We start from the raw sequence: 72,089 nt of genomic DNA on the forward strand, positions 1-72,089 counted from the left end.
TTTTATATTGCTTTCCCACGGTTATTTTCACACCTCCTGTCCTTTTTCACACCTACGTTTGCACCACAAAATGAAAATAGAAATAAACCACATCCGTGAGCTGCTGTCTGTTCTCAGGCCTCTAACATGGTCACTGCTCAGTGTGTGTACAGGACTAATGAGAAGTGTTTGTTACTGCACACATATTGCTCTTATTTATTACATAGAAATATAAATAATCATTAGTGACTTTTTTAAGTATTATGCATTAGTTTGACATTTATGTGTATTAGAGTGAACTCTAATGAAGACATAAAGAGAACATTTACTCACAGAGTATCACAGAGTGGACTGAGCTCCATCTTGTTCCTCTAATGACTGACCAACTGACAGAGCAGAGGTGTGTATTAAGGCCTTACCACTTTACCACTTCCTGTGTTCTAACAGAGAGAGAGAGAGAGAGAGAGAGAGAGAGAGACAGACCCAGCCCATCATATGACTATGACCCCTCTTGAGTGTAGATAACTGGTTTGATATTTGACCCTCTGGATGGGAGTTAATTATTTTTTTACGTCTAGGGACGTGTACAACAGGTGCATGAATGAGACATATGAACAATCAATTTATTTCAAATATTGTTATTGTCAGTTGTGGCGTGTGTTTGCCTGTCATAGCATAATGTTCATATTGCTGTTATAGTGTACTGTCCAAGTTGTTTGATTCTTTGACAATTGTTCTTGAATCTTTCATAAACTAAACTAGAAAAAAAGGGAGTCAGTGCCATCCTCCTATGAAAATGTAATCATAACTAGCGAGTTTGTCCAAGTGGAGTTGCCGTACAGAGCTGCCGTAAAACTCTCGCGCATGCGCAGTTCAGATCAGACGGCGGTTCCCCTCCATGCTCGAGTCTCCTGCTTGTAGTCCATGTGATGTTCTGCTCTTGTCAGGACCGTGTTACAGCAAGACAAAAGTCACAACTCATCCAGATAGTTGAAGACACTTAAGGTAAGATCAACTAAGTTCCGATTATAAATGTACTTAGTGTTAGCTTTATATTGTAGACTTCAGGAAGAAAGTATGTCCGGGGGCGGGGCTAGGGGGAAACAGATCCCCAAACAGAGTTGGACACAACACCGGCATTACTTTTGAAAACTGCCACAGCAGAAGAAAATCCTCACAACTGTAACGTTAGCAGAAGAGACTGAACAAGCTTTGTCTAAATAACTAAGCGCTAGTCAACTAACGCGTCGAGCTAGCATTAGGGCTAATGTTAGCTAGCTACAAATGTCGGTGCCAGGTTAGCTAGCTAGCACGTTAGCCGTCCTACATGACGGTCATGTTAAAGCAAGCAGAAACGAGCTAACGGCACCGTTACAGTTGGGAATATTTTCTTCTGCTATGGCAGTTTTCTAAAGTAATGCCCGGTTAGCTCCTAACGCTAACTCTGACTGAAACCAGCGTTTAGCTAACGGTAGCTAGTTACCATGATGGGACAAAGCTAACTGTTGGATAGATGTTTTAATTTTGTCCTCTTTTGGTTAAAAAGCTGGTAAAAGTAGGCACGAGCAGTGTGTCGCAGCAGGATACAATACTGTTGGTAGTTTAGAAGGTGGGATGTACAAGGGATACAAACATCGATATTTTTTATACTAATATGTGGACATGACACATGCGGTTATAATGAGGGGGTCGACAGGGACCAGTGCCCCAGTAACACAAACCCCCAGTTACTCTTATGCTGATCCCATGAGGTAAATTTTGTTTGTACAGCTTAGTCAGTAACATGAAAGGATATGCAACTAAGTCACAAATCAAAGTAATTCAAAGTCTACACGGTTCCCTTAGAGCCGTACACTGCTACCGAGGAATTGAAGTGCCACTGCTTTAAAGCGGGAGTAAAAAACATTGAATGCTGGTCAGATTGAGCTGATGGCAGACTGTACATTTTGTCTTGGTTTCATTATATAGCTGGCAAATGTAAACGCAAGGACTACTGTGACACAAATTAGCTCGTAAGTAAGCTCACAAAGATATTAAGTAAATGTTCTGGGTGAAATGATGTGCATTTTGTTCAAGTGAACAGGAAGGGGACATTGTCCTTTTCACCCTCAAAATAAAAAGAATGATGAGGCAGTGCTTGATCCAAGAAAGATGTCAAGAAAGAAGCATCAGAAAAGGAAGAGAAACAGCAAGAGAACATGGAGGGAAAGCCAGAAGATTTGTTAGTGGAAGGTTATAAAAGTAAGGGCACAGAACAGGAAGTAAAGTCAGAAGCACCTGACAGTGAGGCTGAAGAGGACACAGGTGAGGAGGAGGACATCCACAAGCAGTAGACCATCAGGTGTGTGATGTTGGAAACATATTTGCCTGCGTGTAAAGCAGTGTAATTACTGTTCATATGGTGGGAGTGTGTAGTCTTATGATTTACATTACTCATAATTTCACACTACGTCATTGCTCTATCAAGATAAATATTCCTTTATTGTTTTTTCATCACTATATGTGCTCTATGTTGGTTTGTCTTTTTTCACAGATATCAGCAAATGTAGAGACTCACCAATTCAGAATCTGAAGTTTTCAAGGACCTTGATGAAGGACAGACGAAGAATCTTTATGGCGGTCTGGTACGACATTCACCCTTTGGCTTAGAAATTTAAGATTACTGGACTATTCAGTTATGTAATCGCACACACACACACACACCATTCTCTCAACTTTGTAATTAAATAAACATTTAAGATTTATTGAACACAGTTTTTATCACTTTTGTTCTGAGTCGGATGTGCCCCTCTGATAAAACACAGATTTCGTATAAATAAATAAAATATATATATATATATATATATATATATATATACACACACACACACACATCTATCTCTCTTTCTCTCTCTCTCTCTCTCTCTCTCTCTCTCTCTCTCTCTCTCTCTCTCTCTCTATATATATATATATATATATATATATATATATAATATATGTGTTCAATGTTTTTTCCCCCATTGTATTCAACATTATGTTAATACTGAAGATACCGAAATTGGCAGTACAAATATGGAATTATGTGGTCAACAAAAATGTGTTAAATAACCCAGAATATTTTTTATATTTTTGATTTTTTAAAGTAGCCACCTTTTGCTTTGATGACAGCTTTGCACACTCGTGGCATTCTCTCAGCCAGCCTCATGTAATCACCTGGTTTTCCAACAATCTTTAAGGAGTTCTCAGAGGTGTTGAGTACTTGTTGGCTGCTCTTCCTTCACACTCTGGTCCAACTTATCACAAACCATCAATTGGATTAAGATCAAGTGAGTGTGGAGCTCAGGTCATCTGATGCAGCACTCCATCACACTCTTTCTTGGACAAATAGCTCTTACATAACCTAGAGATATGTTTGTGGTCATTGTCCTGTTGGAAAACAAATGATGGCCTCATTAATGCCAGGTTTACACTGCATGATTTTCAAAGTCATTGGATCACTGTTGCTTTCACACTGCATGACTGTCTAGGGGAGCATTTAGTCGCTACTGTGTTCACACTGCAGAATGGAGCCTGAAAATGGAACCCCGCAAAAAGTTTGTGAGCCAAATGTTCTGTGCAGGGAGCAAGGTTTTTGTGTTCTGTAGAATTGAACAAATGAATAAATTTAGGGGTGCTCCGATCAGGATTTTTGTGGCCGATCACCGTTATCCGATCACTAGAAGCTGTATCGACTGATACCGAATACAGGGTCTATTTCAAGCCTTATCATATAGCATTATTTAGTAAACTATATTTAAAAACAATGTAAATTAAGTATTGAAATTACGAGAAGAGGAATATCATGAATTGATAACTATTTATTGGCAAGCAACATGTCAACTTAAAACATAGCAGCCTGTGCTTGATCAGTAATTGGGAACAGCTTAGAGCTGGACAAATACAACTTTCCTGTAGATTATATAAAAATAAATAAAATAACAGACAGAACAAACAGAGTCTAGCTAGAAATTAACTGATGTTATGTTGTCCTTCATAAGGCTGTCGACATGTGTAAACAATGTGGTATAACTCGGACGTTTCTAGGATTTGAAAACATCAGGGGCTGTCTGTTCTGGTCCATTGTTCCCCTAAGTAATATATGTATTTTAACTTAAATTCTGCATTAGGTGAATAATAGAAAGTCATGATGTCCAGACTGTAATGTCTTAGTGATTTAACAGTTTATATTTTATTTAGATCTATCTTTAGGTTTATTTAATTTAAGGCTTTTGTACGTCTTGGGTATGGAATAATAATCAAAAGGGTCCTTATGTCAGGGGTTTTCAGAATCAGAGACAGTGGGCCTCCTTTTTGACACAACATACATTTGTTAGCCGACTTTTATCAGCTGTGTTAACATTAAAAATTAGAACTTAGACTTTTATCTGAATAATAAGATTGTGTGTTCTCCTCGTTTTTTTAATTGGCGTTGCGCTCAAGGTCTGTAAGGTGTTTTAGTCACGTAGTGTGAAAGTGGAGCTACGCAGACCGATGGGTGTAGGACATTACAGTATCGCGAGAGTGGTTCTAGAGCATATACCAGCGCACACACTCACGGTATTTTGGTGTGTGAGTGCACGCATGCGGAGTGAGTGGCGCTTGAGTTGCTGAACTCTCCCGCTCTCTCTTAGTGCTAGCCAACTTCATACACTTTATATAATTGCCAGACCGGTGAAGCCATTTTAGCAGCGCGCAAAAAAAAAATTGCGTCATGTGATCGGCTTTTCTAGACCGGCCATTAGAGAGACCGCCGATCAAACTTCCCAAAGCAATTATCGGCCGATTATGATTGGCGACCGATCAATCGGAGCACCACTAAATAATTTTGCAATGTGCTGCTGCTCATGCGGATGGTCAAGCAAATGTTTCTGCTTTATTTCTGTTTGATGCTATTGTAAAGCCAATTTATTTTGGTAGAACTATATTTAAGACATTTTTTTTTCTGATAAAAGCCTATAAACGCTATTAAACTATAATATTGTGCTCCAACTGAAGCCATGCTTGCTGAGATTGTTGTCTATAACTCCTCCCCGAACTGCCCACTGCCCTGTATCTTGCTCTTTCATTGGCTGTAGGTCATCGCAGAGGTATGTTTCAGTCAGAGCTCCTTTCATACTTCACGATTTTGACTCATTGGTGACTTGGTCAGATGGAGTTTTTGTCATTCACACTGTGCGATTGTCACTCGCATGCATGCGCTCCGCTTTGCCCTGATTTTGCAAAACTAGTCTGAGACTGAAAAGTCATGCAGTTTGAACTTGGCATAAGTGCAAAACAGATGGAATGGCATGTTGCTGCAAAATGCTATGGTAGCCATGCATTTAAATGTGTCTGCCACTTGAACTCTGAGCGTTTATGTGGGCTGTAATCTAAGGTGCTGTAAATGGGCAGTTTCTGAGGCTGGTAATTCTAGAAAACTTATTCTCTGCAGTAAAGGTAGTTCTTGGTCTTCCTGGCCTTGGACTGTCCTCGTGAGAGCCAGTTTCACCATAACGTTTGATGGTTTAGGTGACTGCACTTGGAAGTACATTCAAAGTTCTTGAGATTTTCCAGATTCACTGAGCTTCAGTTCTTAAAATAATGGATGGGTGTTTCTCTTTACTTATCTGAATGTTTCTTGCCATAATATGAATTTGTACAGTAGTTGTAGTAGCACTAATAGGGCTATTGACTTTGTACCCACCCTTCCCCTGCATAAGATGCACTATATTGCCAAAAGTATTCGCTCACCCATCCAAATAATCAGAATCAGGTGTTCCAATCACTTCCATGGCCACAGGTGTATAAAATCAAGCACCTAGGCATGCAGACTGTTTTTACAAACATTTGTGAAAGAATGGGTCGCTCTCAGGAGCTCAGTGAATTCCAGCGTGGAACTGTGATAGGATGCCACCTGTGCAACAAATCCAGTCGTGAAATTTCCTCACTCCTAAATATTCCACAGTCAACTGTCAGCTGTATTATAAGAATGTGGAAGTGTTTGGGAACGACAGCAACTCAGCCACGAAGTGGTAGGCCACGTAAACTGACGGAGCGGGGTCAGCGGATGCTGAGGCGCATAGTGTGAAGAGGTCGCCAACTTTCTGCAGAGTCAATCGCTAGAGACCTCCAAACTTCATGTGGCCTTCAGATTAGCTCAAGAACAGTGCGCAGAGAGCTTCATGGAATGGGTTTCCATGGCCGAGCAGCTGCATCCAAGCCATACATCACCAAGTGCAATGCAAAGCGTCGGATGCAGTGGTGTAAAGCACGCCGCCACTGGACTCTAGAGCAGTGGAGACGCGTTCTCTGGAGTGACGAATCGCGCTTCTCCATCTGGCAATCTGATGGACGAGTCTGGGTTTGGCGGTTGCCAGGAGAACGGTACTTGTCTGACTGCATTGTGCCAAGTGTAAAGTTTGGTGGAGGGGGGATTATGGTGTGGGGTTGTTTTTCAGGAGCTGGGCTTGGCCCCTTAGTTCCAGTGAAAGGAACTCTGAATGCTTCAGCATACCAAGACATTTTGGACAATTCCATGCTCCCAACTTTGTGGGAACAGTTTGGAGCTGGCCCCTTCCTCTTCCAACATGACTGTGCACCAGTGCACAAAGCAAGGTCCATAAAGACATGGATGACAGAGTCTGGTGTGGATGAACTTGACTGGCCTGCACAGAGTCCTGACCTCAACCTGATAGAACACCTTTGGGATGAATTAGAGCGGAGACTGAGAGCCAGGCCTTCTCGTCCAACATCAGTGTGTGACCTCACAAATGCGCTTCTGGAAGAATGGTCAAAAATTCCCATAAACACACTCCTAAACCTTGTGGACAGCCTTCCCAGAAGAGTTGAAGCTGTTATAGCTGCAAAGGGTGGACCGACGTCATATTGAACCCTATGGATTAGGAATGGGATGTCACTTAAGTTCATATGCGAGTCAAGGCAGGTGAGCGAATACTTTTGGCAATATAGTGTAACTGATGCTCTAAAGCAAATTAAGAAGGCAAGAAATGCCACAAATGTATTTAAGAAGACACACCTGTGAATTAAAAACCCTGCCAGATGACTACCTTGTGAATCTGATGAGAGAATGCCATGAGTGTGCCAAGCTGTCATCCAAGCTAAATGTAGCTACTTTGGACAATCTAAAATAAAACATATTCTGGGTTGTTGAACACTTTTTTTTTTTTTTTGTTTGCTACATAATTCAGTATGTGTTCTTTCATAGTTTGAATGTCTTCAGTATCAATGTACAATGTTGAAAATAATAAAAATAAAGAAAAACCATAGATGTGTCCAGATTCCACACTTTTGACTGGTACTGTATGTATTGTGTATGTATATGTGTGTATGTGTATATCTCATAGCAAGCGGATTTTTGTTTTTTGTTAATTGTTTTATACACACAGTGCCTGTAGTTGTTTGCAACTACAAATTGAAATTATATTGAAATAAAAGTTTTAACTGAATGCAGTGTGAGTGTTTATTTGGTCCAGAAGCAGTATAACTGATGTCTAAAATAAGTCTTCAGTTGACATTATAAGCCGTTGGAAAGATGTCCACAATGAGTGTGTATGAGTGAGGTCCTGTGGACGTCAACACATTTTTCACATCAAGACTGTTAAGACTCGTACTGTAAAACCTGTTTCTCTGTGTAACTCAGTATGTGGTGGTCAGTGATTGAAAAGTGAAACTAAAATGCCTTTGACTCTCTCTAGGTGTAACTGCTATGTTTTAATCCTGATTTTATCCACACTAATAGATTTAAACATAATTATACATTATCACTGTTCACGGTCAGGCTTGTGATCATCCAAGGACAAAAAAGAAGGAACAATCTTCAGTTTAATAATCACTTAAACAACATTCATTTAAATTAAATGACACTTTATAATGTTCTCTATTCTTTACATTAAACATCAATAGTAATGATCTGTAAACACGACAGTTTCAGACATCCATCGATCTCTATTTTACAAAGACGTGTCTCAGGTTCTCTGTATCTCTAGGTATCAAGTGGAAAGGGATTATTTTGCCAAACTACTTTAAATAGAGATGCTTAGCTTGTCCTGCACACAGCCGCTAGATGGCGCTGTGAGCTCGTGCAATGCTGCCAGAAGTGACACGTGCATGAAATAAATGTATTTAAAAACGCAGTATTTTGTAGTTGCATTGTTTAAGGACATTTCACGGTTTCTTTATATTTCTTTCTTTATTTTTGTCTCTATACAGTAAATAATGCTGTCTTAATAATTATCATACTGATGACTAAGTGGCACTTTCACAGATGCCTGCTGCAGTTTTTACAATTTAATAAAAATGACTAGGAATAGAAATTACAGTTTTTATCACAATCAACACTAGGTTTAGTGTCTATTTTTATGGATTACACATTTCAATTGGTCAATCTAGCCATGGGGTCACAGTCCAGTGACTTCTGTGCCGGTCCCAAGCCCGGATAAATAGAGGGTTGCGTCAGGAAGGGCATCCGGCATAAAACATTGCCAAATTTAACCATGTGAATCATCAGTACTCTAAATTTCATACCAGATCGGTCGAGGCCCAGGTTAACAACGACAGCCATCGGCGCCATTGACCTGCAGGGCGCTGGTGGAAATTGGGCTACTGTTCTTCAAAGAAGTAGAGAAGAAAGAAGAGTGCGCAGACAGAGAGAGAAGAGGAAAGGTAAGAGTGTAGGACTGAGAATAGGAACTCTGAATGTTGGTACTATGACAGGGAAAGGTAGAGAGCTGGCTGATATGATGGAGAGAAGGAAGGTGGATATACTGTGTGTACAGGAGACCAGGTGGAAGGGTAGCAAGGCTCGTAGTATAGGAGCAGGTTTCAAGCTGTTTTATTATGGTGTGGATAGTAAGAGAAATGGGGTAGGTGTGGTCCTGAAGGAGGAGTTTGTGAGGAATGTTCTGGAGGTGAAGAGAGTGTCAGACAGGGTGTTGAGTCTGAAGTTAGAGCCTGAAGGGGTGATGTTGAATGTTAGTGCCTTACACAGATATGCCCCACAGGTAGGTTGTGAGTTAGAGGAGAAAGAGAGATTCTGGAGTGAATTAGTTTCCAAGATGGCGGCGCGGCAGTAGCACGCAGCGGCCACTCCGGAACCAAAATGGTGCTTTCTTTTTGTTTTAGCGCTAAATTTAAAGTGCATGGACACCAAAGACAGTGGTGTTCATGTATACGACCGCCATACGATATTACGGTACAGAAATCATGCAGTTACTAACTTGCATGATGAACTACTCTGCAAACTTTGCGAACTCGGCTTGCTGCGAAGTCCAGGCCTTCAGTCCTCGGCGTCGCCTGATGCCGGTGGCCGGGAGAGAGGACGTCGCAAGCGTTGTTTGAGGAAGCGGAAGCGCGGTAAAAGAGCGGGTGTCCGTGCTAGGCTAACAACCAACCCTAGCCGGCCGGCACTCCCTTCCATCATCTTGTCCAACGTCTGCTCACTGGATAATAAACTGGACTACATCCGACTCCAGCAAACTACACGGCGTGAGTTCAGAGACTGCTGCGTCTTTGTTTTCACGGAGACGTGGCTCAGCGACAGAGTTCCGGACGCTGCCATTCAGCTAGCCGGACTAACCGTGTTTCGTGCCGACAGGAATGCAGCTCTGTGCAGTAAGACTCGCAGTGGCGGTGTGTGTGTTTACATCAACACGGCATGGTGTAAGGACTCTGTGCTTGTGTCTAACTACTGCTCATCGGTAGTGGAGTTTGTAACTGTTAGATGCAGACCTTTTTATTTACCCCGGGAATTCACCACTACTCTCATTATCGGAGTGTACATTCCACCCAGCGCTAATGCTAAGGAGGCTCTGTGTGAGCTGTACGGAGCTATTAGTGAGCTGCAAAATGCTCACCCCAATGGACTGTTTATCATCGCCGGAGATTTCAATCATGCAAATCTCAGAACAGTGCTCCCTAAATTCCATCAGCATGTGGACTTTGCTACGAGAGGGACGAACACGCTGGATGTTGCTTATTCAAACATTCCCGGCGCGTATCGTGCGGAGCCCCGCCCCCACCTCGGCTACTCAGACCACATCTCTGTTATGTTGATTCCAGCATACAGACCTCTCGTCAGACGCTCTAAACCGGTTCTGAAACAGGTTAAAACCTGGCCAGCAGGAGCCATCTCTGCTCTTCAGGACTGTTTTGAGTGCACTGACTGGGATATGTTTAGGGAGGCTGCAACCAACGGCGACTCTATTGACTTGGAGGAATACACGGCATCAGTGACCAGCTACATCGGGAAGTGCATCGATGACGTGACCGTCTCCAAGACCATCACAACACGCTCCAACCAGAAGCCGTGGATGACTGCGAAAGTGCGTGCTCTCCTGAAATCGAGAGACTCTGCCTTCAGATCGGGGGACAGGGCGGCCTTAAAAACAGCAAGGGCCAAACTGTCCCGAGCCATCAGAGAGGCGAAGTGTGCACACGCCCAGAGAATCCACGGCCACTTCCAGAACAGCAGAGACTCCCGGCGCATGTGGCAGGGCATTCAGGCGATCACCAACTACAGGACAACTTCACCTGCCTGTGACAGTGACGCCTCCCTTCCAGATGTGCTGAATGACTTCTACGCTCGGTTTGAGGCACAGAACAACACAACAGCGAGGAAGACCATCCCTCCTCCTAATGACCCAGTGCTTTGTCTCACCACGGCTGACGTGAAGAGAACTCTATACAGAGTTAACCCACGGAAGTCCGCTGGACCAGACAACATTCCTGGCAGAGTTCTCAGGGAGTGTGCGGAGCAGCTAGCAGATGTCTTCACTGACATCAACATCTCGCTGAGCAGCTCCATCATCCCTACGTGCCTCAAGAAAACGACCATCGTCCCTGTGCCAAAGAAGTCTACGGTTTCCTGCCTCAATGACTACCGTCCCGTTGCACTCACACCAATCGTGATGAAATGCTTCGAGAGGCTCGTCATGAGGCACATCAAGTCACAGCTACCACCCTTGCTGGACCCCTTGCAGTTTGCGTATCGTCCTAACCGTTCCACGGAAGACGCCATCACCACAAGCCTGCATCTGGCCCTCACACACCTGGACTGCAAAGACTCCTACGTTCAAATGCTGTTCATAGATTTCAGTTCAGCATTCAACACAATCATCCCTCAGCAGCTGATTAAGAAGCTGAGTCTCCTGGGCCTGAACACCTCTCTCTGCAACTGGATCCTGGATTTCCTGACTGGGAGACCTCACTCTGCTGACTCACGACTGTGCAGCAATGCACAGCTCCAACCACATCGTCAAGCTCGCTGATGACACGACCATGGTGGGTCTCATCAGCAAGAACGACGAGTCAGCATACAGAGAGGAGGTGCAACATCTAACAGCCTGGTGCAGAGCCAACAACCTCTCCCTGAAAGTCGACAACACCAAAGAGATGGTTGTTGACTTCAGGAGAGCACAGTGTGACCATTCTCCGCTGTCCATCGATGGCTCCTCTGTGGAGATCGTCAAGAGCATCAAATTCCTTAGTGTCCATCTGGCGGAGAACTTCACCTGGTCACTCAACACCAGCTCCATCACCAAGAAAGCCCAGCAGTGCCTCTACTTCCTGAGGAGGCTGAGGAAAGCCCATCTCCCTTCCCGAATCCTGACTGTGTTCTACAGAGGGACCATCGAGAGCGTCCTGAGCAGCTGCATCACTGCCTGGTTTGGGAACTGCACCGTCTCAGATCGCAAGACCCTTCAGGGGATAGTGAGGACAGCTGAGAAGATCATCGGAGTCTCTCTCCCCTCTATCACAGACATTTACACCGCACGCTGCATCCGCAAAGCCAACAGCATTGTGGCTGACCCCACACACCCCTCACACACACTCTTCACCCTCCTGCCATCTGGAAAGAGGTACCGGAGCATTCGGGCCCTCACAACCAGACTGTGTAACAGTTTCTTTCCTCAAGCCATCAGGCTCCTCAACACCCGGGACTGAACTGTTCTACACTCTCACACACACTCTCACTCAGGACTGAACTGTTCTACACTCTCTCACACACACACACACACACTCTCACTCAGGACTGAACTGTTCTACACTCTCTCACACACACACACACACACACTCACTCAGGACTGAACTGTATATTAACTCTCTGTCTCTCTCACACACAGATACACACACTCTCTCTTGACTGTGTGGACACACACACACACACATAATTTATACTGTTCATTACTTACTGCACTACCTCTACCTGTCATCCGCTGCTATAGTTATATTTATGTTTATTCTATTTGCACTACCTCAACTGCTGCTGTGTATTTTTGCACAATATTTTTGCACAATACTTTTTTTACATCATTTCACTTTATCTATTTTATTTCACTTACATTCCAGTACACGTTCTTTTATTTCTTTTCAGCGCTAAGTGTCCTGTGTTCTTTTGTGTTGTCTTTATTGTATTTATTGTCTTTTTTGCACTGTCTTGTCTATGCTCTGTTTGCACCTAGCTGCACACTGTGCACTTTACGTGGCTAAGACAAACTTCTGTCCTAGCTCTGTGGTGGTGTTTGTTGTTTTGTATTGAACTTGTTGTTGTATGTTTATGTAGCACCAGGTCCTGGAGAAACGTTGTTTCATTTCACTATGTACTGCGTCAGCTATATGTGGTTGATGTGACAATAAAAGCTTCTTGAATCTTGAATCTGAATCTTGAATTAGATGAGGAGATGGAGAGTATTCCCATGGGAGAGAGAGTGGTGATAGGAGCAGATTTTAATGGACATGTTGGTGAGGGGAACACTGGTGATGAGGAGGTGATGTGCAAGTTTGGAGTTAAGGAAAGGAACCTTGAAGGGCAGATAGTAGTGGACTTTGCTAAGAGGATGGACATGGCTGTGGTTAACACTTATTTTCAGAAGAGGGAGGAGCATAGAGTGACTTACAAGAGTGGAGGTAGGAGCACACAGGTAGACTACATCCTATGTAGAAGAGGCAATCTGAAAGAGATTAGTGACTGTAAAGTGGTAGTGGGACTGCATCAGGGATCGGCTCTGAGCCCCTTCCTGTTTGCTATGGTGATGGACCAGTTGTCAGAGGAGGTCAGACAGGAGTCTTCTTGGAGTCTCCTTGGACAATGATGTTTGCAGATGACATTGTGATCTGTAGTGAGAGCAGGGAGCAGGTGGAGGTTTGTGCTGGAGAGAAGAGGAATGAAAGTCAGTCGTAGTAAGACTGAGTACATGTGTGTGAATGACAGAGAGGAAAGTGGAACAGTAAGATTACAGGGTGAAGAAGGTACAGGAGTTTAAGTACTTGGGGTCAACAGACCAGAGTAATGGAGAGTGTGGGAAAGAGGTAAAGAAGCGAGTGCAGGCAGGGTGGAATGGGTGGAGAAAGGTGTCGGGAGTTCTGTGTGATAGAAAAATTGCAGCGAGAATCAAGGGGAAGGTGTACAGGACAATGGTGAGACCAGCCATGCTGTATGGTTTAGAGACAGTGTCACTGAGACAGAGACAGGAGTCAGAGCTGGAGGTAGCAGAGCTGAAGATGTTGAGGTTCTCTTTGGGGGTGACATGGTTGGACAGGATTAAGAACGAGTACATCAGAGGGACAAAGTTAGAGAGGCCAGGTTAAGATGGTTTGGACATGTCCAGAGGAGGGAGAGTGACTATATTGGTAGGAGAATGTTGGACACGGAGCTGCCAGGCAGGAGGAAATGAGGAAGGCCAAAGAGGTATATGGATGTAATAAATGAGGATATGAAGCTAGTGGGTGTAAGTGTTGAGGATGCAGAAGATAGGGATAGGTGGAGAGAGATAATTCACTGTGGCGGCCCCTGAAGGGTAAAGCCGAAAGAAGAAGAAGATTTACGTAGTTCACATAGTTCAAATCTGTATTTTTAGAATCGCATCCCTGCAGTTTGTGTTAAAAAGAAGGGAGTGTTGTACACATGGATGCTTTACTGTTATGATCATGTGTACATTCTGTAGACAGATATCACTAATCCTGTGATGATCAGCATTTGTCTGAACATGCTGTGATTGCTAAGCAAAATTGTATCTCACCTATCTTGCTCTTTTGTCTCATCTCCTAAATCCAAGCAGTTATAATCAGATGGTTTATCAGAGGTTCAAATATTTCACTGTATGCTCTAATTAATTTACTGTATAGTAAATTAATATTAGCAATTTAAATATTAAAAATATTAAACATATTTTCAGATCACATTTTAGCTATAAAATATGTCCACAAATGTCCCAACCATGCCATACTAATACAAAACATATGACATGACAATGATATTCCTTATGATGACTCTTAAGACCTGATGTCCATTGAGATGGACATTAAACTTAAAAAAAAATCCTGTGCTCTACAACTTTAAATTGTTTTCAAATTGACTTTACATATTATCACTTGATACTGTTAAAATTATAAACAGTGCAAATTGATAAAGCTACCTTGTTCAGTAGGTGAGCCATAGCTGTGTTGTGTGACTCATGAAGCTTGCTCATATTAAGTTAGGGGTCATAAGTTGATTGCAATTGGTCGATTAGGGGCCAATCAGTGACCTGGCATTTTTCAAATTCTCAAAATATACATTTTTATTGGTTTACAGAGAAAAACATGTGATGTCCATTCCAATGGACGCAGGGTCTGAAAGGGTTAATGAACAGTTTATTAGGAAAACTGCTCTGTCATGGTATTATTCAGTTCTACATGTGATTTTAGATGTTTTAAAGTCTGTATGATTCTTGAGGGCAAATTCATTTACTAGCTAACACACTGAACTAATACAGTGAACTGGTTACTGCTGCTTACCCAAATAGAACTACTTAGCCAGTAGCCACTACTTATCTAGTTATAGTACTACTTATAACTACTACTTATAGAGTTGGGATTTAGCCCCCAGAGATTACTTTCAGAGATTTTGTGAATGCATAATATCTGTATTCCATTTCCAGTACTTTATTAAAAGATGTATTGTGCATGCATAAAACTTTAATACAAACACTATTTAAGCTATGAACAGTCATATCAGGACTTTTATGAACCTTATGCTTTGTAAGATGCAAATATGAACAATAAAAATATATAAAGAGAAAAAGTTTAAAAACAACATGTAATTTAAAAAGAAATGTGTGTGCATGTGCAGAACAAATCAGATGACGACATCAATGATCCAGGACTGTATGTTGCAGAACCAAAAAAAATGTTAATAATTCTTCAGCCAATTTTCATCATAATTCATTCATCAGTGATGTTTTGTACATCAACACGATTAATTTTCTTTGTTAGAAAACAGTGACCGCCTTACAGACTTCACTCACGTTTCCAAAAACCAACCAAAAGCACTGAAGTGTAAGTATATGAGTAAAAGAAAAATAAACATTTTTATTAAAATATGTAAATGAGCCACAAGCACAAATTAATGTACTTTCAGTGGAATTAGTATATGAGTAACGGAAAAATCTGTATTTTAGACTCTTGTTTCTGACCTTATTTTTCTTGTACTTGTATAGCATGTATCCAACTGCAATAAAATTATATTTATTATGAATAATCTATTTTAAATGCTTTTAAATATGCAAATAGGCCCCATGAGTATATTCAGAATGAGTATAAAAAAGTTAAGTAAAAAAATTAATAAGAAATGTTCCTGCATTTCTGACTCTACTGCTATGTACAGAAAGGGGAAGAGTAGACTCTACTGCTGTGTACAGGAAGGGGATGAGTAGACTCTACTGCTGTGTACAGGAAGGGGATGAGTAGACTCTACTGCTATGTACAGAAAGGGGAAGAGTAGACTCTACTGCTGTGTACAGGGAGGGGATGAGTAGACTCTACTGCTGTGTACAGGGAGGGGATGAGTAGACAATACTGCTGTGTACAGGGAGGGGAAGAGTAGACTCTACTGCTGTGTACAGGGAGGGGATGAGTAGACAATACTGCTGTGTACAGGGAGGGGAAGAGTAGACTCTACTGCTGTGTACAGGAAGGGGATGAGTAGACTCTACTGCTGTGTACAGGAAGGGGATGAGTAGACGCTACTGTTGTGTACAGGAAGGGGATGAGTAGACAATACTGCTGTGTACAGGGAGGGGATGAGTAGAGTCTACTTTCTGAGGAAGCTCAGATGCTTTAATGTTTGCAGTAAGATGTTGGAGATCTTCTACCAGTCTGATGTTGTGAGTGCTGTCTTCTTTGCAGCATTATGCTGGGGAGGCAGCATTAGAGCTGGAGAAGAAAGTAAGCTCAACACACTAATAAAGAAGACTGGCTCTGTACTGGGATGCTCCCTCAACTATTTTGATGTGATCGTGGAAAAGAAGGCACTAAACAAACTAATGTCCATCCTGGACAATGCATCACATCCCCTCCATGACTTATTGGTCAAACAGCTGCAGCAAGGACCGGTACAGGAGAATAGTTCATCACTGTACCAGGATGTTATTGTGTCTGTTCCTTAAATAAGTGCATTGGGCTTCTGTTGGTGGGATTCTGTTTACTGCACTGCTGCTAATCACTATATAATTACACTGATGCAGATTATTGTGGATGATCATATCTACTTTGCGGCATATGTTATTAATACTTGCACTGGTGTATACAGTTATATTTATTCTATTTTTATTAATATTTATAATATTAGAGATTACATTTATTTTATTACTCTTGATAATTTCTTACTGCATATGCTATTCTTTTGCTGCTGCTGTAATGTGTGAATTTTCCTTTTAGATTATTACAATGATCTATCTATCTATCATTGACGCATTTTTCACATTTTTCAGTCTCTTTGATAATGGTAGCTTCATCAGAACAGACACATGGCTCACTGCAGAGAGAAAGAAAAAGATTACAGTAAACAAGTTTATTAATATATATTTTTTCTGATATTGGTGTCAGTATTTTGCATGTTCATAGTTAAACAGCTTCCAAATGAACATGGATGAAGTCTTACAGTTTCTGTGAGGTGAGGATTTGTATACATAGATACTGTAACTGCTAGATGACAAAATCTCCCTAATGCAACTTTTACGATATTCCTCACTTCATGGTGTTTGTTGTGTATTTTTTAAAGATTTATGCTGGAAATATCATGAGTCTTACCTCCATGTTGTGCTTCACCGCTGAGTAGACAGTATCATCAGCCACACTGGCCTTTTCTAGTGGAAATCAGATAACATGAATTAATTTCCTGAAATATTTTAACTTCAGTTCAATTTAAATTATTACACAGAAAATGATCCGGATATTAAATCATACACAATTAAAATACATTAAACCACAGCAGTGTTTAATTCTGGATTCTAATTGGTCAAAAGTTGTTGATTAATTTTCTATAGCATCAGCTCTGACAGAAGTGCAACTGTAAATCACATTTATATTGATGTGCTTGTTCTAATACCTTAAAATTTATTGGGGTGTGGTCGAGGGGGTGGTATATTTAACATTTATGGAAGGAGTCTCAAGTGTCAGCACTGTGTTACATTCAGGATATTTTCTGACATGCGAAAATCTTTAAGATAGAAGAGTTTATGCTATGTAACCTGACAGATAGCAGATTTTGTCTTTTTTGACTTCAAAAGGCTGGTAAGGGAATGACTGTTTATACTGTACATGCTGTAAAATTAAATGGGAAAGCTGCTAAAATACTTTTGGGAAAATAATCACCATCAGTGTAAGAACTCTGAAGCTGTAACTTCTGTGCTTCATCACACCACACTGTCAATGATTATTTTCATATGTTTTATTTATTACATAAAACCAGAGTAGGGTGCAGGTGATCTATGACATGAAATAAAATTTTACTCATTTTACTCTACCTTTCATTCTGTTTGCTTTCTTCATTGGTTTTATTTCAATCTCAGCATAAGTAACATCAGCATCAGCACCTGCAGTAGCTAAAAAAACAAAACTATTGATATATTTTCTATTGATAGACTATCTAGCTTTTTTATTCCTCAGTTGTAACATCAGTCATTATCAGTCTGTTGATTATGACCTCAGATGCTTGGTTGTAGTTTGCTGAAGACTTCAAGTGTTATTTGCTAATTTTATTAATAAATTTATTGTTGAATCATTAAAAATACTCTACCATTGTTCTTCTTTGCCTTCTTTTTCTTTGTGACCTGTGTGTAAGTGGCTTTATTGTTCTCAGCTGCAGCTTCACCTGAACACAATGTAGTGTGTTAGTCTCTACAAGACACTTTTGTTCTTTACTGTATAGAGTTAATCTATAGTTAAATCTCCAAATGTAAAGGGAAATGTCTGAAATTATATAAAGCTACCTGTTCCACTCACTATATACTATGTAACATAGCTAAAGCAGTTATCTGACCTTTTTTTCTTTTGCAGGACCACAGCAGGATCATGAAGATCAGTAAAGTGATGAACAAAAATCCCAAACCCATAACCAGCCCTACTGTTACAACATTGGATCCACTACTGGAACTAGACCCTGAGAATGAAGAGAGAAAAAGAACAGAATTTTAGCAATTAAACATAGAAAATCCATTATTAAAAAGAGAATCAAATAAAAATAAAATCTCATAAGGTTTCTCACGTCCAACTGAGAGCCAGCTTTTGGGTGACTCTCCTCTCTCTGGGTGTTTACAGTGGTAGAAACCTTCATCTGAATTTGAGACAGTTTGGATGATCATCTCTCCTGTAGTCTGGTTCTGGAGAACTGATCCATCTTTATAGAAATCAGCTCGGAGGTTTGAGGGATTTGGGTTGTGATATAAACAGCGTAGAGTCAGAGGATGTCCCTCAGTCACAGGATGGACAGGACTCTCCAGGATCACATCACCATCTAGAACACAGAAAATCACAAACAAGGAAATCCACACACTATGATGTGTCTGTAGATAATAAATAAAAGTTCTAATTTATCTTTGTATACCTTAAAACCCTGTAAACCTGTGGCTGACTTTGCCGAAAACTGCCTAACGTAGCTCATGAAAAAACATTCAATTGAATTATGAATGCATCAGTACAGATATACATGAATCAAATACTTGATTCATACATCAAATATTGATTCAAATCAACACTCTTTTATTCACTAAATTAGTATCTACTACTAACACACTGTGATGACTCGTTAGAGGCAGGTTGGATAGAATCTATTTGCAGATTTATTGAAGAAGACAGAAAGCACAAAGTGTAAACCTTTAGCAGTGCAGTAGATGAAAACCGGAAAACCAATAACACTAGCAACAAAACCAAAACGCGTAAATGTGGGGATAAACAGACAAAAGTCCATACAGAATAGTCCATACAAGAAAGAGAATAATCCAAGGCTTGGTACGTCACACGGGAACGTTACTTCGCAAAGAATGCAGGTTAGCATGTTGCTTATATCCTAACGTGCTACCCGGAAGTGAGGGCTCCCTCTGGTGGGCCGGATGAAGTTGTGACATTACACACACATGTATTCATACTTGTCTTTAACATAAAACACACTACATGAAGACTCACCATGCACTGTGATGTTGACAGGATTACTGTTTTCTCCAGATTCAGACTCACACCAGTAAACTCCAGTGTAGGATGTGGAGAGGAAGCTGATGTTACATGTAGATCCTGTAACTGATCCCCAGTGTGAACAATCTAACACTCTCTCACTGTGTGTGTATCGTCTCACTGTCCATCCAGTAGAGTTACTCTGGTCCTCACAGCTCAGTGAGAGAGAGTCATTAGTAAAGTGTTGAGTTCTGCTGGGATTGATGATCAGAGAGACTGGAGGTGATCCACCTTAAACACAGAAAAGAGACATGTAAATAACAAACTAAGGAGGAAATATGCAATATAATGAGGCAGAACATAAGGAAATTGCTGTAAATTAATTTTTTTCATTTTTCTGTATGTTGCCAAGAAAAATTATCCAATGACATGGGGTGGAGAAATCACAAAATACAGGGGAACACAAGTGAAATCATGACATTAATCCTCTACCAGCATTTAGGACTTTTTAACTGCCTTATACATATTAATTGCATCAATCTGATCTTACATTCACACTTTTCTATTCTACACTTCAACACAACAGTTAATTTTCCTCACCAGTGATCCATAGTGGCTGTGGATTGCTGTACTGTGAGTGAAGGGCTGGTTCTCCTCTCTCTCCTCTGCACATATAAACTCCTGTGTGATTAAGAGCAGCAGGACTGAGAGTGTATTTGCCTCCCGATCCTCTGCTGCTGTCTGAGAGGAGCTCCACATACACGCTATAGCCACCATTATTATTTATTCGATTTAAGCCATCTCTGTAGGGAACAACTGTGTACCAGCTGAATGTCCAATCTATAGAGGAGTCTGTAACCTCACAGCTTAGAGTCACTGAGTCTCCTTCAGTCAGCCAGCTCTGTGGAGATACACTCAGTACTGCCTGTGGTCTCTCTGTAACTCAGGAAATACAAGGTGACTTTTTCTAGATTTATATATACAAAGTAAGAAGCTTTTCATGAATGTCTAATTGCACATTTTCATGTGTTTTTAGAAATCCTCACAGACTCACCTGATACAGTCAGTGTAACAGCATCACTGGAGTGTGAGGAGCGTGAACCTCCTCTCTCTGCTCCTCTACAGGTGTATTTACCTGTGTGGGTCACTTCAACACCACTGATTCTGTACACCTGTCCACTACTGACAGGACTGTGTGAAGCATCTTTATACCAGCTGTACTGCCAGATAGAGACACTTTCATCCTGTATGTCACATCTCAGAATGACGGTGTCTCCATGGAACACCTGATTATCAGGATTTATGGATGCCATTGGTTTAGGTCTTGCTGTAGAAAAATAATAGAGCATATAAATTATCAAGATACATGTGTTTATTACAGTCTGCCTTAAAAAAAGCATTTGTAAGGATGTTTGTGACCAAATCGATTTCTTCTCCTCTGTCAGCCATTGATAAAATATATTTATTTTATTTAGTTTGTTCGGTTCCAAAGGACGGGAAATTGTTGACGTAATTGTATGCCTGCTAGATGGCCCCAGTGATGCCAACTCGAAATCTGATTGGTTAATGTAACAATTTCTTTGCCACTTATTTTAAGCTACGGGCGCCTGCACTATTGATTCTGAAGGCCTTAAGGAAGATTTCTTTCACCCTGGCAACACATGATGTCAGCTACTGGCTGAAATATGATTGGATAAATAATCTTATCATAAATATACACTACTGGAAGCAGCACAACCAAGAAAAAAGCTATGAAATGTAGAGAATAGACTATTGGGAATAATTTAATACACTTTCATGGAAAAATATATTAAATTTTTTAAAATCCAAGTCAGTGATTTAGATCACTGCTGTTTAGACCAGCAGAGAAGGCCTTGCTGGACCTGACAGTCCACCACTGATATTTACTGTTGTGGAATCTCTGCAAAACAAGTTAGTTCTTATTTTGTCACTTTATAGGGCTAGAAACAAATGCAAGTGTAGAAGTCCATTTACTTATATTCAATTCAATTCAATTTATTTTGTATAGTGCCTTTTACAGTAAACATTGTCTCAAAGCAGCTTTACAAAAGAAGAAAACAGAGAAAGGGGAGGGGAAAATGAAAAATAATAATAAAAAATAAAAAATAACTAATTAACTAGAAATAAGAATAAATTATTAAATTCTATAATTAGACTATTTTATCCTATTTTTGCCGCACTGAAAACTGGCAAACACTGGGAGCTCAGGAGTGGGGTGTATAGCTCGACAGAGAAGGTAGAGAGAGAAAGAGAAAGATTTCTGATCATGTGATGCTTAAAGAAAATGTAGAATTATGTGTAAAGTGCAGGCAGGGACTCTGGCAAGACTAGCTATGACAGCATAACTAAAAGGGAGAGCCCGAAGGTCACAGACATGAAGGCTTCCCGGGACCTAAAGCATCCAACCACTTCACAGTCAGCAAACCTGAGCGACTTGCGAGGGTGGTAAGATGACAGCATCCAACACATCCCAGTACACCAAACACTCTATGACCATGAACCTTCCAGGTGTGCTCCTTTACCTAAGAAAACTATACATTAAAAGCTTGACTAAACAAATGTGTCTTCAGCCTAGACTTAAACATTGAGACTGTGTCTGAATCCCAAACACTAATTGGAAAGCTGTTCCATAACTTTGGGGCTTTGAAAGAGAAAGCCTCCTGCCCCCTGCTGTAGCCTTTGCTACTTGAGGTACTACCAAGTAACCAGCACCCTTTGATTGGAGTAGGCGTGGCGGATCATAAAAGACTAAAAGATCGCTAAGGTACTGCGGCGTGAGACCATTTAGTGCTTTATAGGTTAGTAAAAGTATTTTATAATCAATGCGAAATTTGACTGGGAGCCAATTTAGTGTGGCTAAAATAGGAGTGATGTGCTCATATCTTCTAGTTCTAGTTAGGACTCTAGCTGCTGCATTCTGGACTAACTGGAGCTTGTGTATGCTCCTACTGGAACATCCAGACAGTAAGGCATTACAATAATCCAACCTAGAGGTAACAAAAGCATGAACTAATTTTTCTGCATCATGAAGCGACAACATATTTTTCTTAGCAATATTCCTAAGATGGAAGAAGGCTACCCGAGTGATATTATCTGCATGAGCTTCGAATGAAAGACCAGAATCAATAATCACACCAAGATCTTTTACTGCTGGACAAGATGAAACCAAAAGACCATCCACCGTTACTCTGTAATCAGAAAGCTCACTTCTAACTGCCTGTGGTCCTAGTACAAGCACTTCTGTCTTGTCCGAATTAAGCAGGAGGAAGTTAGTGGCCATCCAATGTCTAATGTCCTTTACACATTCTTCTATCTTAAGAAGCTGGTGTCTCTCATCTGATTTAGCTGAAACATATAGCTGTGTGTCATCCGCATAACAGTGGAAGCTAATACCATGTTTACGAATAATTGCACCAAGGGGTAACATATATAGGGAGAAAAGCAGTGGGCCTAAGACAGAACCTTGTGGAACACTGAACATAACCTTGGTATGCATGGAGAAGTCACCATCTAGATCTACAAACTGATAACGGTCAGTCAAATAAGACCTGAGCCAGGAGAGGGCTGTTCCTTTAACACCAACAACATGTTCTAGTCTATCAAGTAGAACAGTGTCGTCAATGGTGTCAAAAGCTGCACTAAGATCGAGTAACACCAGTAGGGAGACACAACCCTGATCAGAAGCCAGTAACAGGTCATTTACCACTTTAACCAGTGCTGTCTCTGTGCTATGATGAGGCCTAAATCCTGACTGATACATTTCATAAATGTTATTTCTATACATGTATGAACATAACTGCTGTGCTACAGCCTTTTCTAGGATCTTGGAGATAAAGGGCAGGTTTGATATCGGTCTATAGTTAGACAGCTGACAGGAGTCGAGGTCCGTTTTTTTAATCAAGGGTTTGATAACTGCTAGCTTAAAAGATTTAGGCACATAGCCAGTGCTTAGTGAAGAATTAATTATTTTTAGAAGGGGTTCAGTAGCTACTGGTAATATCTGTTTAAGGAAAGATGTGGGTAAAGGATCTAGGATGCAGGTAGAAGATTTTGAAGAAGAAATTAGTGAAATTAGATCAGGCTCTTGAAGTGGAGTGAAGCACTCTAAGCTCTGATCAGAAATAGCTATATTATCTAAAGGATTATCTATCAAATAATATGGTTTTAAATTACTAGTCTGAATTTTTTGCCTGATATTGTCAATTTGGATTGTCTTTGTTATCTTCGATTAGGGCAGAGAGATATGCTGATCTAGCAGCACTAAGAGAATTTTTGTATCTCAGAAGGCTTTCCTTCCACGCAATCTGGAATACTGCTAATTTAGTTTGACACCATTTACACTCTAGTTTCCTAGCTGATTGTTTTAAAGCTCGTGTGTGGTCGTTGTACCAGGGTGCTAGTTTCTTGTCTTTAATTTTTTTCCCTTTAAGTGGAGCTACAGTGTCTAGGGTGTTCCAAAATAATGACTCCAAGTAATCAGTCACCTGGTCAAGTTCTGTAGGGTCAGAAGTTGAACCAATCATGTGTGATAATTCTGGGAGACTATCGGTAAATCTCTCTGCAGTAGCAGACGTAAATATACGCTTCACACGGTAACGTGGCAAGTTGCGCATCTCGTGACTAAGACGCATTCTAAATGAATCTAGATAATGATCTGAGTTGGCTTACGACTGTGGAAGAGTGACTATGTTTTCTATATTTAATCCGAATGTAAAAATGAGATCCAGAGTGTGACCTCCATTATGAGTGGGTCCTATTACATTTTGATTAACACCTAATGAATCTAAGATGGATACAACTGCTGTTCTCAGAGGGTCTTCCGGCTTACTGCGACACCTCCTCCCCTGCCTGTTAGACGCGGTTGATGTATATAGCTATAGCCAGGCGGACAAGCTTCATTTAATGCTACATACTCGTTTTGTTTAATCCATGTTTCTGTTAAACAAAGAATGCTGAACTCCTGATCAGTAATCAGTTCATTAATTATAAGTGTTTTAGTTGACAGAGATCTTATATTTAACAGTCCTAGCTTCAGATCAAAGGTGCTGGCTGTGCATTCACTATCATCTAGTTTTATGTTAATCAGGTTACTAAAACAAATTTTCTGATTGTTAAAACATTTTCGTTTGGTTCGGGGAATAGACACAGTCACAATGTTATGAACCCTGAGTGACGACTCATTGCAGCCAGCAGACAGTCGGATTAGCCTGCTTGTCTGCTCCCTGGCCCTGGCCCTGGCCCTGGCTTGTCACCGATTAACTAGATCTGCTCTAAGACTATGTGCTATGCTGCAAGAAATGAGAGCAGCACCCTCCTGAGTGGGATGGACACCGTCCCGTCCTAAAAGGCCAGCCTTGCCCTCAAAAGAGCTCCAATTGTCTATGAAGCCCACATTGTTTTCGGAGCACCACCTGGACATCCAGCAGTTCAGCGACCATAACCTGCTGTAAGCTACATCGCCACGCCGCATTAGGATTAAAGAAACTATAAAACTGGGTTAGGGTTGCAGCTCACAGCTCAGTGATGGTGTCTCCAGTGTAGACGGAGCTCTCAGGATTCACTCTCACAGTCAGTTTGGGTTTTGCTGTTGGTATGAAATGATTAAGGTATCAGAGCTGCTTTTCACTTTTCAACATAAGCAGTAGATTCACTAGCCTAGCAGTAGATTTACGAGTCTAACAGATGTTTTTGGTCTAAAATAAACATATATATTTAACATTTTATACAAGATGTTGCAATGGTATGTTTTCTTATACGGCTGGTATTCTGCATATTTTCTATGTAACAAAATTCATGATTGGATTGAAGTGTAGAAACACAGTATTTTCTGATTTTAGATTGTTATTTATGGATCCTACACCACCATTTTAACATATCTTAATTTTCTTAAAAATGAGCAAAACCTAAAGTTCATACATTAAAGCCATGACAGGTATTTTTCCAAAAATCTAGACATTCTGTAGTTGAACATTATCATCTAGCTGAGAAACATTAATCATCATTTTCAATTCAGTCCAACAAACAAAATAGGATCAGTCTAGCTTTTTAGTAAAGACTAAATGGTGAGGAAGGAAGCCTTGCCTACGTTTTTACACTTCCGGTTTTCACTTATGGGTTCTAGAATATTTAACATGCTCACACAGGCAGCTACACGCAAAGTATTGTCAGTCTTTCTGCTGCATACCAAGCTTTGTATATTGTCTGTTTATTATGTTTATGACCTGTTTTCTGTTGTTGAATTTTCACTTTTGTCTTTCTTCTGTTGGATTTGTTTATACTGTGGACTGCTTATTCTGGCCTTTGCCTGACGTTTTGAATTTTATTGCCTGTTTGTTAAATTGTGTTTGCTCGCACATGGATCCTACTCTGTCTTCCTTACAGGATACTTTTTGGATCCCGCAGACATGACACTACAAGCCATGGCGGTGAAACTACACCATGAACTACAAGCCATGGTGGTTCAACAAGGCCAGGCTCTGGTGGTCAAGCAGGACATTGTGTTACATGCCCAGAGAAATGGGATACCCAACCTGACCAGGTGAGCTTGTTCTCATACCCGTTTTGTGTACAGTAACTTATATAGTGAAAAGAAACTATAAAACTGTGACACAGAAACAAAGCAAAAACAAACACTAGGTCAGGGCTGTGGCAGAATAAACACACAGGGGTAAGAGCTGCAAGACAAAGATGTGGTGAAACAAAGGGGTGAGGGAGATGGACTTTCCCCTGGTGAGGGCCAGATGGAGGGTTATGGTGATGGCATCATCCCTAGAGCAGTTTGAACGATACACGAACTGCAAGGGGTTGAGTAAGGTTGGTAGCTGGGTCTTGATGTGCCTTATGATGAGCCTTTCGAAGCACTTCATCACAATGGGTGTGAGTGTGATAGGATGATAGCCATTGAGGAAGGAAACTGTTGACTTCTTCAGCACAGGGACAAAGGTTGCTGTCTTGAGGCACATAGGAACAACAGTGCTCAGCACTCTTCCAGGAAAGTTGTCTGGTCCAGCAGACTTCCATAGGTTAACTTTGCACAGAGTTCTCTTCATGTCAGCCATAGATAGGCAGAGTACCCGATTGTTGGGAGGAGGGATGGTCTTCCTCGCCTTTACATTGTTCTGTACCCCGAGTGTAGAAGTCATTCAGTGCATCTTGGAGAGAGGCATAGGTGTCACAGGCTGGTGATGTTATCTTTTAGTTTGTGATCACTTGGGTGCCCTGCCACATGCATCTGTGGCTTTGGATTTTTTGGGCATGTGCACGGTTCACCTATTTAATGGCTCTGAGCAGTTTGGCCTTTGCTGTTTTTAAGGCCATCTTGTCCCCTGCTCTGCAGGTGGAGTCTCTAGACATCAGCAGCACAAGCACCTTTGTGGTCATCCATGGCTTCTGGTTGTGACATGTGATGACGTCTTGGAGACGGTCAAGTCATTGATGCACTTGCTGATGTAGCTGGTCACTGATGCTGTGTACTCCTCCAAGTTGATGGAGTCGCCGTTGGTAGCAGCCTCCCTAAACATATGCCAGTCAGAAACACTCCTGAAAAGCAGAGGTGGCTCCTGCTGGCAAGGTTTTCATCTGTTTCAGAACCAGTTTAGAGCATCTGACGAGCGGTCTGTATGCTGGAATTAACATAACAGAAATGTGGTCCGAGTAGCTGAGGTGGGGCAGGGCTCTGCATGGTATGTTCCGGGGATTTGAGTGTAAATAAGATAAAGTTTGTTCGCCCCTTTCGTCATAAAGTACACATCCAAATGTGGTGAGCCTGGCTAGCTAAATGGTGGCATCTGGAACTCTGTTATTGAGCCACATCTCTGTGAAAACAAAGATGCAGCAGTGTCTAAACTCGCCATGTGGTTCGCCGGAGTCAGATGTATTCCAGTTTCTTGTTTATAGTACAATTATAGTACAGTTTACTATAACTATGTATTTACTATGTATTTAAAGTACAGTTTACACAGACAAATCAAGGGTGAAACAGAAACGAATATAATCCAGACACATTAGAGCAAATCTAATGACAGGACAGGGGTGGAGACAAGAAATGAATCAGAATAAAATTCCACATGGCAATGTAAACAAAAACTCAACAGAAACATGGTCTGGGGGGGATGTCCTAAATATCTGTGATCATTCCCATTTACATTATAAGTCATTTTCCCACCAGGCTCTCTTTTTACTTATTCTTTTAATGAATAACAGAATGCAGCTTAATGAATAACATGTTACAGCAAATTGCAAAACATAAACTCCTCTGTACTAAAGACTTACATGTCAGAAAACATAAAGTTATAGCTTTACCTATATTTTTTAAAAATTTGTTGAATAAAATGTTTTTGAATATTTGCACTAGATCTTATCAAAATGGCAAATACATTTAAACATATGCATTCCAATGATCAAAAAGGGTACTGGTGGCTCAGTGGTAGGTTTCTCGCCTATCATGGGGAAGGCCCGGGTTCGATTCCCAGCCAGTGCCTGACCACAGCCACTAGATGTAGTGCTGGTCCCAAGCCTGGATAAAATGGGAGGGTTGTGTCACTGAAGGGCATCTGGTGTAAAACCTGTGCCAAGTTGATGTGCGGACCGGTTGGTCTGCTGTGGCGACCCCTCACACACGTAGGGAGCAGCCGAAAGATCAACCAATCATTCCAATGATTATTGTAAACATTCTGGCATGAAATGAAATTACAATAATTAAGCTATATTTTTTCTTACCCCTTCTAACAAACCTGTGATGAAAAGAAGAAAAATCATGACATACCTCTCACTGTAATCTTGACAGGATCACTGAACTCTGTGTAGTAGTAGCCGTTGTAATAGTAGATGTGCTGTGTGTAGTAGTTTTTCCTGCGTGCACGACACCGGTACTCTGTTTCTCCTGCATTATCAACTATCACTTTAAGTGTGTTCTCTTGTTCACGGTTCAGGTTCTGTAACTGCTGATTATTTTTGAACCAATGAAACTCCCATCCAGTCAACTGCTGCAGCTCACAGCTCAGAGTGACGGTGTCTCCAGTGTAGACGGAGCTCTGAGGATTCACTCTCACAGTTGGTTTGGGTTTTGCTGTTGGTATGAAATGATTAAGGTATCAGAGCTGCTTTTCACTTTTCAACATAAGCAGTAGATTCACTAGCCTAGCAGTAGATTTACGAGTCTAACAGATGTTTTTGGTCTAAAATAAACATATATATTTAACATTTTCTTGAATATGAGTTCTAGAATATTTAACACGCTCACACAAGCAGCTACACGCAAAGTATTGTCAGTCTTTCTGCTGCATGCCAAGCTTTGTATATTGTCTTTTTTTTGTTTATGACCTGCTTTCTGTTGTTGAATTTTCACTTTTGTCTTTCTTCTGTTGGATTTGTTTATACCGTGGACTGCTTATTCTGGCTATTACAGATTTTATGCCAGTATACTCTACTCTGCCTTTGCCTGACATTTTGAATTTTATTGCCTGTTTGTTAAATTGTGTTTGCTCGCACATGGATCCTACTCCGTCTTCCTTAGAGGATACTTTGTGGATCCCGCAGACATGACACTACAAGCCATGGTGGTGAAACTACACCATGAACTACAAGCCATGGTGGTTCAACAAGGCCAGGCTCTGGTGGTCAAGCAGGACATTGTGTTTCATGCCCAGAGAAATGGGATACCCAACCTGACCAGGTGACCCTGCTCTCATACCCGTTTTGTGTACAGTTTCCTGTCCAGCTTTACCATGGTAACTTTCTCATTATGTCTCTGCACTAGTTGATTCAGGTTCTGCTATCAACATCATCCACTGCTAGCCCACCTACCAGCTCCAGATCCCCACCATCATCAACTGCATGGTTTCACTAAGGATCATGGCGGTGAACAGCCAACCCATCGGGAGTGGTCTCGTAACTCATCAAACCATTCCTATTACACTACAGGTTGTAAAGAAATACTGCTATTTGTCACCTCTTGAAAGATTATGTTTATCATTAATCAAACACATTACATTGTGACTGCCTCTCAGACATTGTGACTGCCTCTCAGATACAATCTGTGATGGTTTCATCAAGATGGCCCAAGGAGATAGGTGTGGACCAGATGATGGCCCATACAGGAGATGGGTGTGGGCCAGACAACACACACAAAGTTTTGTGTATTGAGGACCCTCCACAGGAGGTCCTTACAGTTCTGTATTCTTGTATAAAGATCTGTCTCACAGACAGAGCTTTGGGTTAAGATACTTTGAAGACCAACCAGCTAACATCCCAAGACCCACTACACTGCTACCTTCAATAAATTCTTCTTCACATAAGAACTCTGGTCCAGCATACTTATTTTATGTATTAGAGAAATCGAATACATTGGCGAGCCACTCAAACTACTGCTTAGCCAAATACAGCAAAATCTAACACTCTTCTCCTGCTAACCCAATTTTCTGGCATTCCCCTGGCTTCAAAATCATGGTCCATGATCCAATGGTCCCCTCACTGCCTACACTGTTGTTTTTGATGCTTCTTTTACCTGACTTGACAAAACACCTCCATAGAGAACCCTGAGCTATCCAGAACACATCCATCCCTGAGGAATATTACAATTTCAGGGAGGTTTTTAGAAAGGAAAGAGCTGCACGACTTTCTCCACATCAGCCATGGGACTGTAAAATCAACATATTGCCTAAACTTCACTTGCATCAACTACCAGGGACTTAATGTAATCATGGTACAACATCCATACACACTACCACCGGTCCCACCAGCCCTGAAACAGCTCAGAGAAGTTAGATTTGAGGAGTACATGTACTCTAATATAGATATGAGAGGGAGATGAATGGAAAACTGCCTTTGTGACATCGAGAGGTCATTACGAATACTTGGTGATGCCTTATAATCTTACTAATGTGCCCACTGTTTTCCAATCCTTTGTAAACAAGATTTTTAAAGACCTCCTGAATCACTGTGTGACTGTTTACATCAACGACATACTTATATACTCTAAGGACCATGAATCCCATTTGAGACTTGAGAATAGGAACTCTGAATGTTGGTACTATGACAGGGAAAGGTAGAGAGCTGGCTGATATGATGGAGAGAAGGAAGGTGGATATACTGTGTGTACAGGAGACCAGGTGGAAGGGTAGAAAGGCTCATAGTATAGGAGCAGGATTCAAGCTGTTTTATTATGGTGTGGATAGTAATAGAAATGGGGTAGGTGTGGTCCTGAAAGAGGAGTTTGTGTGGTATGTTCTGGAGGTGAAGAGCGTGTCAGACAGGGTGATGAGTCTGAAGTTAGAGGTTGAAGGGGTGATGTTGAATGTTGTTAGTGGTTATGCCCCACAGGTAGGTTGTGAGTTAGAGGAGAAAGAGAGATTCTCTAGTAAATTAAGGAAAGGAACCTTGAAGGGCAGATGGTAGTGGACTTTGCTAAGAGGATGGACATGGCTGTGGTTAACACTTATTTTCAGAAGAGGGAGGAGCATAGAGTAAGCACACAGGTAGACTACATCCTATGTAGAAGAGGCAATCTGAAAGAGATTAGTGACTGTAAAGTGGTAGTGGGAGAGAGTGTAGCCAGACAGCATAGGATGGTTGTGTGTAGGATGAATTTGATGGTCTGTAAGAAGAAGTACATACAATGTACATAATGCACACATTTTTGCACAATTTATAATTACGCCTGACATTTTATCTGCTGTAAATACAACTTGCAAATACTTCTCTATGCACACTCTGACATTATTCACTCTGGCCTTATTTATTGATGTATATTTACATATTTATCTGCACGTGTTCATTTGTACAATTTCTACTATTTGCGCTTTTGGTATATGCTAAACAGCATTTTGTTGCTGTATACCTGTACTTTGCAATGACAAAGTTCTATCTATCTATCTATCTATCTATCTATCTATCTATCTATCTATCTATCTATCTATCTATCTATCTATCTATCTATCTATCTATCTATCTATCTATCTATCTATCTATCAAGCTGATGAGCCATACAGTGAAGCTATGGAAAAGAGTAGTGGAATCTAGGTTAAGGAAGGTAGTGGAAATATGTGAGCAGCAGTATGGCTTCATGCCCAGAAAGCGCACTTTCTGAGCCCCTTCCTGTTTGCTATGGTGATGGACCAGTTGTCAGAGGAGGTCAGGCAAGGAGGTCACTCCTCCTTGGAGTCTCCTTGGACAATGATGTTTGCAGATGACATTGTGATCTGTGGTGAGAGCAGGGAGAAGGTGGAAGAAAACCTGTACAAGTGGAGGTTTGCACTGGAGAGAAGAGAAATGAAAGTCAGTCGTAGTAAGACTGAGTATATGTGTGTGAATGAAACAGAGGGAAGTAGAACAGTAAGATTACAGGGTGAAGAGGTGAAGAAGGTACAGGACTTTAAGTACCCTTCTAAGGCTTAAAAGAAATCAAATATGGAGAAAATATAAAGGATAAACTATATATAAATCACCTTGAGCCTGGGCAACTGGTATAAGTGAAATCCGCACTAAAAAGGGAACAGAAACAGAACATGAAAAAATATGCAACATATTCAGCATATTAATGAAAACAACACGTTTTCAACACACAGAACACACAAGATTAAATCATATTCAGGAAATCAAGATGTAAGGATAAGTCGAACATGCTAGGTGTAGAATCCATTTGCGAGGAGTTTTAATGAAAAACACAACATAAACAATCAAAAACAGCAGGCAAAATCAGCATGGGAAAAACAGGCACAAACCTAATAACCAGAGAAGACAATGCATGTAGCAAACAAATCCAAAAAAACACAATCCAAAAACACGTTAAATCAAAGAACGGAACAGGGTCAATACACTGTGGCAATCAATAGAAACGACAAATGGCTTAGTACGCAGCAAACTAACAAAACGTGGCGTTGTACATTGGCATGAGGGTGGTTTACATAAACATGAAACCAGAAGTGAAACTTGCACCCCAGATGTGTCAACATTTTGGCAAGGGCTCCTCTGGTGATTTAGAGGTACACAACCCCTTTTGCAGGTTTTGGGTGGGGGGTGCTGGGGGGGTTGGAGTTTGCACTGTTACACTACCACTTACATTTCTGGCATTTGGCAGACACCCTTATCCAGAGCAACTTTTATTTTATCACATTTTTGAGAGGTAAAGGCCTTGCTCAATGGCCCAGCAGTGGCAGCTTGGTGGACCTGGGATGCAAACTCACAAACTTCCACTCAATAGTCCAACACCTTAAACACTAAGCTACCACATTCCCTTACCATCTGTAAGAAATAGATTTCAACCTCTCTAAATAATAACTAAACAAAAACTACAATCATTTATACAAAGGTCACTATTCTGCTCATAAAGGAACTCAGAATCCCTCTCTGAGTGAACACATGACAGGGTGGTCTAGGGTCTTCTCCAATTACTTATTATTTACTATTTTCTTGCAAAAATTAAACAGACTGATAAATAATGAACACTTTATCAGGCTTGGGTGAGAGGGGGCAAACTTGGCTTTATTGCATTCAGATAAGTCTTCAGAAGGTATCTTCAGCAACAAAAAAACAAAATTGACACACACAAAGACCCAAAGCATCAGCTCAGGTGCAGTCAAGTGCAACGTCTTGCAAAAAAAATCCCCTCTATTTATCTTAGCACCTAATACAAGCCACCTCCTACCTGCTTCTTTCTTAGAATTGTTTAACTCTTTTGTCTTTTATACTTTCTTAGAATTGAAATACTTTTTATTTACTTTACTTCTACTTTTTTTTACTACTTTTTTATTTACTTTACTACTTTTTTTACTTTATTTAAATACTTGAAATACTTTTTATAAAAATCCTTTTATTTTATCGATCTATGTTCTATTTATCTGTCTCTTTACATACTTGATAAATATTTCTTAACATATAACTCTTTCATGAAACTAAGAAAGGAAAATATATATACTTAATTGTTTAAGCATATTTGCATCCGTTGGCTAGCCTTTTAAAAACAGTGACCTTATATTTTGACAATTGATGCTATAGCCCTCTCTCTCCTTTTTCTCTCTGTCAGTCTCTCAAGCTCCAGTAAGTTAATCATGATAAAGTACACCAGGGCTAAGTTTAACAATAATCATTCATAAATAACATCTATCAAACAATCAAAAAATGATTATTTATCAAATTATTTAAAAAATCAGATACAAGGCCATATATTTAACAAAACTTGTATTTAACTGCAGTTAACTTTAATAGAATAAATATGTAATCTAATCTATTACTAATCCATCTAATCCATTTCTTCTAATCCATTATTTGTTCATTACTAAACAAAGAGTGAGACAGAGCTCCATGACTTCTTATGGAAATTTCTGCTTTTCTGCTTTCCCATATTTTCTTTTTAGTTGCGAAACACAAATAACATCTTTTATTTTTTATTTGGATTCAAATCTTATATTTGGCTTTGGTTAAAAAAATATGTGCATATATAAACACCTCATTTCCTTAGTCTTTGCACATTCAGCTCTGAGCCTGCTTTACAAAAGAAATCTCACAGGTTGTTCTTGCTTCTTCTTATGTTATTTTTTCTACTCATTTGTTTTAGCTCATACTATACTTTGCTGTGTCAATATATTGCTTGTTCATGTCTGCATACTGCAACACAATGTCTAACGCATGTCCTTAGTCAGACTGGTTACTGCAATCTAGCTTTTTGCAAAAAATAGATGTGGTATTAGATGTGGTAGCCCTGGGTGTTCTTTATGTGCAAAGGACTGAGTTCTAATTATTTGATAATATCTTATATCAGTTTAACTCTTCATGATAAAATTTATGCTGCTATTATAGATAGATAGATAGATAGATAGATAGATAGATAGATAGATAGATAGATAGATAGATAGATAGATAGATAGATAGATAGATAGATAGATAGATAGATACTTCATTCATCCCAGTAGGAAATTTACAACTTCCAGCAGTATCCAGAAACATAGGTAATAAGGTAATAAATACTACATAAAATACAAAATACTAAAAATTTTAAGGTAATAAAGATAATAAGATAATGTGCAAAAGCTGAGTATGTGAAAAAATTGAGTGTTTTCAAATGGTCCGGTACAAATCTAAGTGTATAGAAGAGTCCTGTGCATACCAGAGTGTACGGAGTGTAGTGTACAGTTTGTAGTACAGTTCAGGACAGAGAGTAATGTTAATACTGACACCCTGACCACCAGCCGCGTGGAGTTAAAGAGTCGCATGGCATGGGGGAGTAACGACCTCCTCAGTCTGTCAGTGGAGCAGGGCAGTGACAGCAACCTGTCACTGAAGCTGCTCCTCTGTCTGGATATTATGCTGTGCAGTGGATGCAGTAGATTGTCCATGATTGACAGGAGCCTGCTCAGTGCCCACCTCTCTGCCACTGATGTCAGCCTGTCCAGTTCTGAGCCCACAATTGAGCCTGCTTTCCTCAACAGCTTGTCCAGACGTGAAGCGTCCTTCTTCTTGATGCAATTTATAATGCTTAAGCGCAAGTCAAGTAAAAATTCAACAACACATGTACACTAATTAGCCATAATATTAAAACCAATAAAACCAAAATATTAAAACTCCACAAGGCCTCTAAAGGTGTGCTGTGGTATCTGGCACCAAGACAGCTGCAGATCTTTTAAGTCCTGTAAGTTCTAAGGTCAGGCCTCCATTCCAGAAAACTGGAGATCTTAATTAATCATGTATCATGTCTATATTGAGTTAAAGTTGAAAATTTCACATATGAATTAATCCTTTAGGCCACACATCACTACTCCTAACTTCTCTCTTCTTTTCTTATGCTATTTTAAGATATTTTTGCCAAATTTATCCTGGAAAATGTCAATTCAACTAGGTTCATTACACAAATCATGGACAATGGCCTAGTACATTTTGGAGGGGGGGTTTGGTTTGGAAATTGAAACTTACTTCATCAGTGCTGCATGATTTTGCTAAAAGTCTAGTTCACTTATGCTGGGGTCACACTGCACGGTTTTCAAAGTCATCAGATCACTGTTGCTTTCACACTGCATGGCTATCTGGGGTAGCATTCAGTCTCTGCTGTGTGCACACTGCACGATGGATTGATGACAGGAGCTTTCATACTGCATGACTACACAATAGGAAGAATCGCTGACAACTCTGTCTGGTACGCAAACTGCATTTCACAACCGAACGTACGCGAAAAATTATAAGGAAATAACGCAAGATCACACGTGATGTCAGAGTTCTCACACGAGACTCGAAATGTTACCCTGCAAAAAGTTCACGAGCCAGATGGTCAGTGCGTGGAACAAAGATTGTGTGTTCTGCATAATTGAACAAATGAATAATTTTGCAATGTGCTGCTGCTGATGCGACTGATCAAGCAGAAATATTTGGACAATGACACAATCTTCATGATTTGGGCTACGCATGCCACCACATTGGATTTGAAATTAAACAACTGAGATGCAATTGAAGGGCAGACTTTCAGGTTTAATTAGAGGGGTTGAACAAAAATGTCCTATGAAACATTTATGAATTGCAATCATTTTAATACAGAGTTACCTCATTTCAGGGTAAATAAAATTTTTCATTTTTAATCCTTTGGAGGCAATGACTGCCTGAAGTTTTGAACCCATAGACATTAACAAACGCTGGGTTTCCTCCTTTGTGATGCTTTGCCAGGCCTTTACTGCAGCTGTGTTCAGTTGTTGCTTGTTTGTGGGTCTTTCTGCCTTAAGTTTTGTCTTAAGCAAGTGAAATGCATGCTCGATACATGCTCGATAGGGTTGAGATCTGGTGATTGACTTGGCCATTGCAGAATATTCCACTTATTTGCCTTAAAAAACTCTTGGGGTGCTTTTGCAGTACGTTTTGGGTCATTGTCCATCTGTACTGTGAAATTCAGTGGATGTTGTGAAGGGGTGTTTCTTCACCTTGGAAAGGATCCTGCGATGGACGTCCAGGCCTTTTTAAGTTCCCGAGGTCACCAGTGCAATCTTTTTTTTCTCAAAATGTACCAAACTGTTGATTTGGCCGCTCTGCTATCTCTCTGATGGATTTCTTCTGTTTTTCATCCTAATGATGGTCTGTTTCACTTCCATTGAGAGTTCTTTTGACCGCATGTTGGGATTCACAGCAACAGCACCCAAACCGAAATGCCACACCTGTCTGCACTGTATCCCAGTCACATGTTTACATCTTTCTGAACCATTCACAGTATTTGGGCCAATGGCACATCTGTATAACACTGTTTATTGCAGTTTATTCTGTACTTTATCATTACTGTGGCTTCAATTTATTCTTATTACTAGTACTGTTCTTGTTTATATATTATATATTTTTTAAACTGTATTTTTATTTTTATTATTATTATTAGTATTATTATTATTATGCCCTTCATGCTGTTCACGTGCCCCTCTGGAACAAATAAAGTTTTTTGAATTGAATTGAACTGAATTGAAGACCTTTTATCTGCTGAATTGATGATGGATTAACGAGGGAACAGTCCATGCAGCGCATTAAATAGCTTTTGAGGCAATTGTCCAATTACTCTTGGTCCCTTGAGAAAGAGGCGGCTACATATTAAGGAGCTGTAATTCCTAAACCCTTCTTCCAATTTTGATGTGAATCAAAAATGAGTCTGCACTCTAAACCCATATTATTTATACAGTGAAACCTTGACTTACGAGTGAATCAACTTACAAGTTTTCCGAATTTTTTTTGCTTTAAGATACGAGCCGAGATCTGAGTTACGAGCGAGCGAGCTTACGCCACCTGTCACTAGGTAGCCCAGTGAGCGGTCAGTTCACGTGGTTATCTCTCCAGGTCGTGCGTTGGCGCTGTGTGACGACACTTCATCACTCATTTTCCAAACATTTTGAAAGGGAGGAAGAAACAAACCTCCTTGGACAGGTTTTTATTGAAACGCCCTGCAAGTGAAAGTGAAGAAAGTGTGGAGAAAAAGGCTAAAGTCAGTGAAGAAGATTAAGTGAAGTGAAAAAAAGAAGTAGCAATTAAGTTTAGCGATAAAGTGTAGCATAGTGTGTAAGTTAAATTAATTAATTACATTTATATTTACAATTTAAATTTAATTAATTTAAATTTAATTAATTGTAGCATTAAGTATGTAGCGAGTAAGTTAAGTTAAGCGATAGAGCACGAAATGAAAAACTCCGCCAACCTCCTCCGCCAATCTCCTTCCCCTACGCCAGCATCTTCGTTTGATCTTCAGGGTAAATACACTTAAGAAAACCAGTTTATTTCTTTACATTCTTTTTTATTATGTATTATTATTTTTTTATACATTATTTGTTATTTATAAGGGCAGCACGGTGGCTTAGTGGTTAGCACTGTTGCCTCACAGCAAGTCCTGGGTTTGAATCCCGGGGTTGAACAGGCTGGGGCCTTTCTGTGTGGAGTTTGCATGTTCTCCCTGTGCCTGCGTGGGTTTACCCTGGGTACTCCGGTTTCCTCCCACAGTCTAAAGACGTGTACATTAGGTTGATTGGTAATTCTAAATTGCCCGTGTGTGTGTGTGTGGTTGTTTATCTATGTGTGGCCCTGTGATGGACTGGCGACCTGTCCAGGGTGTACCCCTGCCTTTCACCCTATGTGCACTGGGATAGGCTCCAGCAGACCCCCGTGACCCTAGGAGTCCTAGGAATAAGCGGGTATAGACAATGAATTAATGTTATTTATAAAGTACATTTGTCTTATTTAAAAACACGTAACAAAAAAATTGGTGTGGTTTTTGGGGGGCTGGAACGGATTAATAGCATTTCACTTAATTTTAATGGAGAAATTTAATTTGATATACGAGCAAAATGAGTTACGAGCTCGGTCACAGAACAAATTAAACTCGTAAGTCAAGGTATTACTGTATAACTGTATTTTGAATATGTTTTGGTAAACAGCAAAAACAACAAAACTTGTCACAGTGTCAAAATATATATGGAACATAACTATAACTGTATTTGAGACATTTTTGTCTGATAAAAACCTATAAACTCTATTAAACTATAATATTGTGCTCCAGCTGAAGTCATGCTTGCTGATATTGTGGTCTATAACTCCTCCCCGAACTAACCACTGCCCTGTATCTCACTCTCTCATTGGCTGTAGGACATCGCCGAGGTATGTTTCAGTCAGAAATCCTTTCACATTGCAGGACTTTGAGTCGCCGACAGGTCCAGATATTGAGCATGCCAAATATTTCACGGGAGTTGGCGACTCATGGGCGACTCGGTCAGACCTAGTTTTTGGTCATTCACACTGCGCGATTGATCACTCGCGTGCATGCACTCTGCTTTGCCTTGATTTTGCAAAACTGGTCGGCGACTGAAAAGTCATGCAGTGTGAACTCGTTATTAGTGTGATTTATCATATTACACATACAAGAATTCAGTCATAAGAAGAGGCCAGTAAACTACAGGTATGGGTTTTTTTATGGCTTTTCCTGGTAAAAGGCTGGAAATTAGTTGAATGCAGCATATCTCAAACAGCCAAGTCATGATGCAGGTGTAGGCTCAGAATTTGGCATCAACAACCTGAATGCATGCAACGTGCAAATATTTTCAGCCATACACCTCCCCCCTTCTTCACTGAATTAAAAAAGAACCTAAACCACAACTGTCAACTAAAACTGCTCTGTGTGTGTCAGAGTACAAAACTAATGAGAAGTCTTTATTTCTGCATAATTTTTGATACATTTGACACAATAGTTAAATAAAACTAGACAACAGTTTGTTGTGTTTTCTATGTTTACAATTTTCACACTTTCACAACTTGCTGCCCCAGTGTTCCCACTTATAAATTCATTCTATTTAATTTGGCCATTTTATGGACAGTTTTCGTAGCATTGGAAACCACAGCAGCTTCTGACCAGAAAAAAAGCTTCTGAGGATGATGAATAGGCAAAATTATGAAACCTCAATTTGTAGAATAATTGTTAATATATTGTGTTTTATGTACAGTGTCCAAATATAATATACCTAGTAATAGTGATAGAATTCTATTTTATTCCTAATAAAGTGGCCATTAAGCGTATGTTCTGATATGTTCTGGTACTGGTGTGTATTAGAGTGATTTTGCTGTACTTATGACTGACTGACTGACTGACAGAGCAGTGGTATGGGTTAAAACCTTACCTTTCCACTTCCTGTTTGCTCATGGAGAGAGAATGAGAGAGACAGATAGAGGAGGGTGTACACTAACCAGTAATATGATTAAAACCACCAAAACAGCTCTGATACAGAAAATACAGCCTGTACAATTAATATGCTACTAATATTTCAATTATGTAGTTATGAATTAATATTTATATTCTTGTTACATTTTTTCTGTAGATAACAACCTGCTACACCAGCATTCCCCACTTACTTTCCTAATAATGTGTCAAGTGAGAGTATGTTCATCTTATCACTCTGAATAGTTGGTTTGTCTACAACTGACTCTACTGTGGTGTTTTTCAGTTCGGACAATTTTTAAACTAAAAGAGCTTGATGATGTTAGTGGAGTTAAATTCAGTCACATTATCAACAGTTAAAATTAGTTGTTTGTTTCATACGTCTATCTTCACACCTCCTCCTCTGTTTCACAGCTGAATTTGCATAAAAATAGAAAATAAACCACATCCATGACCTGCTCTCTACTTTTTGTACTCAGGCCTCTAACAGGCTCTGTGTGTGTACAGGACTAATGAGAAGTGTTTGTTCCTGCACAGTGACTGCTCTTATTTTTTTAGAATGAAAATGATAATTAGTAAATAATGATTCATTATTACTTTTTAAAAATGAGCTGTGCATTAGTTTGATATTAGTATGTATTGTAGTGAACATTTATCCCTGCATACACCATAATATTAACCAAAAATTTATTGCACATTATAAGGCTTTTTTTCTGTAAGTCTAGTTAAAGCTAACATTTTTTTGTTACACACTTTCTATTGTCCAGCAATACAGACTCATTTATGATCATTAGCTGATATAAACCCTGTGTTTTAAACTTGCTCTACTTGTACTCTTACCTGTTGAACTATCATAGTTACTGAGAGTAGTTACACATCAAACTAAACCCTTCTCATAACAGATATGGAGACACTGATCCACCTGAGCAGTCATGCTAAAGTACACACAATGTCCTAATCACACAATAAGATCATCACTCAGGACATTCAGACTGCAGATGAACAACTTTATACCCCACCACTCACTCTAATGAAGACACAAAGAGAACATTTACTCACAGAGCATCACAGAGAGTGGACTGAGCTCCATGCTGTTCCTCTAATGACTGACTGACTGACAGAACAGAGGTGTGTGGTAGCCACACCACTTTATCACATCCTGTGTTCTCACACACACAGAGAGAGAAGGGGGGTGGTGGACATATTTACACTAAACAGCCATAACATTTAACCGCCTGCTTGATATTGTGTATGTCCCTCTTATGCCACCAAAACAGCTCTGACCCGTCAAAGCATCAAAGGTGTGCTGTGGTATCTGGCACCAAGACATTAACAGCAGACCCTTTAAGTCCTGTAAGTTGCAAGATCAGGCCTCCATTCTGGCAAATGCAAGACATCTATCAGATGTGTAGATAATTTTCATATTACGTCAGTGTAACGTCTTGTGTAACGAGCCTACACCTGTTCATCTGTTCTAATTAGTCACTGGATAAATCTGCAGCAATTTTATAATACAGTCATGTGAGCATGGTTCAGAATCTCTTACCTTTGGTAAGGGGGGTGGAGGTGGATTAAGGGATAGAACAGTAATAGCATATTAAAAGTATAATATACTCAGTAATAGCAATAGTATAGTGTTCCAGTAATAGAATAAAGGGGCCAGTCTGCTGTTCAGAAACCTTTCACTCTGAATAATTGTTTTGTCTACAACTAGCCCTGCAGTGGAGACTCTGGTTTCAAATGGTGATTTTCAGTTTGGAACTTTTTTATCAACAGTTAAAAGTTATTTATTGTTTTCACACGTCCATCTTCACATCTCCTCCGCTTCTTCACAGATAAATTTCCACAGCTACATGAAAGTAGAAAATAAACCACATCCGTGACCTGCTCTCTGTTCTCAGGCCTCTCCCACTGTCACTGCTTTTGTGTGTACAGGATTATGAGAAGTGTTTCTGCACACTGAAAGCTCTTATTTCTTACACAGAAATATTTGTAATAATGTGTATTAGTACTGTACTGAGATGTTTCCCTGCACAAACCAAAACAGTAACAACCTTTCTGTATAAATACAGACTCAATGCATCTCAAAATGCACAAAACATGGAAGCCTGAGGCAGATAGACAACAACAGCAGAAGATCACTCCTGTCAGACAAGGAAAGGAATCCAAGCCCAAAGTGGACACAGGCTCACCCAAACTGACCATTTGAAAACTGGACATCTGGTCTAGTGCACCTTGATGCAGGTGGTAGACTCAGAATTTGGCATCAACAACTTGAGTGCATGCAACATGCAAATATTTTCAGCTTCACACCTCCTCCACTTCTTTACTGCTGAACACACAGCACTGAATTAAAAAAAGAAAGAAGCTAAACCACAACCGTCACCTTGCCTCTGTTCTCACGGCTCTAAAAATGTCACTGTCCTGTGTGTGTCAGTGTACAAGTCTAATGAGAAGTGTTTACTTCTGCATAATTCTTTCATAGATTTGACCCGAATAAGTAAATAAAACTAGACAATAGGTTGGTGTTAGTGTATTAGAATGAACTTATTGCACTGAGATGCTTTTCAGTACAGACCATAATAGAAACAGAATGTTAATATAGGTTATATGGGATTTTCATTGGTTGAAGTTTCATTTTTTATTTCTGAATTATTATTATAATAATATTATTTTTTAATTATTCCTTGTACAGACAGTATTCTAGGCATAGGCGACCACAAAAAAAATTCAGTGGATAATGACTAGGCAAAATTTTTAAACCTCTTTTTTAAAAAAAAAAAAAAGATTAAACATTCATAGTGTATTTTATCCTCAATGTCAAAATATAATATGCCAACTAATAGTATAGTGTTCCTAATAAAATGGCCAGTGAAGGTATATTCTGAAATCTTATGGCTCTAAATAGTTGTTTGGCTCCAACTGACTTTGCTGTGAAAACTTTAGCTGTGATTTTTAGTTTGGACAATTTTAGTCTTTAAAGGAGTTAAATGAGAGTCAGGGGAGTTAAGTTTACCCTCATTATCAACAGTTAAAAAATAAAAAGTTAGTTATTGCTTTTCTCAGCAAGTCTGATAGATGCTAACAATGTTTTGTAAAAACCTTTCGTAAACAGGAAACCCCGCTAGAAGGTGACCATCATGTACAGATCCTAACAATACAGACTTGTTTACTCCCATTAGATGATTTAAACTCGCTCTACTTGTAGTCTTACCTGTTGAACTATCATAGTTACTGAGAGTAGTTACACATGAAACTAAACCCTTCTCATAACAGATATGGAGACACCGATCCACCTGAACAGTCATGCTGAAGTACACACAATGTCCTAATCACACAATAAGATCATCACTCAGGACATTCAGACTGCAGATGAACAACTTTATACCCCACCACTCACTCTAATGAAGACACAAAGAGAACATTTACTCACAGAGCATCACAGAGAGTGGACTGAGCTCCATCCTGTCCCTCTAATGACTGACTGACTGACTGACAGAGCAGAGGTGTGAGTTAAAGCCTTACCACTTCCTGTGTTCTAACAGAGTGAGTGAGTGGGAGTGAGAGAGAGCGAGAGAGAGAGACCCACCACATTCTCTGACTATGACCCCTCTTGTATGTAGATAAGAAAACAACAAACATATAAACAGACAGACAGTCCTAGATGTTATCCCAAGTGAGCAAGCCTGAAGTGACTGAGGCAACTGTGGCAAGGAAAAACTCCCTTAGATGGTATGAGGAAGAAACCTTGAGAGGAACCAGACTCCAAAGGGAAACCCATCCTCATTTGGGTTACAGTGGAGAGTGTGATTATATTGTGCATTTATGTTTATGTAACAGGTATGGAAATTACATACATTACATTTATGTAGAATTACACAAAAAAATGTTCAAATGTGTACCTGATATGCCTGTGTGTGTACCTTTCCCTTTAAATTTCTTACTGCAATGTTGGTTTTAATTTCCTGTCTTTGCTCCTCCTCTTCCCTTTCTGCACTGTCTCTGCATGGGAGAGGTGGGTTTCTAATAAGCTCTGATCAATCCAGTTGCATCTTTTTCCTTTTTAAATTACTTTTGAATTACTTGTGTATTCTGTCCTTTTAATCATATGTGACATTTTTTTCATGAATATTTGATTTTTGTATTTTTATCAAGTTTGGTCACTTCTGTCCTCTGTGAAATTGGAGCACATGTTAATTGCATTGCACTTTGCATTCATTTTACAGGAACGAAAAAGGGCGGATACACATAATGTGAACTATTTCAGTGTTATCAGGTATGCTGTTTGTTAAAAATATTAAATGAATTTCACTGCTTCAGTGTCTCCTTTTTGCCCTTTCTGCACTGGTTCTGCATGGGAGAGGAACGAAAAAGGGCGGATACACATAATCTGAACTATTTTTGTGTTATCAGAAAATAAAGGAAGGGTCGAATCGTCAGCTGATGTCCACATGGTTATTCTGTTAACCGTCAGAAAAAAAACAACGCAGACCACACCGGTTGCACATAGTCAATTGTGTGGGGGACAAAGCTAGCTGTTGGATAGATGTGTATCTACTGCCTTTATATTGTTTACACAGTTTATATATTTTGTTTACATTTTTGTAAAATCACTTTTGTAATTGAAGTTAAGCTGTGTTTATTTGTACCTTTTATAGACTTTTGTTTGTATGTTGCAGGACTTTTATTTTGAAGCCTTGGTTTGGGGTTGCGTGCAGATGCTGATTTAGCGGGAGGGTTTTTAGTCAAAAAAATCAGCGGTAAGCACGGACATTATGGATGCTCTGATAAAAGTTTATTCTAGTCATAAAAAGAACTTAAACTTTCATGAAGAAGATTTATAGACTATTTCCCTTTCTCACAGCATGCAGCCATATGTGCTGGGTATCTCCGCTGTCCTTATAGTGGCCGTGGATTCTCTGGGTGTGTCCGCACTTTGCCTCTTTGATGGCTCAGGACAGTTTGGCCCTTGCTGTTTTTAAGGCTTCAACAGCACACCCAACTTTGCGGTCATCCATGGCTTCTGGTAGAAATGTGTTGGAGACGGTCATGTCATCAATGCACTTGCCGATACAGCCGGTCACTGATGCTGTGTTCTCCTCCAAGTTGATAGTCGCCGTTGGTTGCAGCCTCCCTGCACATATGCCAATCAGTGTACTCAAAACAGTCCAGAAATGGCTCCTGCTGGCCAAGTTGTCTACTGTTTCAGAACAAGTTTAGAGAGTCTGACGAGGGGCCTATGTGATGGAAATAGCATAACAGAGATGTGGTCTGAGTAGCCGAGGTGGGGGTGGGGCTCCGCATGGGATGTGCCAGGTATGTTTGTGTAAACAAGATCCAGCACGTTACAGCGTGTTAAGTCCACATGTCCATAGAATTCAGGGAGTACTGATTTGAGACTTGCATGGGTGAAATCTCCGGTGATAATAAACAGACCGTCAGGGTGAGCATCACTAATAGCCCCAAAGAGTTCACGTAGAGCCTCCTTAGAATTAGCACTTGGGGGAATGTACACTCTGAAAATGAAAACAGTGGTGAAGTCCCGTGGTAAAGTGGTCTGCGTCTAACAGTCACAAACTCCACTAGTGATGAGCAGTAACTAGAAACAAACAGAGTTCTTACACCATTCCTTGTTGATGTAAACACACACACCACCACCCCGAGTCTTACCGCACAGAGCTGCATTTCTGTCGGCACGAAATGACGTGAGCCCGGCTAGCTGAAAGGCGACGTCTGGAACTCTGTCATTGAGCCACGTCTCCATTAAAACAAAGACGGAGCAGTCTCTAAACTCTCGCCATGTTGTTCTCTGGAGTCAGTTGTAGTCTAGTTAATTGTCCAGTGAACAAACGGTGGACAGAAAAATGGATGGGAGAGCCGGCCGGCTAAGTTTTGTTTTAGCCTAGCACGGACACCTGCCCGTTTTCCGCATTTTCACGTCCACGAGCACCGCTTCCTACAGCCCTTCACCTTGCCACCAGCATCAGGTGACGTTGAGGTCTGAAGGCCTGGTCTTTGCAGCAAGTCGAGGTTGTGAAGTTTTCCGATTACATCATTACAGCAGTGATGTCTTTGGTCCTTGAACATTTCCGGTTCTTTGTTGCGCACATTCTAAACCTCAGTGGGAGTCCATTTATAAACTTTTGTTATAATATCGAGAGTGGCTCTATCTGTCTATCTTTGTATGTGACTATCCACGAAAACCACAATTTTCTCTCTTGCAGCTGCAGTAATGAAATGGAGCAAAGACACAGCCGAGGAGACGATCAAACAACATGCTACAGATCTCCTTAATCATGCAGCAGTGAGAGAGAGAGGGATTGGTGTTTATTTATTATTTTTTATTCACTGCAGTGTGAGTTAACTTTCAGTTTACACACACACACACACACACACTTGCTGAACTGTACATCATTACACTCCCTTTACAATTTTCCCACATTTCTTTTTAGACTGTTGCTACAACAATAAAACACAATGATCTGTTTTTCTGTTAACTGTGTATTGTGTTTACATCCACAGCATTTTACTATTGCACTTTATTCATTACAAAACTGTGTAGTGGTCAGTGCTGCACTGTCCCTGGTCAGTTATTGTACTGTACTGTACTGTCTTGCACTGTTTACACACATGCACTTTATGTAGTACTGTGTAGGTCTGTGTAGTGAACTTAGTTCTGTGTTGTCTCCTGTAGTTGTGTGTTTTATGTAGCACCATGGTCCTGGAGGAACGTTGTTTCATGTTACTGTGTACTGTACCAGCTGTATGTGCTTCAAATGACAATAAAAGCTACTTGACTAAACACCAGTGACCTGGAGTCCCAGTTAATGACGTCCGCTCGTAACAACGAGTCTAAAGTCTTTACTTATGGTTTAGTAACTGGATACATGGAAATATTCTCAAAGAAATCCTTATTTTAACTCATTTCAGCACTTTTCAACACTCTACACAGTTCTGGAGCGCATTATTCTCACACCAGTCTCTTCCCTACACAAATCTTTTCTGATTGGCTCATAACAGATCCATCATAACAGGAGAAACTTCCTATTGGACAATCAAATAAAAACTGTTACAGCAATTACATTTCACATAACTGAACACATTCATACTCAATATATCCTTCTTACTGTATTATATTTATGTATAATTTCATATTAAGACACAAACATAATGCTTTACTTTATTGGGATTAAAATCATTTATATTAAAGAATATCACTGACAGTGTGGTAAACAGGTAGAATATCTAAATATACATTAATTTCTCACTGTATTATTATTATATACTTATTGGTGCAGTTATCAAAATCTGTTAATCATGTAGCAGCAGCACAATTCATACACTCATGCAGTAACACAAACACACACACACACACACACCAGTCTATATAGATTACACAAACAACAGAAAGCCTTGTTGGTGAGAGAGGTCAGAGGAGAATGGTCAGACTGCTTGGAGCTGACAGGAAGGCTACAGTAACTCAGTATGTGGTGGTCAGTGATTGAAAAGTGAAACTAAAATGTCTTTGACTCCCTCTAGTGGTAACTGCTGTATGGTTTTAATCCTGACTAGTAAGGGGTGGATTCTTCAATACATCCAACCAATGATTTGCTCCTTCACATCCTGCACGATAATGCAGTCTTTAAAAAGCAGGAACAATCTGCTGAAGCAGTCATGTGTTTTACACAGTCGGGTGTTTGTTTTTGCTGTAATGAATCCTCACTACAAATTCAGTTCCTCTGACAGAGGAGGTCGATTATGGACAGGCTTCCTCTCAGAGAATCAGCAGCTGGAGAAGAGATTCTTTATTAAACAGTCTCTGTGGTCATATGCTCCAAAGTTACATGTGCATAATACATACAGAATAGTCTATCGTCTCTATATTCTCAACATAAATATCAATACTCAGTGCAAAGAGAAATAATAATAATGAAATAAACACACTTGAAAAGTGATGTGATAATACTCGCATAGCTAATGCTAATTAGAGCATTTCTAGCGGCAAATTATAGCCACGATAAAATGCTCAGAACTCACAAATATAACTATTAAACATTGGTAAAGCATCAACAATATATATCAGATGAATAGACAGGTGTGTACTCACATTAATACACAAACACATTACACAGAACATTAACAATGACCATAGACGATCCTGTCCTCCTGTGCGCTACACTGAAACTGGAACGTATGGAAACATTAGTTCCTATGACAGGCTTTCTGACAGTTTTAATGTGTATGTGTAGCGTACTTCGTCTCGCACCACCAAGAAATTCCACAACACCACTGGCTTTGGTGGACTATGTCTGCAATTTATTAAAGACAGGACAAGGATCTACACAAATTGCAACACACCCTCAGTTCTGCAGTCTCTGTGAGGAGTGTGAAAAAGAGAAAAGTAAACCCCTGCCCCCATTAACACTGCACTCATACCTGATCATCTAATTTAAAACACACACACAGCATTTTACACATAAGAAAATATGCTTGAACAAAAACTGCATGATAAAAACACAGCCCACCATTTTACGCATTTTTACTGATATGAAGTAAACCGACCATTTCAAAATGGCGCACAGGCGGCACCCTGAGCCGAACTTATAGAGCTCGTTAACACGACTCCAAACATACATGAACCTAGCAACAATTAAGCACACCATGTGACTCAATCCAACATAAAATCAAATCATCCATGGATATTGACCGAAATCGTAACTTAATTCGCTATATTTTAGCGCTTTACTACAGAGCCTTTTTGGCAACATACCTGCCTCGCTCATGACCAAAGTTGTCCTGAGCGGGGGGCGGGGCAATTAGGTAATTATGCAGGTGGAAGTGACATCACTGACACGCAAAACTCAATGTATTATTTTAAAACAAAATGCAATTACCCACGATATCATAGCGAATAGAAATATGCACAAAGAAACAAAATAAAATATAACAAAAATAATTAATCAATTCCTGTGGAGACCTTCTTAAAGTTTGCTGGAATGGACACTTAACCCAAAACACTACATATGTTTGTATAAGGCTAGAGTTTTAACTTCACCATATTGATGTGTTGAAATGTGTTATATTCACCTGCTCTCAGTGTGTGTCTCGTCCCTGCAGCAGATTATAACTTCTTTTTTTATTATAATAGGAACAATCAAATAAGTCCATTTATTGACCTCCACCTTTCTGCTACACCTGTACAGGTATGTTAACTCTCACAGATGTTTTGTGTATGTTTTTGATAGTGTTGTGATTTAGCTCGTGGATTACTAATAGCTTAATGGAGGATTTATCTTTTTTTTTCTGTCGGAGTAATACAGTTTACATAATTTCAGCATTTTAATACACATAGCACTATTCCTGATGTATCTGGGAAAGGGAAAAAGTGTTTTTTAATCGCCACACACATAAAAACTTTTATGTAATTGTAATTTCTCATTTTTTTTACAGCCCAATATGGCATCTGTAACGGTGTGTAAATAATTTAAATGTTAAATGGACCTGTAAAGTTCCTACATAAATGTGCACAGCGCCCTCTATCTGTTGAATGATGGTATATTGGAGTGAAATCCGGGGTTTCTCACAGCAGGTTTAATGGGACATGCTGTGGGTAAGCTGTGTGCTTTGAGTGGTTCAGAGATTTATCAGGAAAAGTGAATAAAACACAGAAGTTACTCTTCTGCTATCAAGTATTTTTGAAATAAATATGTTATGGTCACGTGATCTACTGATGATTATTGTGTGTGCAGACACAAACCCTACAAGTGTTTATTAAAATAGATAAAATGATTAGAACAAAAAATAAGGAACCCCCTACAAGTTTCTTTAAACTACTTTTTGTTTATTGTTCACTTCTAGCCTGGCTATGAGTTTATAGTGTGCTGGAAATAAATGATTATAGAAATAAATTCAGTGTAGAATTGATTCCTTTGTCTGAGAGCAAACAGGACAAATAGTTTCTAATGCTAATAATACCACAGAGATTAAATCAGTTATCAGTCATAAGTCAGTATCAGGAAGGAGATAAATCCTATATACAGCTGTGCTTTCCTGAAATAATATTTCATGATTGACCACACAAAATACCAACCATTAAAATTACTCAGTTCTGATGGATATAGTTAAGTTTAATAATCACTTAACATTCATACAAATCAGATGACACTTTATGTTCAAATCTGATTTATGTTGATGTTTGGAATAATAAATAAATGTTCTCTCTTCTTTACTTTAAACATCAATAGTAACACACTGTAAACACAGTTCCAGACATCCACCGATCTCTCTATTACAAAGACATGTCTCAGGTTTTCTGTATCTATAGACCAGCAGGTGGAAAAGGAATATTTTATCAAACTTATTTAAATAGCTGAGATGTCAATGTTGTCCCGCTCACAGCCGCTAGATGGCGCCGGGAGCTCGTGCAGTGCTGCCGGAAGTGACACGTGCATGAAATCAACGTATTTATAAAGGCAGTATTTTCACACTTTGTTTAATAATTGTTTATGGACATTTCACGATTTCTGTGTTTTATACAGTCCATAATGCATCTGGGACTATTTATACATTTGGGACTCCACAGAAGACTCAATGTGGTTTTTCAGCAGTCTTAACTTACCCTAACCCTAACCTTGAATTATTTCTAAATTGGTGGATTCCTGGCTTAATCACAGCAAACCCTCCTGAGTAAATATCAAGATTAGCCAAGGTCTAAGAGCATTAGAGTAAATTCATCATGTAAATTTGTTGGTTTTTGCTCCTCTTTATTGATTTTTTTGTCAGCTACATGACTTAGATTAAATAAAAACATTATAATAAAAATGCAATCAAGAAGTACAGGAAGGAGCAGAATCTCCCCCAAATCCACCAAAAACACTCAAGAATTTCCCAGAGAACTGCAAGGACAATAACAAGTTAACATAAAACCTTTTCTTCATACCATATATGGAAATGTGGGCGTGTCTTCAAATCCATATATTGATAGTTAGAATAATGTTCTTCCAGCTCATGTACACAGATTTACTTTCAGAGATTTTGTGAATGCATAATATCTGTATTCCATTTCCAATGCTTTATTAAAATAGGTATTGTGCATGCATAAAACTTTAATACACACATTATTTAAGCTACAAAAAAAAGTCATATCAGGACATTTACGAACACAGTGAGATGAGTTACAAAGCATCAGGTCATTTGTAAAGACAAAAATATGAACAATAAAAATGTTTATAAAAATATTAAAAAAGAAAATTTTCAAAAGAAAAAAAACGTGTGTTTGTGTGTGTGTTTGTGTGTGTGTGTGCATGTGCAGAACAGATCATATGACATCATCACTGATCCAGGACTGCATGTTGCCAAAACAAAGTAAATAATTCTTTATCAGCCAACTTTACTTTCATCTTAATTCGTTCATCAGTGAAGTTTTGTACATCAACAAGATTTACTTACTTTCTGTTAGAAAACAGTGACGGCCTTACAGACTTCACTCACATTTCCAAAAACCAACCAAAAGCACTGAAGTGTAAATATATGAGAAAAAGAAAAAGAAACATTATTGTTAAAATATGTAAATGAGCCACAAACATAAATTAATGTACTTTCAGTGGAATTAGTATATGAGTAACAGAAAAATCTGTATTTTAGACTCTCGTTTCTGACCTTATTTTTCTTTTTGTACTTGTATAGCATATATCCAGTTGAAAGTGCATTAATAAAACTATATTTATTATGAATTATATATTTTTAAATGCTTTAAAATATCCAAATGTGTCACATATATATACAGTATCAGTATAAAAAGAGTAAAAAAGTTATTAAGTGAAAAAATAATAAAAATATTCCTGCATATAGGAAGGGGATGAGTAGACTCTACTTTCTGAGGAAGATCAGATGCTTTAATGTTTGCAGTAAGATGTTGGAGATCTTCTACCAGTCTGATGTTGTGAGTGCTGTCTTCTTTGCAGCATTATGCTGGGGAGGCAGCATTAGAGCCGGAGAAGCAAGGAAGCTGAACACTTTGATAAAGAAGGCTCTGTACTGGGATGCTCCCTCAACTGTTTTGATGTAGTCATGGAAAAGAAGACACTAAACAAACTAGTGTCCATCCTGGGCAATGCATCACATCCCCTCCATGACTTATTGGTCAAACAGCTGCAGCAAGGACCGGTACAGGAGAATAGTTCATCACTGTACCAGGATGTTATTGTGTCTGTTCCTTAAATAAGTGCACTGGGCTTCTGTTGGTGGGATTCTGTTTACTGCACTGCTGCTAATCACTATATAATTACACTGATGCAGCTTATTGTGGATGATCATATCTACTTTGCTGCATATCTGTTGTTGCAACTAACACTGGTGTATACAGTTATATTTATTTAATTTTTATTAATGTGTATAATATTACAGATTACATTATTATATTACTCTTGATGATTTTATATAGCATATGCTATTCCTTTGCTGCAGCTGTAATGTAATGAATCTATCTATCTATCTATCTATCTATCTATCTATCTATCTATCTATCTATCTATCTATCTATCTATCTATCTATCTATCTATCTATCTATCTATTGGTTTCCCTTCTATCTGTTTGATAACTGTAGCTTTATCAGAACAGACACATGGCTCACTGCAGAGAGAAAGAAAGAAACAATAAATGCATTTATAAATACATTTCTCCTGATATTTCCTGTTACTATTCATGTCAGTAATTTATATGTTCATAGTTAACTATGTCATAACTGTTCATGTTGACTGAAATGATGGAAAGTTATCTAGACAGCTTCCAAAACAAACAGACAAAATCTCTTTAAAATCTTTCTTACTTCATGGTGTTTGGTTTGTCTTTTAATATTTATGCTGTAAATGTCATGAGTCTTACCTCCATGTTGTGCTTCAATGCTGAATAGACAGTATCATCAGCCACACTGGCCTTTTCTAGTGGAAATCAGATATCATGTATTAATCTCCAGAATTGTTACGGATCATCTAAATTATTACAAAGAATATGATCTAGATATTAAATCATACACAATTAAAACACTTTAGACTAGAGCAGCGTTGAATTCTGAATTCTGATTGGTCAGAAGGTGGCGATTAATTTTCTATAACTGCAGCCCTGACAGGAGTCCAGCTGAAAATCACAGGTTTATATTAATGCACTTTTTCTAATAGCTTATAATTTCTTTAGGGGGATGTGTTGATATTATTCAATAAACATGTAATATGGACTTTTGTGTAAGAAGTTTATTTAACATTTATAGAATGAGTCTCCAGTGTGAGCACTGTGTTACATTCAGGACATTTTCTGACACAGGAAAATCTTCAAGACAGAGGACTTTATGCTCGGTAACAGGACAGACAGCAGATTTTGTCTTATTCAATTCAAGAGGCTGATAAGGGAATGACTGTTTATACTGTACATGCTGTAATATTAAATAGGAAGCTGCTGTTTTAAACCACTTTGGGATGTGCTGTAATGGGACATCATTATAAAATATAATAAAACATCATTTTGCTCTACCTTTTATTCTCTTTGCTTTTTTCTTTGATTTTAGTTGGATCTCAGCATAAGTCACATCAGCATCAGCTCCTGCAGAAGCTAAAAAACAAAACTATTCAATGATCTTCAGCTTTTTTATACATCAGTCATAAATCAACTTCAGTCATTATCAGTCTCTAGATTATGACCTCATATGCATGGATGCAGTTTGTTAATATAACAAATGATGTGCTGAAGACTTTAAGTGTTATTTGCTAACTTTGGTTTTTAATAAATACATTCAATGTTGTAGCATTAAAAATACTCTACCATTGTTCCTGTTTGTCTTCTTTTTCTTCATGACCTGTGTATACGTGGCTTCATTGTTCTCAGCTGCAGCTTCACCTGAACACAGTACAATGTGTTATTCTCTACAAGACACTTTTGTACTTTACTGTATAGAGTTAATTTATAGTTAAATCTCCTAATGCAAGAAGAAATGTCTGAAATGAAATAAAGCTAACATAGCTAAAGCAGTTATCTGACCTTTTCTTCTTTTGTAGGCCAACAGCAGGATCAATAAGATCAGTAAAGCGATAAACAATAATCCCAAACTCCCAACCAGCACTAATATGGATCCACCATTGGAACTAGGATCTAAGAGTTAAGAGAAAAAAGAGCAGAATTTTTAGCAATTAAACATAAAATACTTGTTATTAAAAACAAAATCAAATAATTTATTAAAAAGGTTTCTCACGTCTGACTGAGAGCCAGCTTTTGGGTGACTCTCCTCTCTCTGGGTGTTTACAGTGGTAGAAACCTTCATCTGACTTTAAGACAGTTTGGATGATCATCTCTCCTGTACTCTGGTTCTGGAGAACTGATCCATCTTTATAGAAATCAGCTCGGAGGTTTGAGGGATTTGGGTTGTGATATAAACAGCGTAGAGTCAGAGGATGTCCCTCAGTCACAGGATGGACAGGACTCTCCAGGATCACATCAACATCTAAAAGAGAGAATTTACACCACTGTATGAAACTCATTAATGTCTTCTGTGGTTTAGAATTGGATGAAATCAGTTAAGTGTCTCTTGATGAACGTTTGATGATCAGTTTTTCTCTCAGTTGTAAAACTCAGAGTATTAAATAATCTGTAATGAAATATTTCCCTTTTCCCTTCACCTTGCACTGTGATGTTGACAGGATTACTGTTTTCTCCAGATTCAGACTCACACCAGTAAACTCCAGTGTAGGATGTGGAGAGGAAGCTGATGTTACATGTAGATCCTGTAACTGATCCCCAGTGTGAACAATCTAACACTCTCTCACTGTGTGTGTATCGTCTCACTGTCCATCCAGTAGAGTTACTCTGGTCCTCACAGCTCAGTGAGAGAGAGTCATTAGTAAAGTGTTGAGTTCTGCTGGGATTGATGATCAGAGAGACTGGAGGAGATTCACCTTAAACACAGAAAAGAGCCATGTAAATAAAAATTTAAAAAGAACCATGGAATATAATGAGGCAGAATACAAGAAAATGACTGTAAAGTGATATAAATAGCAATATTTATTTTCCAACTTAAACTGTTTTAGTCTTTTACAGGATTGTACTGTAAATGATTAGTCAGTTAGATCAGTTAAATGAGACTGTACTGTATTATGATTTATTTTATACTGTAAATATATTTTCAGGTATTTTGCTTGCAGAATTAACAGGGTGTAACAGCATGTAACATTATGGCCCTGAATTCACTGGAGCTAACAAACATGGACCACAGACTCCAACTTCCAGCAACCACCAGCACTCCCACGTTCTCAGTCACCAGATTTTTATGTGTACCTGTTTCTTATTATGTGTGTTTGTTTCTCATCCTTTTTATGCCCCTTGGTTTTAGTACCTATTTGTGAGGTACACACTCTGTTCTGTAGGTCTGTGACATTACTGCGTCATGTGTACACTATATTGCCAAAAGTATTCGCTCACCTGCCTTGACTCGCATATGAACTTAAGTGACATCCCATTCCTAATCCATAGGGTTCAATATGACGTCGGTCCACCCTTTGCAGCTATAACAGCTTCAACTCTTCTGGGAAGGCTGTCCACAAGGTTTAGGAGTGTGTTTATGGGAATTTTTGACCATTCTTCCAGAAGCGCATTTGTGAGGTCACACTGATGTTGGACGAGAAGGCCTGGCTCTCAGTCTCCGCTCTAATTCATCCCAAAGGTGTTCTATCGGCTTGAGGTCAGGACTCTGTGCAGGCCAGTCAAGTTCATCCACACCAGACTCTGTCATCCATGTCTTTATGGACCTTGCTTTGTGCACTGGTGTACAGTCATGTTGGAAGAGGAAGGGGCCAGCTCCAAACTGTTCCCACAAAGTTGGGAGCATGGAATTGCCCAAAATGTCTTGGTATGCTGAAGCATTCAGAGTTCCTTTCACTGGAACTAAGGGACCAAGCCCAGCTCCTGAAAAACAACCCCACACCATAATCCCCCCTCCACCAAACTTTACACTTGGCACAATGCAGTCAGACAAGTACCGTTCTCCTGGCAACCGCCAAACCCAGACTCGTCCATCAGATTGCCAGATGGAGAAGCGCGATTCGTCACTCCAGAGAACGCGTCTCCACTGCTCTAGAGTCCAGTGGCGGCGTGCTTTACACCACTGCATCTGACGCTTTGCATTGCACTTGGTGCTGTAGGCCTGGATGCAGCTGCTCGGCCATGGAAACCCATTCCATGAAGCTCTCTGCGCACTGTTCTTGAGCTAATCTGAAGGCCACATGAAGTTTGGAGGTCTGTAGCGATGGACTCTGCAGAAAGTTGGCGACCTCTTCTCACTATGCGCCTCAGCATCCGCTGACCCCGCTCCGTCAGTTTACGTGGCCTACCACTTCGTGGCTGAGTTGCTGTCGTTCCCAAACACTTCCACGTTCTTATAATACAGCTGACAGTTGACTGTGGAATATTTAGGAGCGAGGAAACTTCACGACTGGATTTGTTGCACAGGTGAATCCTATCCTATACGTTCCCATCTATATATTCCCTATAGTTCCCCTATATGTTCCCATCCTATCACAGTTCCACACTGGAATTCACTGAGCTCCTGAGAGCGACCCATTCTTTCACAAATGTTTGTAAAAACAGTCTGCATGCCTAGGTGCTTGATTTTATACACCTGTGGCCATGGAAGTGATTGGAACACCTGATTCTGATTATTTGGATGGGTGAGCGAATACTTTTGGCAATATAGTGTATTTAGCTGTGTTTTCCTCTGATATTCCTGAATTGCTTCTGAAGTACCCTTGCATGTGTCACTGTTTTTGCGTACTGTTTGGGTTATCCGCTGTGCCTGTGTCCATGTTCCAATACTGTGTTAGTGTTTATAATTTTATGACTTTTATGGATCTTTTGCATATTTCTGATTTTGTTTCTGTGACTAAGGTTACACTTTTCCTGTGCCTATTATTTTGTGACTGTTTAGGTTTCCTTTTTTCAGTTGTGAATAGCTATTTCTGTATCTGTATTTTTAAACCTGAAGTTATCATATTCATGCCTTTTAGGCAAGCTTGGCAAGAAAAAAAAAAGAAAAAGAAAAAAATCTCAGAAGAGTGCACCTCTCATTTGTATCTGTTCAGAAAACATTTTCTGAAGACACTTTGAAAAAATTGGTTACATCCACAATGTTTACCTGCTCTGACTTACAAAATCAAATCCTCCTGCATAAAGATCCTCAACCATCTTCTGAGTCCTTTGTGTTACCCAGGATAAATACCCAGTGACAAGGAGTGGAGACATCACAGAATTACAGGGGATCACAAGGAAAATCATGACAATAATCCTCTACAAGCACTTAGCACTCTTGAATAAACCTCACACACATTGATAAATAAATGCTGCATCTGATCTTACATTCACACTTTTATATACTACACTTCAACACAACAGTTAATTTTCCTCACCAGTGATCCATAGTGGCTGTGGATTGCTGTACTGTGAGTGAAGGGCTGGTTCTCCTCTCTCTCCTCTGCACATATAAACTCCTGTGTGTTTAAGAGCAGCAGGACTGAGAGTGTATTTGCCTCCAGATCCTCTGCTGCTGTCTGAGAGGAGCTCCACATACACGCTATAGCCACCATTATTATTTATTCCAGTTAAGCCGTCTCTGTAGGGAACAACTGTGTACCAGCTGAATGTCCAGTCTGTAGAGGAGTCTGTAACCTCACAGCTTAGAGTCACTGAGTCTCCTTCAGTCAGCCAGCTCTGTGGAGATACACTCAGTACTGCCTGTGGTCTCTCTGTTACACAGGAAATACAAACTATTTCTTTTCTAGATTTATTAAATACACAGTAAATAGCTTTTCATGAATGTCTAACTGCACATCCTCCATTTCTCCAGAAATCCTCACACACTCACCTGATACAGTCAGTGTAACTAGAATCTGTCAGCAGTCATATCTTACAGAACCACTACAATTTTACACAGCCCTGTTTAACTACAAAGACCAACTAAGAACTGACTAATAGTTACAAATACTAATTATGCTGAGTTACTGTACTTTCTATCCATTTATTGTTATATTTATTGTTGAGGAATGTCTGCAAAAGCAGTTCTTGTTCTCACTTACATTATAGCAGCTATAAACAGCCATATCATCAACAACCTATTTTTCTAACTCCTTTAAAATATATTCGTTGTTTGTTCGTTTTTGTTTATTAAATAAAATGTTTTTAAAATGTTGCAGTGGATGTCACCAGCCACAAAAGATAAATACTTTTAAATATATGTTTTAAGATTATTGTGAACATAACAATAACAGGAAATAACAATATATTATAAAGCAATATTTACAATTATTACAATATAATTAAGCAATATTATAACACCTCTAACAAACATGTAATCAAAGGAGAGGAAAAAATCATGACATACGTCTCACTGTAATCTTGACAGGATCACTGAACTCTGTGTAGTAACTGGAAACGTCACTGTAGTCGAAGTTCAGCCTAGATGCCCGACACTTGTACTCTGTTTCTCCTGCATTATCGACTGTCACATTAAGTGTCTTTGCTTGTTCACTGTTCAGATTCTGTAACTGATTATTTTTGTACCACTGAAACTTCCATCCAGTCCCCTGCTGCAGCTCACAGCTCAGAGTGACGGTGTCTCCAGTGTAGACGGAGCTCTGAGGATTCACTCTCACAGTCGGTTTGGGTTTTACTGTTGGTATGAAATGATGAAGGAGTCAGAGCTGCTTTTCACTTTACAACATAAGCAGTAGATTCACTGTGTCTAACAGATGCTTTGTGTCTAAAACAAACATTTATATTTAACATTTGATACCAGATGTTACAGTTGTATGTTTTCTTACACGGCTGGTATTCAGTTTATTTTCTATGGGACAAAATTCATAATTGAATTGTAGTGTTTTCTGTTTTTTAGATTTTATGTATTCTCACCACCATCTGAACATATCTGCAATTACTTAAAAATGATCAAAAATGTGATTCATATAGTAAAACCACGACAGAGGACTTTTTCATTCACCTTAAAGACACAGTTGAGGGTTTGTTATTTATCTCCATTTAGAGGATCACTTCACATAACAGTTCAGATATTTGAAAGTTTATTGTATCTGACTTTTGTTTTTTTGTTTTTTAAATGTAAGTAATTCAATTATGCTAGTTAATGAATATATATGAAGCAGACTAGAAACATTAATTAGAAATTTCTACAACTGGATGGTTATCATTATTATTGCTTACATATAAGTTATAAAATATTTAAATGACTTAAGTCAAAGACATTAATAGAAATATAGCCAACAGAACAGAAGTGAATCAGGGATTATTTCCCCAGCAGTGTTTGTGTGAACAGACATCAGTCAAGTGAAGAGAAGATAATGAGACGTGTATTTAAATGCTGTGAGGGATTTCTACCTCAGGTGATGAGACAGAGACTGATGTGGATGATGCTGATCATCAAAATCTCTCAAGTTACTAAATAATCAGATAAAACTTTAACATTTCAAGGCAACAAAATGTCTTCTAGGAAAATCTGAACCCTAAAAAATAATGTTAACATATTAAATTAGAACTAAAAACACACACAGACTCACCTGATACAGTCAGTGTAACAGCATCACTGATCTCTGAGATCTGAGAGTCTCTCCCATTTATACTGCAGGTGTAGGTACCACTGTCAGAGTCTTTAACAGACCGGATTCTGAACTGCTGCTTTGTGTTGTCTGTGGAGAAACTCTCTCTTCCATCTGTATAGACTTCACTATTAATTTTCTTCCAGCTGTAAATCCACTGAGTGTCTCCTCCTCCCTGTATGTCACATCTGAGAGTAACAGTCTCTCCAATGAACACATGTGTATCAGGGATTATTGACACCACAGCTTTAGGACTCCCTATAAAACATTCTGTTGTTAATAAACCTTACATAAAGTCATTCCCAAGTCTACACTACTAATATCATGTTTAGAGTGAGTATGAGTACATGTTTTTGTTACTTGTTGATACTGATATGTGTAACCTACTTAATATTAAGAAATCAGGGGCATCATGGGGCATTTTATTTAGCACTAGTTATGTCAGTTGCTCTCTTGTGCTGCTGTCATTAAAATTGTGCTGTTTTATATTTAATATGTTAAGACATTTAAGCAGCATAAAATCTTTTGACTATAAAACTATTTATTGAATTTATAAACTCCATTTACAAACTTAATCTGGTATAAGTGAAATCAGCACTAAAAAGGAAACAGAAACAGAACATGACAAATATGTTAATAAGTTGGATTTTATTAAGGGTCTGTACACTCTTGTTGGAGTAAGACATTCTGGTCCATTTTCTCATTCAGATGTGGTTCCACTTTACTGTTTATCTCCTGTCCACCTAAAGTCAGGGCCATGAAGGAGAAAATTCCTAATAAATTAACTGTAATATTTTATATTTGATAATTAATTCTAATGTAGTATTTAAACCTATACACTGTATTTCTAACTAATATCATCATTTCTGTAATTAAAAGCTCAGTTAATTACAGGCTTATCTATTCATCTTACACCTGCACTGTGATAGTAATGGTTCAGTATGAGCTTGTCTAAGTGGCTGATGGAAATTGTAGAATTGAAGATTAGAAACAGAATGTCTGGTCTGATGAATCATGATTTCTGTGCCATGATGTAGATGATCAGGATTTAGTGTCTACAGCATGAATCCATGACACCAACCTGCATGTGAACAGTTCAGGCTGCTCGTGGCGGTCTAGGAATGTTTTCTTGATACACTTTTCATCCCTTAATACCAGTCAGACATTGTTTGAAGTTTGATCCATTTATGAACAAAATTTACAGCTAACTCCAGCGTTATACTGCACCATATAACAAAGCACAAAGTCCTTGCAAACTCATGCCATAAATAAAACAATGAGTTCAGTGTATTTCAGTTCCAGTAAAAGTGTTCAAGATGGGAAGGATGTGCAGCAAGTTAGAGTTATTAAGGATAGTGATGGAAAGGTGTAGAAACACTGTATTTGCTGATTTTAGATTGTTATTTTATGGATCCTGCACAAATCCTGCACCACCATCTGAACATATCTGCATTTTTTTAAATGAGCAAAAACATGACACTGTTCTGTAAAGCCATGACAGAGGACTTTTCCCAAAAATCTACAGGAATTCTGTAGCTGAACATAATCATCTAGCTCAGAAACATAAATCCTCATTTTCAGTTCAGTCTGACAATGAAAATAGGAAAGGTCTGGGATTTTAGTGAAGAGAAAATGTGCTTTGTACGCATGTCAATTAAAGTGCTTGAAATTACATGAAATGACATTGTATTCAATCTGACTTTTGTGTTTAAAACAATGCTGTGTACTGAGTATATGTGAGAGAATCCAGAATTGAAAAAAAAAAACAGCCAAACATGATAAATAATCAGGTTTTGACCAAATATTATTTCTGCTAGTACTATCCTTTGGTATCACATCAAGTCAACCATTACTCACAGAGCAGATTAATAAACAACAGAAACTGACCCAAAGCACTTTATAGATACTTTTAAATGCTTATTTTTACAGATTGATTAAACAGATGAACAAAGACAGTTAAGAGAGTTATGTATAATACTAATACTAATAATAATAATAATAATAATAATAATAATAATAATATCAACCTTTTAAAAAACCTATTCTAAAGCTAAAGATAAAACATCTTTAAAGCTTGCTATTGAAGAAGCTGCCCATAGAAAGTGGGCCAAAGAGCGACACCACAAGATAACTAAGCATTATCAGGAGTGAAAGTACAAGATCTCAAGAAAGTACAAGATTGAATGAAAAGCAAACTTAATCTAAAATCCTGATGCTACTGAAAAAGACATGATGATGATTCTTGTGAAAGAAATTGGTGTCTACTAGACAGGGAAGTGAAAGTCAACATTAAAGAAACAGGGACTCAGTTACTGAAAGCTCAAAATCTGAACCCTAAGAAATAATGTTAAATTATTAAATAAGAAACAAAAACACCCACAGACTCACCTGATACAGTCAGTGTAACAGCATCACTGATCTCTGAGGTCTGAGAGTCTCTCCCATTTCCTCTGCAGGTGTAGGTACCACTGTCAGAGTCTTTAACAGACCGGATTATGAACTCCTGCTTTGTGTTGTCTGTGTATTTTCTCAATCTGTTCCCTTTAAGATCATTATTATTTATCCTCCAGCTATAAATCCACTGAGTGTCTCCTCCTCCCTGTATGTTACATCTGAGAGTAACACGCTCTCCAATGAACACACGAGTATCAGGCGTTATGGACACCACAGCTTTAGGACTCCCTATAAAACATTCTGTTATTAATAAATATTACATAAAGTCATTCTCAAGTCTACACTACTAATATCATTTATAGAGAAAGTATGAGAACATGTTTTTGTTTTTGCATGTTATTTAGCACTAGTTATGTCAGTTGCTCTCTTGTGCTGCTGTCATTAAACTTGTGCTGTTTTATATTTAGGTTATTAAGACATTTAAGCAGCATAAAAGTATTTGTGTGTAAAACTATTTATTCAAACCTATTGTTGCATTCATCCTTTGATTAGAGCTATAAACACTGCATTAATAAACCAGGAACAAATTAATAAATTGTGCACAAAGTTCTCAGCATCAAAACAAATCTGCAGACAATGTAAAGGATAAACTATAAATCACCTTGAGTCTGGGACACTGGTATAAGTGAAATCAGCACTGAAAAAGGAACAGAAACAGAACATGATGAAAATATGGAAAATATTCAGTCTGGTAATGAAAACAGCACAATTTAGACACACAGAACCCACAAGATTAAATCTTATTCAGGAAATCTAAATAAATAAACAAAAATCATGATGATTTATACAAAAGTCATTATTCTGGTCATAAAGGTGTTTCACTTTATTGTGCAAAGTAACCAAATATGCAGCAGATATTATTAAGTGTGATAATCTTAGCTCTTTGACATAAAACAAAAAGACCATCACACTTAAAGAGAGTGTTTTTGTGTGTGTGTGTGTGTGTGTGAGTGAGAGAGAGAGAGAGAAAGGGGGGAGGGATGAAGTACGTCACTTCTCTTTCTCTCCTCTTTTGGTACACTTCTCCTGTACATGGTCCACCTGAGGTTAAGACCATAAAGGAGAAATTTCCTAATATTTTATATCCAATAATTATTTCTAATGTAGTATGTACATCTTTGTAGCACTAGAGTCCTAAGTAATCAATTGTTCTTACTTTTATTTATTTATTTTTTTTACATCACAGGCTAATTTATTATCTTACATCTGCACTGTGATGGTAATGGTTCGGTATGAGCTTGTGTAAGTGGCTGATGAAAATTTTACAGTTGAAGATTGGAAAAAGGATGTTTGGTCTGATGAAATACCATTTCGGTGCCATGATGTAGATGATCAGAATTTAGTGTATACAGCATGAATCTATGACACCAACATGTGAACAGCTCAGGCTGCTTGTGGGGGTCTAGAAATGTTTTCTTGGCACACATTTTAGCCTTTGTTTGGAGTTTGATCCATTTGTTCACAGCATGAATGTGGGTGGGTTAGGGGACAGTAAAATAATAGTTCAGTAATAGTATAATATACCCAATAATAGTACAGTGTTTTTAATAAATGTGAGGATATGTTCTGATATTTTATTATTCTAAATAGATGTTTTGTCTCAGACTAACACTGCTGTGGAAACTTGCTTTAATTATTGATTTCAAACATCCATCTTCACATCGGAATTAGTACTGAGGGGCCAACATGGTGGCGATGTAGGTGGTGGCATGTTTTTGGTCTCCAGTTTATGCTGAAGTGGTGACATGGCCTGTTGCTTAAACTGGTGACAATGTAAAAGACCAAGTAGAAAAGTTTACCATTTCCTCCTTAATAACTTGGGGAAAAAGGGGCAGGAATAAAACTAAACAAGTTTAGCTTGACAATGTCCTTCAACACTCTTGATACGGTTAATCAATTTAAAGGTTCTGCATCAATTTTTAGTAGTGCTGGGTGGAATCTTCAGGGCGATACAGAATGTCAGTGGATCGACTTCTGCCCAGTGAGGTTGTTGTAATAACCCTCAGAAACACTCCTCAGAAACTGGCTGCTAAATAAAACACACAGAATCTATTGCTGGTTATTCTTCATGTTGCTCAGTTGTTCCTGTTATAGAGTACACATTATCCTTTGGGTCTTTATATGTTAGAGGTTTGCGTGACAATCTGAAAAGGTCTGACAGTCTTATTTTATAAAAGAAGTGCAGCTGATTTTATTTATTTATTTATTCATTTATTTCTTTTTCAAGAAACTCATTCAGGGGAGACAGATCTTATGTTTTAGAGGATACAATGGGGAAACTCATTTTTTTAGTCGTGGCATCAACCACTCAGCTGGAACTGTTACTCTGGTATATTGGTTTAAATGGGACAATATTCGAAACTTTGTGCTCAGATGAAATCACAAGGGTTATAGCTGTAATTAAACAAGATAATGGCACCTTTATTGCCTAATGTATATTTGGGCACAATTCTCATGTTTCCAACAGGGTAATGCTGTCTCTCAACTTACAAAGTTTCCAAATATAATACTTATTATTATTATACAAATTATTATATTCCTTAACTTAAAAACTTAAGAAATATAATAATGTTTATTTTATTCTTAAAGGAGACTTTAATGTATGGACAATCTATCAAGTCTAGGGGGACAGTAGATATCCCCCTAGACTTGATAGTAGTTTAGGTAATGATCATTTGATCCTTTTGTGCTGACCTTACCTTGACTGATGCATGGCAGTTCTTTAATCTTACTGCCAATGACTTTACCTTAGGTCAAGGATCGACTTTTCTTTTTTCTAAATTTGTCCTGTATTTTAAAAAAAATACTTATCACATCCTTGCCCCCTTTTCAGTTAGTATAAAGTTGTGATATTAATAATAACCTGAGATTAAGGGGCTACTGGAAGTTTAATAATGCCTTATTCAAAGATGTAAAATTTAATGACAGTATAACTAATCTTGCTAAAGAATTATTTACAGAATTGAGTAAAGACTGTAAGCAACAATGGGAGTTATTAAAATATAAAGCTAGATATATAGTTGTTAAAAGTAGTAAGGAACTCAAAAGCATTAAAAATCAAACTTTTTCAAAGCAGCTTTACATAAGAAACAACATAAACAACAAACAGTCCTAGATGTCTGTACTATTAATAAAAGGTAAAATTACAGAGTTGCCTAATGCTTTGGATTTAGTTGAACAATTTTCAAGTGCCTCTGATCTAAAAGTTAATACATTTCACTAAATGTGAAATTATCCCAAGTCATGATATGAAGAACTGATCTTTAGATAATATTCCAGTTAAAAACAGTATAAAATATTTGGGTGTTAATATTATTAAAAACCCAATACACAGACACCATTTAATTTTTTTTGCCAAAACTAAAAACATCCTTAACATCTGGCTTCAGAGAAATCTTTAATAGTAATAGCTTGGTAGTCACTGAATTTAAGGTAGAAAAGTGCTCTCACATTGTATAACCTGCCCTTTCCCTGTTTATGTATGATAAAGCTATAAAGGACATTTTTAAATTTCATTTGCAAAAACAGGCCCCACAAATTTAAAAAGAATTTCTTTTCCAATTCTAGAGGTGAGGGTGGCCTTGTTTTCTTTAGATTTTGCAGACACAATAAACTAGCTGAAAAGATGGCTTGCAAATCCAACAGCATTCTGGTTTTTCAATCCAAAACATCATCTTTGACAAACTTGGGTGGCTTGTCTTTCTTATTGAAATGTAATTTTTTTTATCAAAGAAGTTTCCCATTGCCTTTTCTAATTTTCATCAGCAATGCCTTCTCTCTTCGAAACTTCTTGGTACATAGATTTTCTCTACATAAAGTTTTCTTCTGGAACAATGCTGCTAACTGTGAGAAACAAGTCCTTCTTTTACCTTAGATGATTTGGCAATGTTTTGGCAACATGGCTTTCCAGTTCAATCAAAAGAATATAACACCTTGATAAAAGATTTTTCAAATAAAAAGAAAGATTACTCCAAGAGGTACCGTATCTCACAAAAGTGAGTACACCCCTCACATTTTTGTAAATATTTTATTATATCTTTTCATGTGACAACACAGAAGAAATGACCCTCTGTTACAATGTAAAGTAGTGAGTGTACAGCCTGTATAACAGTGTAAATTTGCTGTCGACTCAAAATAACTCAACACACAGCCATTAATGTCTAAACCATTGGCAACAAAAGTGAGTACACCCCTAAGTGGAAATGTCCAAATTGGGCCTAAAGCGTCAATATTTTGTGTGGCCACCATTATTTTCCAGCACTGCCTTAACCCTCTTGGGCATGGAGTTCACCAGAGCTTCACAGGTTGCCACTGGAGTCCTCTTCCACTCCTCCATGATGACAACACAGAGCTGGTGGATGTTAGAGACCTTGTGCTCCCCCACCTTCCATTTGAGGATGCCCCACAGATGCTCAATAGGGTTTAGGTCTGGAGACAAGCTTGACCAGTCCATCACCTTTACCCTCAGTTTTTTAGCAAGGCAGTGGTCCTCTTGGAGGTGTGTTTGGGGTCGTTATCATGTTGGAATACTGCCCTGCGGCCCAGTCTCCGAAGGGAGGGGATCATGCTCTGCTTCAGTACGTCACAGTACATGTTGGCATTCATGGATCCCTCAGATAAGTTTATCTTGGTCTCATCGGATCACAGGACATGGTTCCAGTAATCCATGTCCTTAGTCTGCTTGTCTTCAGCAATCTGAAGCTTTTTTGTGCAACATCTTTAGTAGAGGCTTCCTTCTGGGACGACAGCCATGCAGACCAATTTGATGCATATGTACTCATATGTCTATTTCCCAAAGACAACCTCTGGATATGACGCTGAGCACGTGCACTCAACTTCTTTGGTGGACCATGGCGAGGCCTGTTCTGAGTGGAACCTGTCCTGTAAAACCGCTGTATGGTCTTGCCCACCGTGCTGCAGCTCAGTTTCAGGGTCTTGGCAATCTTCTTATAGCCTAGACCATCTTTATGTAGAGCAACAATTCTTTTTTTTCAGATCCTCAGAGAGTTCTTTACCATGAGGTGCCATGTTGAACTTCCAGTGACCAGTATGAGAGGGTGTGAGAGCAATAACACCAATTTAACACACCTGCTCCCCATTCACACCTGAGACCTTGTAACACTAACAAGGCACATGACACCGGGGAGGGTCAATGGCTAATTGGGCCCAATTTGGACATTTCCACTTAGGGGTGTAGTCACTTTTGTTGCCAATGGTTTAGACATTAATGGCTGTGTGTTCAGTTATTTTGAGGGGACAGTAAATTTACACTGTTATACAGGCTGTACACTCACTACTTTACATTGGAGCAGAGGGTCATTTCTTCAGTGTTGACACATGAAAAGATATAATAAAATATTTACAAAAATGTGAGAGGTGTACTCACGTTTGTGAGATACTGTAAATTCTCCTGGAATTCATTTATAACAGATATATACTCTGGCTCTTGCTGAGGAAGTTTTGTAACAAGGTTAAAGAAGTCCATTATAAAATCCTTCATAAAATCTACTGTTAACTCCTCCATTTCTAAATATTTTGACAGTGATAAGACTTGATCATTTTGTGGCCTTGTGGAAGAAAAAGCTGCCCTTTTTTTTTTTTATTGTAGCATTACTAATAGATTTTGGGTTTATTTAAGTTCCTATATTTTTTAGCCCGATAAATGTGGTTCACAATTTTGTCCTTGTTATTTATCAAGATAAACGTGCAAATCAGGTTTATTATCTGGACTGGACTATGACTTCTCCTGGACGTCTTGATAGAAGCTTTTTGGACATCGGTGGATGTGAAAATCAAATTATGAAATAAATCATTATTAGCATACTATGTGATGTAAACAACTATAACTTTTTTTTTTACCGAGCTGTCTAAGATGGAGGGTGCGCATGCGCATCTCAGATTTTGGCAGCAAGTCTAATCGACGTGTAATACATCTGATGTCCTGCTCTTTTCAATGCCGTGTTACAGCAAAACAAACGTGAGAACTCACTGAGCTAGTTTAACGACACTTAAAGTAAGGTCAACTAATGCAGAGTTCACACTGCAGGATTTTAGTCCTGATCTTCAGTCGCCGACTAGTTTCGCAAAATCAAAGCAAATCGGAGCGCGTGCACGCGAGGGACAGTCGCGCAGTGTGAATGACCAAAAACTCGATCTGACAGAGTCACAGATGAGTCGAGATATTTGGCATGCTAAATATCTGGACCTGTCGGAGACTCAAAGTCCTACAGTGTAAAAGGAGCTCTGACTGAAACATACCTCAGCGATGACCTACAGCCAAGAGAGTGAGATACAGGGCAGTGGTCAGTTCGGGGAGGAGTTATAGACCACAATATCAGCCAGCATGGCTTCAGCTGGAGCATAATATTATAGTTTAATAGAGTTTATAGGTTTTTATCAGAAAAAAATATATTGAATATAGTTATATCAGAATAAATACGCTGTACAATAGCATCAAATAGAAATAAAGCAGAAACATTTGCTTGACCAGCTGCATCTGCAGCAGCACATTGAAAAGTTATTCATTTGTTTAATTCTACAGAACACACAATCATTATTCCCCGCACTGACCATTTGTCTCACGAACTTTTGCGGGATAACATTTCCAGTGTCGTGCGAGAACTTTGATCTCACGTGTGATCTTGCGTTATTTCCTTATTATTTCTGGCGTACGTTCGGTTGTGAAACGCAGTTTGCGGACCAGACAGTGTTGCCGGAGATTCTTCGTGTGAAGTCATGCAGTGTGAAAGCTCCTGTCTCCGATCGTGAACCCAGCAGAAACTGAAACCTACCCCAGATAGTCGTGCAGTGTGAAAACAACATGATCTGACCACTCTGAAAATCCTGCAGTGTGAACTCGGCAGTAAGTGCTCTACAGGTGCTGCAGGCCCAGATACACCTCTGATTAGAGAAATAGTTGGAAAAATCTAAACAAAGGACTTTGAACTATATGTTGTATGTCTATGTAGCACCAGGTCCTGGAGAAACCTTGTTTCATTTCACTATGTACTGCGTCAGCTATATGTGGTTGAAATGACAATAAAGCTTCTTGAATATATATATATATATATGTGTGTATATATATACACACACTATATTGCCAAAAGTATTCGCTCACCTGCCTTGACTCGCATATGAATTTAAGTGACATCCCATTCCTAATCCATAGGGTTCAATATGACGTCGGTCCACCCTTTGCAGCTATAACAGCTTCAACTCTTCTGGGAAGGCTGTCCACAAGGTTTAGGAGTGTGTTTATGGGAATTTTTGACCATTCTTCCAGAAGCGCATTTGTGAGGTCACACACTGATGTTGGACGAGAAGGCCTGGCTCTCAGTCTCCGCTCTAATTCATCCCAAAGGTGTTCTATCAGGTTGAGGTCAGGACTCTGTGCAGGCCAGTCAAGTTCATCCACACCAGACTCTGTCATCCATGTCTTTATGGACCTTGCTTTGGTCACTGGTGCACAGTCATGTTGGAAGAGGAAGGGGCCAGCTCCAAACTGTTCCCACAAAGTTGGGAGCATGGAATTGTCCAAAATGTCTTGGTATCCTGAAGCATTCAGAGTTCCTTTCACTGGAACTAAGGGGCCAAGCCCAGCTCCTGAAAAACAACCCCACACCATAATCCCCCCTCCACCAAACTTTACACTTGGCACAATGCAGTCAGACAAGTACCGTTCTCCTGGCAACCGCCAAACCCAGACTCGTCCATCAGATTGCCAGATGGAGAAGCGCGATTCGTCACTCCAGAGAACGCGTCTCCACTGCTCTAGAGTCCAGTGGCGGCGTGCTTTACACCACTGCATCCCACGCTTTGCATTGCACTTGGTGATGTATGGCTTGGATGCAGCTGCTCGGCCATGGAAACCCATTCCATGAAGCTCTCTGCACTGTTCTTGAGCTAATCTGAAGGCCACATGAAGTTTGGAGGTCTGTAGCGATGGACTCTGCAGAAAGTTGGCGACCTCTTCGCACTATGCGCCTCAGCATCCGCTGACCCTGCTCCGTCAGTTTACGTGGCCTACCACTTCGTGGCTGAGTTGCTGTCGTTCCCAAAACTTCCACATTCTTATAATACAGCTGACAGTTGACTGTGGAATATTTAGGAGCGAGGAAATTTCACGACTGGATTTGTTGCACAGGTGGCATCCTATCACAGTTCCACGCTGGAATTCACTGAGCTCCTGAGAGCGACCCATTCTTTCACAAATGTTTGTAAAAACAGTCTGCATGCCTAGGTGCATATATATATATATATATATATATATATATATATGTATATATGTATATGTATATATACATAGGTATATATAGGTATATATATATATGTCATAATTCTTGTGTATATATATATATATATATATATATATATATATATATACATAGGTATATATAGGTATATATATATATATATATATATATATATATATATGTCATAATTCTTGTGTAGAGAGTCTTCACCAACATAACATATCTGTCACTCCTCTACAAAGGTGTAGCAAAGGGCTGTGTCAAAGTCTGGTCTTAAGTATACTGCTGGACAGGTTCAGGAAATCCAGGTTAATCATCCTGGAGAAGTCTGTAATTTGTTCTCCTGCTATCACTGTGTGCACCACTGCTGCCCTCTGCTGGCTGCTGTCGGTGTAGCATGGTCTCAGAGTAACAAACAGGATTTAATGTTAATTAATACAGTAAAATATACAAGAATTATTTTCATGTTACAGTTTTTACTTAGAAGTGTGTGATTTTCTTTACTGCAGACATCTAGCAACAATTCACCCCGATTCTATGCTCATATACAACACTGATTTAGCTCTAATCTTGATTTACAAACCTCTAACCCTGACTGTCTTACTCCCTCTGCCAGGACTGGGAAGAAATGCACTTATGATGATGTTGTCTAGCAGAGTTTTACACTGAAACCATGTACTTCACTTCATAAGTAGCTTTTGATTGGCTGTAATGTTGATTTCCTGATTGGTTTTCAGTGTTGTGTTAGTCCTGTACATCAGTGTACCAGTGTGTAGACATGCAGAAAGAGTAACAACACTTCTGTTTGATTCCTCATTTACTCCTGACCTTTACTGCACTGAGATCCTCTACTGACACAGAATAATACTGCAGGATCGAGTTTTCTGTCTTTAAGATAAAACTTTATTAATCCCATGGGGGAAATTCCAGTGTTACAGCAGGAGACAAGAAACATTATGAGACAATGAAAAGACAACAATATAGCAGCAGTGAACTGATAATGATGTATTTATTTAATTGATCAAACATTTCATCCATAAATCTCCTCAAACAACTACAATTAAAGTTCACACATCTGAAAAGTCACACAAATCTAACATCAGCATCTAACTGAAATTGCATGTCTACTCCTTGGTCTATAAATAGAACAAAATCTCTCCAAAAAAGTCTACTCCCCATTATTTAACTAGAGAAAAGTACAGCAGTACAAATACAGTAGAGGTAGAACTAATACTGAGAAAACACAAAACACAATATTAGTTCAGCACCATATTTCAGATAACAGTCAATAAACTTGTTTTTATATTCCATACAAAGCTGGATGTAGGGCTTATTGAACACTACACACATGATCACTTTCACCTCATGAGGAGGTTTACAGGCTTTAGCTAAACAAATCTATTCAGAACAGTGAGGGTGTCTATAAGATGGTAAGAAAATAACAGCAGGACATTAAAATGAGAAATCAGAATTATTTTAAAATCAACACAAAACCATAAAGAAAAAGAAATTCTGAAATTATTTTATCAGTAAATGCATCCTCTTTTTATAGATGAATGTTGCTCACTCCTCTATGACTGCATTCTCAATTCTTTCTTCATCAGTGTGAGCTGTTAAAGAAATTTAAAGTCATTTCTTTCATTACACAGTGTATTCCATGTAATTATAGCAGAACGAAACCAAACTGTATTTGATATTGTCCTAAACACAGTTTAAAGTGTGTTTGTAATTTGAATTTTAGAACAAGTGTAGATTTTTGCTTTTAAAATAAGAAGAGTGAGACAAAAGCTTTCTACTTTTCCTCAGGTGAAGATGTTTTTCTCACAATAATTAAAGTCATGATACTCGTTATGTGAAGTGTAGAGACGTACTGAAAGAGTTCTTACCTCGAGCTCTGTAACATATGAGCAGCAGAATGATGGTCACCAACAGATACGGAGAGACCGTCACCACACTACAGATCAGCATGAGCACTGAGAATGGAGCTTCTACACCTGATGGACCTGAAGCAGAATAAAATAATAATTATTATAATGTTTTGTTCATGCTAAACTGTTGGTATGTTTATATATATGAGCCTGATTAAAACACAACAGTAATCAACATAATCAGAGCTATTCAAAATGTTCAGTCACATCTCTTATTGATTATTTATTGGT

General features: G+C 38.9%; 1 protein-coding gene and 2 long non-coding RNA genes across 7 annotated transcripts in view; 1 reads left to right on the forward strand and 2 right to left on the reverse strand.

The window, feature by feature from the left end:
* The first annotated feature begins 847 nt into the window (after positions 1–847).
* On the forward strand, positions 848–31,040 carry LOC131356747 (uncharacterized). 5 transcript variants are annotated; one of them, XR_009205069.1, is made up of 5 exons: positions 862–2,320; positions 2,513–2,603; positions 18,310–25,978; positions 28,371–29,113; positions 29,198–31,040. It is a non-coding gene; the product is annotated as an uncharacterized LOC131356747 (long non-coding RNA). The 5 variants fall into 5 exon arrangements; XR_009205067.1 differs by having other exon boundaries at positions 18,310–20,544; positions 25,822–29,113; XR_009205068.1 differs by having other exon boundaries at positions 18,310–20,376; positions 20,456–29,113.
* Positions 31,041–43,894: 12,854 nt separating this feature from the next.
* The window catches only part of LOC131356295 (leukocyte immunoglobulin-like receptor subfamily B member 2), a 62,327-nt gene continuing 34,132 nt past the window's right edge, over positions 43,895–72,089 (reverse strand). The window contains exons 9-16 of the mRNA XM_058395195.1: positions 57,484–57,508; positions 57,029–57,364; positions 54,251–54,526; positions 53,827–54,075; positions 53,616–53,726; positions 53,400–53,474; positions 52,470–52,525; positions 43,895–43,936 (exon numbers count right to left, since the gene is read on the reverse strand). Coding sequence (XP_058251178.1) covers positions 43,895–43,936; positions 52,470–52,525; positions 53,400–53,474; positions 53,616–53,726; positions 53,827–54,075; positions 54,251–54,526; positions 57,029–57,364; positions 57,484–57,508 — 1,170 coding nt within the window. The remainder of the gene's footprint in view (positions 43,937–52,469; positions 52,526–53,399; positions 53,475–53,615; positions 53,727–53,826; positions 54,076–54,250; positions 54,527–57,028; positions 57,365–57,483; positions 57,509–72,089) is intronic.
* LOC131356753 (uncharacterized) overlaps positions 58,159–72,089 on the reverse strand; it is a 27,621-nt gene continuing 13,690 nt past the window's right edge. Inside the window, exon 3 of the long non-coding RNA XR_009205077.1 lies at positions 58,159–58,287. This is a non-coding gene — a long non-coding RNA (uncharacterized LOC131356753). The remainder of the gene's footprint in view (positions 58,288–72,089) is intronic.

Source organism: Hemibagrus wyckioides, linkage group LG07, assembly GCF_019097595.1.
Source record: "Hemibagrus wyckioides isolate EC202008001 linkage group LG07, SWU_Hwy_1.0, whole genome shotgun sequence".
Taxonomy (NCBI): Eukaryota; Metazoa; Chordata; class Actinopteri; order Siluriformes; family Bagridae; genus Hemibagrus; species Hemibagrus wyckioides.